This window comes from Perissodus microlepis, chromosome 3 (assembly GCF_051167445.1).
Source record: "Perissodus microlepis isolate ML-2025 ecotype Zambia chromosome 3, ASM5116744v1, whole genome shotgun sequence".
Lineage (NCBI taxonomy): Eukaryota > Metazoa > Chordata > Actinopteri > Cichliformes > Cichlidae > Perissodus > Perissodus microlepis.
In genome coordinates this window covers 38,527,749-38,591,191 of record NC_140463.1, presented here as the reverse complement: position 1 = coordinate 38,591,191, position 63,443 = coordinate 38,527,749, and the positions used below count along the sequence as shown (strand labels likewise).

Sequence of the window (63,443 nt, the reverse complement as noted above, 5' to 3'; positions counted from 1 at the left end):
TGGCACAATACCACTTTTTTATGTCCGATACCGATACCGATATCATAAATTTGGATATCTGCCGATACCGATATGAATCCGATATAGTGTATTTTTTAATCAATAAAACGTTTTTTTACAAACCGGATTCCAAAAAAGTTGGGACACCAAACACATTGTGAATAAAAACTGAATGCAATGATGTGGAGATGGCAAATGTCAATACTTTATTCAGAATAGAACGTAGATGACAGATCAAAAGTTTAATTCGAGAAAATGTATCATTTTAAAGGAAAAATATGTTGATTCAAAATTTCACGGTGTCAACAAATCCCAAAAAAGTTGGGACAAGTAGCAATAAGAGGCTGGAAAAAGTAAATTTGAGCATAACGAAGAGCTGGAAGACCAATTAACACTAATTAGGTTAATTGGCAACATGATTGGGTATAAAAAGAGCTTCTCAGGGTGGCAGTGTCTCTCAGAAGCCAAGATGGGTAGAGGATCACCAATTCCCACAATGTTGCGCAGAAAGATAGTGGAGCAATATCAGAAAGGTGTTACCCAGCGAAAAATTGCAAAGACTTTGCAGTTATCATCATCAACTGTGCATAACATCATCCGAAGATTCAGAGAATCTGGAACAATCTCTGTGCATAAGGGTCAAGGGCGTAAACCCATACTGGATGCCCGTGATCTCCGGGCCCTTAAATGACACTACACCACAAACAGGAATGCTACTGTAAAGGAAATCACAGAATGGGCTCAGGAATATTTCCAGAAACCATTGTCAGTGAACACAATCCACTGTGCCATCCGCCGTTGCCAGCTGAAACTCTACAGTGCAAAGAAGAAGCCATTTCTAAGCAACATCCACAAGATCAGGCGTTTTCACTGGGCCAGGGATCATTTAAAAATGGAGTGTGGCAAAATGGAAGACTGTTCTGTGGTCAGACGAGTCACGATTTGAAGTTCTTTTTGGAAATGTGGGACGCCATGTCATCCGGACCAAAGAGGACAAGGACAACCCAAGTTGTTATCAACGCTCAGTTCAGAAGCCTGCATCTCTGATGGTATGGGGTTGCATGAGTGCGTGTGGCATGGGCAGCTTGCATGTCTGGAAAGGCACCATCAATGCAGAAAAATACATTCAGGTTCTAGAACAACATATGCTCCCATCCAGACGTCATCTCTTCCAGGGAAGACCCTGCATTTTTCAACAAGATAATGCCAGACCACATTCTGCATCAATCACAACATCATGGCTGCGTAGGAGAAGGATCCGGGTACTGAAATGGCCAGTCTGCAGTCCAGATCTATAGACCTATAGAGAACATTTGGCGCATCATAAAGAGGAAGGTGCGACAAAGAAAGCCCAAGACGATTGAACAGTTAGAGGCCTGTATTAGACAAGAATGGGAGAGCATTCCTATTTCTAAACTTGAGAAACTGGTCTCCTCGGTCCCCAGACGTCTGTTGAGTGTTGTAAGAAGAAGGAGAGATGCCACACAGTGATGAAAATGGCCTTGTCCCAACTTTTTTGGGATTTGTTGACACCATGACATTTTGAATCACCATATTTTTCCCTTAAAATGATAAATTTTCTTAGTTTAAACTTTTGTTCCGTGATTTATGTTCTATTCTGAATAAAATATTGACATTTGCCATCTCCACATCGTTGCATTCAGTTTTTATTCACAATTTGTTTGGTGTCCCAACTTTTTTGGAATCCGGTTTGTAATATCTTGCTGCATTTTGTATAACTTTATACTCAAGTTTAAGTAAATAACAACACTAAAGCTATTCTGTTACACCTGTATGTAAAAAATACACTGCGCCCAAAATATTTCATAGTTCAGCAAAACCAATCAATCTAATAAACTTAAACCTACTCCATCCTCCCTATTCTGGTATTTTAAAGAGTACTTAGCAGAAATATTAAGCAACCTAACTAATAGGGTTGCAAACTCCCAGCAAAAAAAAATAGGGAACCACCCCCCACCCTCCACCTCATGATGCTTAATCGATGTAATCAAATTTAATTTGATGCAGGGGGAAAAATGCACAGAAATTAATTATTTTTCAAGAATAATTAAATAGATTCAACATCTTTCTTCAACAGAATTGCAGACTGCACAGATGGTATCTTCCCAAAGGAAAAAGTAGTATAGCTTACTAGGGTATATTAGACTTAACAGTTACTATATACAGTAATGGACTACTATATATTTTACATCAGATTAAAACTTTGGGTGTAAGATTCAGATAATTATTTATTAAAAGCTAGACATTTTAAATGAGAATAAGAAAGAAAAGTATGTCTTTGTGCCCCCTTCTCCCTGTTCATGCCCTATCGGCCCCCCTGGCTAAACTTTGCTAGATCCGCCCCTGCACAGTTACCAGCTACGTAGAAAAAGATCCTGGTGTAGAAAGTAATATTAAATAAATTCTAACAACAGCTTATCAAGCTTAATAGTGCTGCTGTTGTTCAACCGCTGGTTTCCTCTTTCTGGTGAGAAGTGGGCCAAAAACTAAGAGAGAGAGACAGACTCGCGACAGAAAAGCCGATCAGCTGATCATTAAGCAGTTTCACGATTGAAGTAGCAGCAGGAGGGAGAGAGAGAGAGAGAGAGAGAGAGGCAGTCCCTCCATATATCGGTTGTTAAGCTTAACGCTAAAATGCTTTACAAACATTCAGAGATGAACTTACACACTTGCTTTACTTCTCTCTGGGATAACTTCCTCGGAGATGAAATGCTGGTTTGGTAGCGAAGCTACAAATACACACAGCTGCTCTATCACGTGATGCATAGTGCTGCAAGTGCTAGGTTATGAGCCGAGTTACGCCATGTAGCAAGTTTTGTGAGGTGCTTTTTTGATATTTAATGGATCGATTACATTTTTTATTTCTCGCCGATATCCGATCCAGTAATTTTGGTCAGTATCGGACCGATACCGATACGTAATATCGGATCGGTCCATCTCTAGCGCAAAGTGGGCGATAAACAAACAAGAAAGACGGGACTTGCGGCAGAAAAGCTGATCATTGATCAGTTTCATGTTTGAAGTAATAACAGGAGAGGGAGGGGGAGAGAATGAGAGAAGCAGATGCAACTGCGCAGCAAAAACACAGAATACCTCCAGCTTTGTGTCTATTTTTTAATTCTAGCTGAAGTACGGGACAAATCGCTTCCTTTTCACCTCAATATGGAACTCAGATGGCCAGTCCAGCTGTGGCTCAATATATCAGTTGTTAAGCTTAACGTGGAAATACTACGCAAACATTCAGGGATGAACTTACACACTTGCTTTACTTCTCTGGGATAGTTTTTGCCGAGATGAAATGCTGCGGTTAGGAAGCATGTAACGAGGCTCCAAATGCTCCACCAGACCGCCACAGGTCTTAGAGACAACAGCCGCTCTATCACGTGACACATACAGCTCCGACGCGCCGAGCTGGGTTACGCCAATTAGCGCGTTTTGTGAGGTGATTTTGTGATCGGATTACATATTTTATTTCTCTCAGATATCCGATCCAGTAATTTAGGTCAGTATCGGACCGATACCAATACGTAATATCGGATCGGTCCATTTCTAGTACTAAGTCACCGAAGTGTTTCTGAACTAAAACAGCCCAGTGCGCGCTCCTGACTCAGGGCAAACAAATTCTGTCGGGGATAGACAAAATTCCAAGGTTCTCCTGAAGTAGACTGTGATCTGTAAGCCGCCAAAAAAACACGAAGACATCCCACAAACCTGAGATGGACTCGACTCACCTCCCAGCAATACATTCCTCTGGCCTGAATCGGTCCAACAACTTTGGAATGTATTCCCGGAAATGGGAGAAACCGGAAGAGACAGCGTGGCACAGTGAAGAAAGTGCAGTAACCTGACAGGTGTGGGCCTCATCAGAACAACAGACACTGCTCTTAGAAACTGTAAGTAAATTTCCTGACAATCCTCCACCAGTTATCTTAAAACGTCATTGTAAAATAATCTTTTTGCTTTCTTTATGAAATCACCCATGTGAAAGCGTGCGCTTTGAGCCCTCTTCGGAATATTTTTAACTCTTTGGTCACACCCTATGATCAAGGGCATCGACGGTTGCGTTTTGTTGCGGAGATTCCAAAATATCTTAATATCAGCCATAATATCAGCTGGTCAGTTACTCAGGAAAAGAGCTTCACCGCTGCCCTTCGTTTTCCACAGTATGGGCCAATCTTTTCACAATTGTAAGAGTTCCTGCTTTGTCCAACTCGTGCACTGATGATTAGCTAAAACGTCATGACTGGGCGCAGTCGCTGGAGTTAAAGTGAGTGCTTTAGGTGCATACATAGGCTGTGTAATAACTCGTAGTCTATATGTCTGCATCAAAGTTGTTTTTTGTTTATTTGTTTTTTACTAAATTCTACTAGTGATTACTCTGGCTGGTAGAAAGAGTTTAGTTACCAAACCATCCCAAATAAAGTCATAAAAAATTAGTCTGCATAAATGAAATATAAATTGACCCTGATAAAACAAAACAAATGGTTTAATGCACATTTATAGGAGATGCTAAGATCTACACAGGCCTACATACTGATTTATTCAAAATTAGCTGGCAGAAAGTGACAAATATTATTGTATAACATTTAGTTATGAACATTTAGTTTATGAGATGAATCATCGTCTATTTGCAAATTCTGACATTTTGATGGTTTGGAGGAAGTAATTACTGAAGCTAACTGAGAAAGATCAATTGAAGAAAAAGAGTCCAAATAAATAATTATCAGTGGTGCTGAAAGTAGCTATGCATAATGTTACGTTGGCGAGATTTTTATAGGCTATTTTTTCTCTAGTGGTTAAAATTGTAAATGGCCTGTATTTGTATAGCGCTTTTCTAGTCCCTAAGGACCCCAAAGCGCTTTACACATCCAGTCATCCACCCATTCACACACACATTTACACACTGGCTACACACTAGCTACATTGTAGCCACAGCCACCCTGGGGCGCACTGACAGAGGCGAGGCTGCCGGACACTGGCGCCACTGGGCCCTCTGACCACCACCAGTAGGCAACAGGTGAAGTGTCTTGCCCAAGGACACAACGACCGAGACTGTCCAAGCCGGGGCTCGAACCTTCCGATTACAAGGCGAACTCCCAACTCTTGAGCCACGATCGCCCGTGTATTTATTGTCTTTATTTATAAGTCATTACTAGTTAATGTTAAAGTAATAGTTGGCTCTACAGAACTCTGACTGTTTGTCAGTCTCGCACAGTGGTGAAAAGAAACTGCAGGTTGTTCTTATTTTCTTCAGTCAGTGATGAATAGTAAGATGTTCTAACTTTACGGAGGGCTTTTTTAAAAATAAAGCTGCAAACTATTTCTCCAGGCTAAATGATGACACCATTTCCTCTGCAGCTTACGAGTTATCTGCTTTAGGGTGCACATTTAAACATTATACCAGAGAGTCAAGTATTTTGGTTTTGAGTCTTCTTTGTCAGAGGAGCTACAGTAGCCAGAGTCGTATGGAAGAAGTAAAATTATTAACAACATGATCGAGCTCTGTGGGAATTGTGTTGCTCTGCACTATGTTAATACAAGGCATTGAAGAAGATAACAGTGGGTGAATTACAACCTTAAATTTAGTTACAGCACTTTACTGTAATGAAAATCTATTTCCTGTTGTGTAATCCATTATTGTAAATGGAAACGATGAGACAAAAGAGAGCAGTACCTTAAAACACTGACAGCTGCAGAGGTTTTGTCTCTATTGAACATCAAACAAGAAGTGTTGATCTGAAATTTGGTCAGAATGAATCCAAGTGCACCTTTCAGCCATTAATCTGGTTGGACTGTCACACTGACAGCGTAGCATAGGTGGGCTAACAGCCACTCTGAGTGCAGATGACAAAGTGTGTACAGTAGTTGTAGTGCTGACCATCCTCGTCCACATCACAGAAAGGCGTGTGATAATAATAATAACAGCAGCAAGAACATTAAACAAACATTTTAATGTTGGTGAAATTACAGACACAATGATTTCCTGTTTATCTGTAGCGGGTCATGCAAGGCAAATCTATGACACATCTGTTTAACCAACACATTGAATCTAAAACATCGGAGAATGCAACTGCAACCATAAACAAGACATACGATTATTTATTAATTAGCTTGTCTTGTTTTCTTTATAACTGTTCAAACCTTTACTTTATTCTCTGTAATGCATAGAATAAAACTGTAGATAAACACACATGTTACTAATTAAAATAATAAAAGTTTTCTTTGGGTAAAGAAATTTTATTAACAGTCATCATCAACCATCTCTGAGCTACATAAAAATGTTATGGTTGAAAATGGGAACATTATAATGATTGCTGTGAAATATAAGTTTGATATGTTAAATACCTTTGAAGATGCATTTATTTTAAAAATGGTCTGTTGACACACTTTCAGACCTTTCTTTTAAACATTTAACTCTGTGGCAATGTTTGGACATGTACATCTTTCTATAAAAATAAACCAGGATCTGTAATTTGGAACATATACATCAAAAAATGTCTACATTTTTCCTAATTATAACATGGAGAAAACGTTGGCTTGAGCAAGTTGTACCACAAAAACAAAAGTATCAGTAAACTGTCCTTCTAACTTTTAGAATATTTTGTGCTCTGCCATCTCCGAATTTATGGTCCGAAGTTTGAATATACAGTATACAATGATTGCTGTTAATTTTATCTTTGTACACGCCAGGGGCGACCGTGGCTCAGGGGGTTGGGAAGCGCATCTGTAACCGGAAGGTCGCCGGTTCGATCTGTCCTGGTCGTTGTGTCCTTGGGCAAGACACTTTACCCTACCGCCTACTGATGTTGGCTAGAGGGGCCGATGGCGCGATATGGCAGCCTCGCTTCTGTCAGTCTGCCCCAGGGCAGCTGTGGCTACAACCGTAGCTTGCCTCCACCAGTGTGTGAATGTGAGAGTGAATGAATAGTGGCAATTTTAAAGCGCTTTGGGTGCCTTGAAAAGCACTATATAAATCCAATCCATTATTTAAAAAAAAAAAGGCCCACCAAACCACTTTCAAGCCATTTTTATTCCACTTTGTAATTTGAGCGAACATTTGATGATGACTGTCTCAAAAACTACAAAAGAAAAATGCAGAAATATTCATATTCTACATAGTTGCTTAATTCAGTTTGAAAGTAAAATGAAAGTAGCGTTTTCTTCATTTTGTGCCAAAAATTTCTTACTTACTGGGATACGTTTATGGCTAGATGTAACACAAGCAAAAGTAATGAAATTGATGAATTCTAACTAAGGGTGTTGGTGTTTGCAAGTGAATATTATTTTATGCATGAATCTTCCACTGTGGTAGCCAATTATTCACTTCTAAAAACCTTTGCAAAGTTTTAATATTGTTTAAACTCAAACTTTATTAATTTTCTTTTCGCTTTTCTAAGGATTAAACTGTAACCAAATTTTGAATATTTGGCTAATTTCAGTAATTTTTCTTTCACAGGTAATCTGAAGGAAAACTATGAGTATTTTTGCTCAAGTACAACTGGCAGTCCCCTTACCAACAGAAACACATCCTATAATCCAGTGTATAACTATCAATGACCTCAAAGAGCTCAAGAAATTACTGAAGGACAATAATGTTAATGAAGTTTACCCCTGTAGAGAGTGTAGGGATTGGATAACCCCATTGATTGCTGCTGTTGTAAATCACAACACAGATATCTGTTCTTACCTTTTGGATCAGGGTGCAGACCCAAATATTACTTCTAAACTCTGCTGGACACCTTTGCATTATGTCACACACTACAAAGCACCACCTGATTTTGTGGATCTGTTGCTTGAGGCAAAAGCTAATCCAGATGGATGGAGTCCTCCTCCACTGCAACAACAAAATTTCACACCACTGCAACTTGCAGCTATTGAAAACAGGGAGGATATCGTGAAAAGACTCATCTCTGCTGGTGCAGTGGTGACACTGCCGCCCAGGAATAATCCCACTAATGATCCTCGGTGGCTTATGGAAAGTAAAAAAATATCTCAGATGATTAATCACTTTGCATCAAATGGAGATGAAGTGTGTTCCCAAATCAGACATTTTTTGAAAATAGAAATTGCTGTTGTTGAAAAAACACCTGACAGTGTTTAAAGTGTTCAACTGTCACATGTTGTCAGAAGATCCTCGGCTCCATCTGACCATGATTGAAATCCTTTTTACTGTAACTGGAAGGTGGAAAGATAAATACTGCCAGGCTTGCATTAAATGGCTAAAGGAAACTGAAAATGTGAATACTTATATTGCAGGAGCAGCCAGTCGCTTTCCAAAAATCCCTAAGACACATGTAGGGAGGGCAGTTGAAAGTTTAAATCCAGTCTTCTGCACAATGGATGAAATAACAAATGAGCATGCAGTAGCTATAGTTCCACAACTACTGAAACTGCTTTCCCTAAAAGAGAGACCTGACATCTGTGCATCAGTGCTACAAACACTGTATGTGATAACACAGAAAACAAAAGGCACAAAGGACTGGCACGTCAACTTTTTACAGAACTTAATCAGAACAGTTGCCCCTTTTGTAAATGAGCAACACTCCACTAAGATCAGGATCTACACGTACGGTATAATCGCAAACCTTCTGTCAGTTGAACAGAAAGAAAATATTTCAAAATCAGTGGGGATAACCTCAGTACCTGAGGACATACTGACATCTGTAGAAATGGAAATGAATGACAAGCTGAAAGAGGTGCTGAGAAGTCTGAAAGAATATCTGAACAAACCAAACTCAGAATGTGAGGGAAACACAGCCTCAACATCAGGCAGGAAGAAGAAAAAGAAGAAGAAAAAGCAAGAAAACCCAAATGATGAAGTTTCAACAGCAGCAACTGATCCAATAACCAAAGTTTCTGTTGTAGAATCAACTTCAAATCTAAAGTCTTTTGACTACAAAACCAATGAAAAATCAGTAAAACAAAAATGGCTTTCAATCAGCAACAGGTGGAAGGAGAAACTGGAGAAACTTGTTTGTGCAGATGACAGTAAAATATCCAGAATCAGAAGCATTATTTATGTGAATGATGAAGAATTCAGAATAGCGAATGGAAGTGATGGTACTGAAGTCTTCTTGGGGCTGAGAGAGGACGGCACAGAAGTTGCCATTAAGAGAATGTCTAAAAGCAAATACCAGGTCCTAAAGAAAGAAGAAGGAATCCTACGTCTCCCTGAACTAGATCATCGTTATATCGTACGATATATTGATTTTCAGGAGGACGAGAACTTTGGATATCTTTGTCTGCAACTTTGTGAATGCACTTTGGAAGAATATATTATTGATGACTGTAACAACGATAAGAAAGATAAGGTTTTAAGGAAACTCGTCGAAGAATTTCTAGAAAGCCTAAAGGTGCTTCACTCTCAAAATCCAAAAATTCTTCACCGAGATCTCAAACCCCAGAACGTTCTGATTGGTAAGACGTGTTTGAAATTCAAGAAAACAAACATTTTAATTCATATTTACCAGATATGATTTTATTTCACATGATTCTTCCTGCAGATGTTACTGGGAGGGCAAGATTAGCTGATTTTGACATAAGCAGACGCTTACTCAAAGACCAAACAACTTTACGTACACGCAGTGCAGGAACCAAATGCTGGATGGCCCGAGAGACTTTAGCAGAAGAATCTGTCATATCATACAAGTCAAGCACAGACATCCAGGTAAAGTCTGAACACAAACTTGGTTAACTGAAAGATGACTTGGTAAACATATCTAAACTGATAACATGTATTATTATTAAGGTTGCAGGCATGCTGATCTATTATATCCTGTCCAGAGGCCACCATCCATTTGGTGACATATCCTGTAAATGTGAGTCTAACATTTATGATGGGAAGTACAGTTTGGATCATGTTCAAGATGTGGTGGCAAAAGATCTCATCGAGTGGATGATCAACAAAGAGCCAAAGGACAGACCCAAAGTAGAAGAATGCTTAAACCATCCCTTCTTCTGGACTTCTGAAAAGTAAGGAAGTCATGCTGATTGATGACTGATAAATCATTTTTCCTGATTACTGGAACAAGATGTATGATTCCTGGTTTCACTGTAAAATGGCGATAGAGATGTTAATGTTGGAAAAACCTGAGCCACAGTTGATCGTCCGGGACGAACCTAGTTAAGCATGCATGCTAACATTTTCTGCTAATGCTAAATCCTTTTCCTACACTTTTGTTATTATATTTATAAATGTTCATTAATTCTTCTTTTGTTTATGTTTCATTTGTACTTTTTTCATATATAAAGCATAATTTGAAATTTCCAGGAAAACTGAATACCTGATAAAGATCGGTAACAGAGACGATGTCGCAAACTATAGAAAGGCTGACCCGGAGCTGATTGATTCTCTTGAAAAATGTGCTGCGGACAAATCCTTTAAACAGTGGAAAAATAAGGTGACTGCAAGATCACAGATCAAATGTCTATGTTCCTAAAATCCACTTCATGACTAATGTGTTTGTTGCAGTTTCCACAAGAGCTGGTTCGGGTGATGGATGGCAGAAAGCCGTACTCTGAAATCACGTTGGCATTACTGCGCTTCATACGCAATCTCCATGTGCATTAGTAAGTTAAACTAAATGATTCTATCTCTCTATCTCTCTATCCATACAGTAATAAAACCTTCCTTGTTCACAGTGCCAAGGAAGCAGCCCAAATTGATGTTCTGGCATTGTTTCCTGATCTCTTTGGGAGTATTTACACATTTGCAAAGAACCGAGGCTGGAATTTAGAGACACCATTAAAGGAAATGTTTCAAAGAGAAGACAGCGAGGATAGTAGCACAGTTTTGATGATGCCATCTAAAAGCACGGAGGAGTCCCTGGGTGTCCCCGTTCAAGAGTCTCAACCCAGTGAAGTGAAAGTTGTCACCAGCCATAAAAAATAAAATAATAACTGCTAGTAGTAGCAGAGATGTCATGTCGGTGTGCCTCCTGCTGCTCTGTTAGTTCTTAAGGGATCACGACAGAAGACACTGATCTGCTGTGGTGATCCACATGTTTGCACATAGTTGTCCTTCCTTACACAACACTCCATTTTACCAGCACTAACATTGCAGTAACTTCAAGCTAGGTCTGCTCCTTAATGGAGCCACTACCAAGACCCTTAGACTGAACCAGCTAAATGAATTTTAGACACGATGCATGATTTATACTTGTGTGAAATAAGTGCCTGATGTTTTGAAAAAGTAACTATTGATTTTTAAAAGTATGAGAGAAATAGATTAGAATTACAATTGTTTGAGTCTCTTTACTCTATTATTTTAATTTTTTTTATTTTTGTGAGGGTGTGTACTGTATTTATACACAATTACGCTGCTTTTGTTTTTCTGTTTTTTTGTGGTTGCTTATTGCTACACTTTATTTGTACTCAATTCTTTTTCTACAGTAGTAGAAACTACTACTACAGTAGTACAACATTATATTTTTATTCAGTTAATCTTCAGGTTTAATTCTACATTATATGGGGGGGGGTATGAGGAACAGATATAGAGATATTTTGTTGACGTCTTCAAAAAATACAAAAGTTAAAAAAAAATCTGTTTGTTTCTTCTTTTTTTTCACAATTATAGTTTTAAATACTTCCCTTTCTGATTTTAAACAGAATAAATACGTTGGACATGCATTTTGTTTTGTGGAAATCACTTCGGGCCTATGACAGATTCAAACTGTACAAACATGTATGTCACATAGTAATTGAGCCAATCTTTGTACTTAATATTAAGAACCACAAGTGGAATTAGCAAATATTACGATTTTGAGATTTAAACCATGCAGGGTTTTTTTTTTTAGCGAATGGTATTGTAAATTTGCAAAAAATATACATTACACATATTTAAGAAACATGGTTTCTTATTTTGTTTCTCATCATGTCTTCTAAAGCAAAATACAAAGTAAACTGTAGATTGATTCTTTCTGTGTAAATAAATCTGTAAAACTATGACTGTAGGACGTGTCCCTTCATGGTTTTTTCTTGAATGTTAAATCTTTTCACCACAATACAAAGTAAGAAGTGAGGCCTATTTTCTTTTGTTTTTGTTATTTTGCACTTTAAAGGTCTGAGAACTAAAATATAAACTACACTTTAAATGTAATATGTTTTTAATTTTTATTTAATTGCAATTTTTATCTTATTTTTCCATAACAGTGTGTTATAAAAGGTAACATATCTAATGACATTTAATGCCATTATTGTAAAAGAAGATTTGTGTCTATGCCCATTAGACCTTCTCCAGTATTTGTTTCATAATTAATTCTAACATCTATTATGTAAGATTTCATACAGATTTAGTGTATTGGTCACATTTTAAGGGGATTATTACTTTCTTTAATATTGTATTAAAATACTGATCTCTTTTTTTTTTTTTTTTTTTTTTTTTTTGGTTCTCATCTGTTGACAGAGTTTTTATTCAGATTCAGATTCAGAAGACTTTATTTATCCCCGACCCGAGGGGCAATTCAGTTACCACCATTGAAATTATTTCTTCTTTTTCACTTGTTTATTTAGCTCAGGATTGTCTTTCCTCTTCTTGACTTTAGGAACTGTTGAATTAATAGTTTTCTTAAATTAGAAATATTTCTCAGTCACCTTACAATCATGGGATCTCAGGTAACAGGCACAACCATTATACAAGTACTACTTCTATTCTACAGAAAATATGGCTGGCATTGATGAAAGTGATAAAAAAGTAAAATATGATTTAATCTATTTGGATTTATCTTTTTAAGTTAAAATATTTCTGTTCTAATAGTTTTGTGGATACAAAATAATATGACAGGTCTTGAAGGAAAGTAACACATTTACCCTCATTTGGGGCGCCTGAGGATGGATCATTGAGTTTGCCACCTACCTTGTGTCCTCATACCTGGTGGTAATGGACAGCATGTTGCCTTATCAGCAATGGGGTCTTTTGTTTGATGGTTCCACAGTGCCTCCCTCTGGCCATGATGAAGTATCACACCCCTCTGCTCTTTCTATTACAGGGAATGTCTAGAAAGCACAAACCTTTAATAATCACAGCTGAGATCATAAACTGTAGTTATCCTTCCTTCCTTTCCTTCTTCCTTCCTCTTAAGCACTTAAGGGTTGCTGGAGATGGCTTGAAGACTATCCCAGCTGTCACAATGTAAAACTCAGGGTACACACTACAGTTCACCACTCATGATCACATTCCCAATAGATGATTGTAATTCCCAAAAGAATCAACAATTAACCTAAAAAAGCGAGTTGTTGGACTGTGAGCCGGAGCACCCTCAGAGAACACAACATGCAAACAGCAGCCAGCAGATTCACATGCACGACCTTCTTGCTGTGAGGCAGCAGTACCAACCACTGCACCACCGTGCTGACCTCAGAGTGCAGTCGTATGGTGGAAAATGTTACTGTGGATGCTTTAGATCAGGGCTCTCAAACTCGCGGCCCATGGGCCATTTGCGGCCCACGTCACCTCTACTTGCGGCCCGCATATTGATGTGAAGACTTTTTTTTTTTAAATTATTAAACGGAAAATGACGGCAGAGTGTTACAGGCATGGCCCTTTCAGACTGTAGCCTCATGGGCGGTGTAGTCCATGCTGCAGGGAGAACGTGTGGGACCGCCCCTCCCGCTGTGTGTATGTGAGCGTGAGGGAGCGAGAAAAAGTCGAAAAGTGCGAGGTGCTACCAAGCAGAAACGGGAGATGGAAGCATGTAAATAGAAAAGTAACCACTGCAGCCAAAAAGAGTGCCCAGTTGTAAGTAAGCTATTAAGACTTGACTGTACACTGTGTTCGTGTTTTCCTCCGAAACAATAAAGTTAAAGCTGGAGCAGCCTTTCAACGCCTCTTTCTGTCTCTCGCTAGCAAAGTTGACCCAGACAGCAAAGCTAGTTCTCGGCTACGAGCCCGACACGGAACCCAAAGTATTAGCCAGAGGTCTCCTTACCACGGTTTGGAGCCGCGGACCTGGCCGAGGTAACAAGATAGTGCAAACATGTTGAGGGATTGGCTGTGTTCGTTCAGTGAGAGAAAGAAAACAATTTTCACTTGGAGTTGAAAACTAATGTGTACGCTTATACCTGCATTTTTATTTTGTTAAATACAAACAACATTGTAGCAAAAGTGCTGCCACGTGTCTGGCCAGAAAGAGCTGTTTATTTGGTAGTTCAATGAAACTACTGTACTACACTGCTGAGTGACTGCCTTCTGCTTGTCAAATACATTTCATTGCAATGTTGACCCTGTGCTAACTTGCATATGACAAATGAAACTGAAAGGCTTCAGATAGTTAAGAGTGGGGGAAAAAATTGCGTTCATGTTTGCAATTTTGTCTTGTTACACAATATTTTGAATTAAATGGAACAAACAAAACACTACATTTTAGGAAATATTAATGGGTGTTTTTGTGTTTGTTTTTTTGTACTACTTGGACACTAAAGTGGCCCTTCAATGAGATGATGGTGCCAGAAGTGGCCCGTGGCTCGTTTGAGTTTGAGACCCCTGCTTTAGATTATATTACATACAGAAAAAAGTACTGGTTTATTATTTTAGTGGGCAAAAGAGTCAAGATTGGATCTAAAGGATGTAAATGGAGAAGCACAGTGCATTTCTACTCAGTCTGAACACTCGACACAGCCTCATTCACACAGCTGCACACACATGATTAGGGGAAACTCAACGTTCAGTATCTTCTTTTTTCATCAAAAGACTTTCTCTGTATCTCTGCTCTGTTTGTTTTTGACTTGAAACACTAAATAAAAGTTTTACTACACATCTGTCTCTATTGTTTAATCAGCAGCTGTAATACTAAACTGTCCAAAATTTAAAAGTCTACATTTAGTAGATTTAGAGATATTTATTTCACCACTTTTAGTTAATGATACTTTATAAACCTATTCTGCTGTTTAACAAAGACAGTATCATCATGTTTAAAGCACTTTTAAATCTGACAGCAGCACTCAGTTCTCCTGCACATGTGTGATCTTGGAGTGAACTGAAGGTTCAGATGCATCTCTCAGGTCCTGTGTGGAGACTTTGCTGGACTTTGTCTGTCTGTTAAAGATGTGGTTTTCAGATGCTATTCAGCTGGTGTAGATAGTGGGGGTTTAGGTCTGAAACATCTTCTTTTGTCCTCCATTCATCCAGTTTCATGAGATAACGTTTTGGTACAAGGACTGGACTGAAAATGACTGAAAAGAGAAACTTTGAAAGAGTTTTAGAAGCCTGGAGGAAAAGCAGTGCTTGTTTAATCAAATGTAATAATACACATTGTTTAAATGTCCCAAAGTAAAGAGATCTCTCTGTGAACCTTTAATTCATCACCCTCTTGTGGCAGCAGCTGGCTACTGTTATTTGCACATGTGCATTGTGGTTTTTTATCCCGTTATAATTTAATACAAAACCCTTTAATTAAATTAGTGAGTTAAAGTAATATGTGAAATATTAGTGTTAGGTAAGTCCCAGAGTTCAGTTTATTGGACATTAGCTACATTTAACGAGAAGATATGAGATCCAAATATATGCTTATGTCAACACATGTTCATTTTGATGAAGTTTAGTGAGCAAATTTGAATCATCACAACAACCAAAATGTTAGCAACACATCATAAGTCATGTGGGAGCTGGGGGGGGATGTCATGTGACAACCAGTTTGGCTTCCAGAATCGTGACATCACACCCATTTAGAATCTTACCACCACTTTGGTCCTTTGATCCTTTGATCCTAAAACCTATAAGTAGGGGTGAGACGCAACAACTTTTAGTTCGTTGTTCGCAGCATTTACGTTCGCAGCATTGAAACGTTCGAGAGAGAAACCTTTCAAAACAATAGGATCCTTTTCAGAGTGACTTTTTACACTTTCCAGCATGTCTCTGAAAAAACACACAAGACAAGAAAAAGTACAGCCCAGCTCTTCTCTTCTGGCTCAAGAAGACAACATTCGAGTTCAGAAGATGTGCTTGGAAGAAATGCATGAGGAAAATCTCATGAACAAGCAACACCCGGCCCAGGCAGAGAGTTCTTTTAAGCAACAAAAGGAGATTATCTTCCTCAGAGAAGAAAATGAGAGAAAGACTGCTGAAGTAGATAAATTGCTCAGCCAGCTTCTTGAAAAGGAAGATATTCAGAAGGAGAAAGAAATGGAACTCCTAGACATGCGTGGAAGGAACTTTGAGCTCAAAGCAAAACTTGATAAAGCAATAGAAAAACTCAAAGAAATCCTCCAGCAGAAGAAAAATGAGAACGACAAGGACAAAAAGGATCGGGAGCTGCAATTAAAGCTTGATGAAGCTCTGCTAAAAAATACCGAAATCCTCCAAGAGAAGAAACGGCAGGAAATAGAACTCCAAAACTTGGGGATAAAATACAAAGCATTGCTTCAAGAGAAAAAGCAACAACCGATCAAACAGAAAGAAAGCAAGCTTGAAAGCGAGCTGAAAACAAAGCTTGATAAAGCACTGCAAAGAAATGACCAGATTCTTCAAGAAAAAGAACAACTGGAAATAAACCAGAGAGACATGTGGTGCCAACTCCAAAGCATGGAGAAAAAATGCAGAGTCCTGGAAGTAAAACTTGATAAAACTGCAGTGCACAAGCAGAAATATCAAGAGCTGCTTCAAGAGAAAGAACAACAGGACATAAAGCAGAAAGAAGACAAACGTTTACTCCTGGGCTTTGAGAGAGAAAACCAAAAGCTGCAAGAACTTTACAAGAAAATGAACTACAAAGCAACTGAGATGGAAGGAGAGAAGGAGAAACTGCAAAAACAGTGCTCAGCAATGCAGAGTCAGCTCAATGACATGCTGACAAAAAACACCGAACTCGAGGAACTTTCCAACACCTTGAAGTGCAAAAACACTGAGGTGCAGCTGCTAAAGCAGCAGCTCGAGAAAACAAATGAAGACCTGCAGTGCAAACTTCAAGAAACCGAGAGGAAAAGTCAGCAGTTAGAAGACACTCACAACAAATTACAAGAGTGTTATACAGAGATGCAGGAGGCAAAGGTAATGCAGGAGGAAACATCTAAAGAGTTGAAAGGAAGGCTTGAAGACAAACAAGCCGAATTAGAAGAAGTGGAGAAAACATGCAGGAGACTTGAGAAGGAGAATAGCGAAACAATCGATCAGCTGAGAACGCTGATCCTAGAGAAAAAGGTTCTCGTGGAAAAGCTCCTGGAAAAGAAGAAGAAACGCTTCCGCTTCTTCTGGAGGAAGGACACTCCTGCTTTTTCTACTCTTTCTACTTTTTCCACTGCTGATGTCACCTCGTCTTCCTCCACCTCTGTTCCATCGTAATTTTGACCTCTCCTCTCCTGCCCTCTCCCTCTCTCCTGACACCTTGACACCGCTCCCTCCCCTAGCTCCCTTGAACTCCTAACACCTGTCCCATCTCCCTCCCCCCTCTCCCTCTCTTTTCACCCTCACCCCCCAACCAGTCCCGACAGTTGACTGCCCCCTCTAGAGCCTGGTTCTGTCATAGGTTTCTTCCTTTAAAGGGAGTTTTTCCTATCCACTGTCGCCTAGTGCTTGCTCAGAGGGGATTGTTGGGGTTTTCTCTCCTCTATCTCTTTCCTCCTTTCTATCCCTTTCTTTTACCCTCTACTTTACACCCACCCTCCCACCCTTCTATTTCCTCAACAATTTAATAATAAACACAATTGGCTGCATTTTAAATGTGTCTGATCAATGTCTTCATTCAAGAATGAATTGTCTTTGTTACGGAGTCATGTGTATTTTGTGTTTTCCTCGGGCTGGTGATCCTCACGGTTGTTCAGCCAAGAATTCCAGATTAGCAGCAATACCTTCAATTCATTGACATTTGCAAGCATTCCTTTATACACAGCATTTCAGTCAGGTTGAGGTCTGGCCCTTCCAAACAAGCCATACTTGTTTGGTCTTTTTCTAATTAAACTGTCATGAACGTTAACATTTAACATGCTGTCTGAGGCCTGTAGAGCCTCGTTGCCTCATTGGCTAATGCACAAGTTTAATTCAAGGTAAGCAGAGTTTTATTGTCAACCCAACAACATGCACTCAAGTATACAGTGCGACGAAATATCATCGTCCTGGATCAAAGGTGCAAACTGTAAAAATAAAATGGGAAAATTCAAATATACATACATACTTACAACTATTCAGAAATAAGATCATCTAAGAGTAAGTACAACAGTATTGTACTTGAATACAGAGAGAGTAAGAATTGAAATCAATGAGAATAAATAAATACAATAGTACACAGAATAAATACAATAGACAGAGTCGATCAGTACAATACAGGGTAGTGCAAGAATTGGTTGTGAAAGGAGAGTGTTATGTAGTCCAAGAAGTGTGTGGAGAAGAGAGTTCAGTGTGGAGGAGCGCAGCATGGTGTTCAGGAGCCGGACTGGTTTGGGGGAAAATCCCATTGCACAATCTTGCCGACCTGCTCCTGATGACGCAGAGTCGTCTTCTGGATTGAGGGGTGGTAAGCAGTTGGTGGAAAAGGTGATGCGGGTCAGCTATGATGCTTGTGGCTTTCCCAGTGCGGCGTGAGGTGTAAATAGCGGGTTAGGATGCTCTGTATGGTACCTCTGTAGAAGGTGTTAAAGATGGGTTTGGGGATGTGCACCTTCTTCAGTCGCCTCTTGAAATGCAGTCGCTGCTGAGCTCTTTTTGTCACTGATTTGGTTTTTGCTGGTCCAGGACAGGTCCAGGGGCAGATCTAGAGAAATTTTCCTAGGGTGGCGTGGAAATCAAATGGGGAGGCAGAATCTGGTAGTCTTTTTAAAAACACATATGCAGGTGTTACATATGGTTAATATGCAGTAAGTATACACATGTTTCATATAAATATGGTCTATAACTTAATTATTTTCTATAGCCCACAATTAAATATTTCAGTTACATTAAAAAAATTTAATTTTTATTTTATGTACTGTATAATAAATAAATATGTACCCAATAAGTATAAAATCCAGAAAGCTACACAACATTGGGCAAACTTAAGTCTAACTAAATCCTAGTAATATTTATGTTTTCTTTTTACTGTAAAAACCACAGACATGTTTAGTAAATTATTTTTCATAACTTGAAATGCAAATATAAATTGTAAATTTGTAAAAAAAAAAAAAAAATTATGTAAACATTTTGTAAATAATAAAATTATATGCAACTATTCATCTAAAAATGCAGCCAATGCACCGGCGTTGGTTTTTTTGTAAAGCCATTTAAAAATACTGCTTAATTAAAGTGAGAGAACAATCATGTGTCACAATAAGACGCCCCACAAATTTTTTCTGCCAAAAAAAGAAAAGAACAAAAACTGTCTACCACAAGACAGAGAAGAACATCACAGGGAGAAACCCTGCAGGCCTGACAGCAGGAGGTGTATCACTCCTTCTGTTTTCCACCTGGAGACAGTGTTCACACTGCATCCTCACGCTGCTGCAGGATTGCTCTCCCCCGCTTCAGGACACCTACACCAGGAGATGCCGGACTAGAGCAGCGCAGATACTGAAGGACCCGTCCCATCCTGGCAACATCATCCATAAGTGACTTGAGACAGGACTCTCTTCCAGACACTCTAAACCCACCGGCACAATGTACATTTCAAATTCCTTTAATTTTAAATATGTTTATATTTTCTATTCTGTAAAATAGTCAGATTTTCTATTCTTATTTAATTCACTTAATGTACAGAATTCAGATAGTTAAGAGTGGGAAAAAAAATTGCGTTCATGTTTGCAATTTTGTCTTGTTACACAATATTTTGAATTAAATGGAACAAACAAAACACTACATTTTAGGAAATATTAATGGGTGTTTTTGTGTTTGTTTTTTTGTACTACTTGGACACTAAAGTGGCCCTTCAATGAGATGATGGTGCCAGAAGTGGCCCGTGGCTCATTTGAGTTTGAGACCCCTGCTTTAGATTATATTACATACAGAAAAAAGTACTGGTTTATTATTTTAGTGGGCAAAAGAGTCAAGATTGGATCTAAAGGATGTAAATGGAGAAGCACAGTGCATTTCTACTCAGTCTGAACACTCGACACAGCCTCATTCACACAGCTGCACACACATGATTAGGGGAAACTCAACGTTCAGTATCTTCTTTTTTCATCAAAAGACTTTCTCTGTATCACTGCTCTGTTTGTTTTTGACTTGAAACACTAAATAAAAGTTTTACTACACATCTGTCTCTATTGTTTAATCAGCAGCTGTAATACTAAACTGTCCAAAATTTAAAAGTCTACATTTAGTAGATTTAGAGATATTTATTTCACCACTTTTAGTTAATGATACTTTATAAACCTATTCTGCTGTTTAACAAAGACAGTATCATCATGTTTAAAGCACTTTTAAATCTGACAGCAGCACTCAGTTCTCCTGCACATGTGTGATCTTGGAGTGAACTGAAGGTTCAGATGCATCTCTCAGGTCCTGTGTGGAGACTTTGCTGGACTTTGTCTGTCTGTTAAAGATGTGGTTTTCAGATGCTATTCAGCTGGTGTAGATAGTGGGGGTTTAGGTCTGAAACATCTTCTTTTGTCCTCCATTCATCCAGTTTCATGAGATAACTTTTTGGTACAAGGACTGGACTGAAAATGACTGAAAAGAGAAACTTTGAAAGAGTTTTAGAAACCTGGAGGAAAAGCAGTGCTTGTTTAATCAAATGTAATAATACACATTGTTTAAATGTCCCAAAGTAAAGAGATCTCTCTGTGAACCTTTAATTCATCACCCTCTTGTGGCAGCAGCTGGCTACTGTTATTTGCACATGTGCATTGTGGTTTTTTATCCCGTTATAATTTAATACAAAACCCTTTAATTAAATTAGTGAGTTAAAGTAATATGTGAAATATTAGTGTTAGGTAAGTCCCAGAGTTCAGTTTATTGGACATTAGCTACATTTAACGAGAAGATATGAGATCCAAATATATGCTTATGTCAACACATGTTCATTTTGATGAAGTTTAGTGAGCAAATTTGAATCATCACAACAACCAAAATGTTAGCAACACATCATAAGTCATGTGGGAGCTGGGGGGGATGTCATGTGACAACCAGTTTGGCTCCCAGAATCGTGACATCACACCCATTTAGAATCTTACCACCACTTTGGTCCTTTGATCCTTTGATCCTAAAACCTATAAGTAGGGGTGAGACGCAACAACTTTTAGTTCGTTGTTCGCAGCATTTACGTTCGCAGCATTGAAACATTCGAGAGAGAAACCTTTCAAAACAATAGGATCCTTTTCAGAGCGACTTTTTACACTTTCCAGCATGTCTCTGAAAAAACACACAAGACAAGAAAAAGTACAGCCCAGCTCTTCTCTTCTGGCTCAAGAAGACAACATTCGAGTTCAGAAGATGTGCTTGGAAAAAATGCATGAGGAAAATCTCATGAACAAGCAACACCCGGCCCAGGCAGAGAGTTCTTTTAAGCAACAAAAGGAGATTATCTTCCTCAGAGAAGAAAATGAGAGAAAGACTGCTGAAGTAGATAAATTGCTCAGCCAGCTTCTTGAAAAGGAAGATATTCAGAAGGAGAAAGAAATGGAACTCCTAGACATGCGTGGAAGGAACTTTGAGCTCAAAGCAAAGCTTGATAAAGCAATAGAAAAACTCAAAGAAATCCTCCAGCAGAAGAAAGATGAGAAAGACAAGGACAAAAAGGATCGGGAGCTGCAATTAAAGCTTGATGAAGCTCTGCTAAAAAATACCGAAATCCTCCAAGAGAAGAAACGGCAGGAAATAGAACTCCAAAACTTGGGGATAAAATACAAAGCATTGCTTCAAGAGAAAAAGCAACAACCGATCAAACAGAAAGAAAGCAAGCTTGAAAGCGAGCTGAAAACAAAGCTTGATAAAGCACTGCAAAGAAATGACCAGATTCTTCAAGAAAAAGAACAACTGGAAATAAACCAGAGAGACATGCGGTGCAAACTCCAAAGCATGGAGGAAAAATGCAGAGTCCTGGAAGTAAAACTTGATAAAACTGCAGTGCACAAGCAGAAATATCAAGAGCTGCTTCAAGAGAAAGAACAACAGGACATAAAGCAGAAAGAAGACAAACGTTTACTCCTGGGCTTTGAGAGAGAAAACCAAAAGCTGCAAGGACTGTACAAGAAAATGAACTACAAAGCAACTGAGATGGAAGGAGAGAAGGAGAAACTGCAAAAACAGTGCTCAGCGATGCAGAGTCAGCTCAATGACATGCTGACAAAAAACACCAAACTCGAGGAACTTTCCAACACCTTGAAGTGCAAAAACACTGAGGTGCAGCTGCTAAAGCAGCAGCTCGAGAAAACAAATGAAGACCTGCAGTGCAAACTTCAAGAAACCGAGAGGAAAAGTCAGCAGTTAGAAGACACTCACAACAAATTACAAGAGTGTTATACAGAGATGCAGGAGGCAAAGGTAATGCAGGAGGAAACATCTAAAGAGTTGAAAGGAAGGCTTGAAGACAAACAAGCCGAATTAGAAGAAGTGGAGAAAACATGCAGGAGACTTGAGAAGGAGAATAGCGAAACAATCGATCAGCTGAGAACGCTGATCCTAGAGAAAAAGGTTCTCGTGGAAAAGCTCCTGGAAAAGAAGAAGAAACGCTTCCGCTTCTTCTGGAGGAAGGACACTCCTGCTTTTTCTACTCTTTCTACTTTTTCCACTGCTGATGTCACCTCGTCTTCCTCCACCTCTGTTCCATCGTAATTTTGACCTCCCCTCTCCTGCCCTCTCCCTCTCTCCTGACACCTTGACACCTCTCCCTCCCCTAGCTCCCTTGAACTCCTAACACCTGTCCCATCTCCCTCTCCCTCTCTTTTCACCCTCACCCCCCAACCAGTCCCGACAGTTGACTGCCCCCTCTAGAGCCTGGTTCTGTCATAGGTTTCTTCCTTTCAAGGGAGTTTTTCCTATCCACTGTCGCCTAGTGCTTGCTCAGAGGGGATTGTTGGGGTTTTCTCTCCTCTATCTCTTTCCTCCTTTCTATCCCTTTCTTTTACCCTCTACTTTACACCCACCCTCCCACCCTTCTATTTCCTCAACAATTTAATAATAAACACAATTGGCTGCATTTTAAATGTGTCTGATCAATGTCTTCATTCAAGAATGAATTGTCTTTGTTACGGAGTCATGTGTATTTTGTGTTTTCCTCGGGCTGGTGATCCTCACGGTTGTTCAGCCAAGAATTCCAGATTAGCAGCAATACCTTCAATTCATTGACATTTGCAAGCATTCCTTTATACACAGCATTTCAGTCAGGTTGAGGTCTGGCCTGCTCGCTGCATACATGCTACTACTGTACATTCACCTAATGTATATATTATATATATAATGTTCTTCCTATATACCCCCCCCCCCCCCACCCCAAATAAAGAACCTTGCACCTTGAACCTTGAACCTCACTGATACACAAAACAAAACGACTACACAACACACTAACTAACACACCAAATGTACGCTAAACGTCACAAATCTCGAACATCTCAAAACTCGTTCGCTCTCTCTCTCTCTCACTCGATCACTCGCTCTGTCTCGCTGCCGTTTACATCACCTGGGCTGAGGCAGTCCAAAAATCCCACTTTGATCAATCAAGTGTTTTTCGGATATTCTGCCACCCCAACCATTTGATATAAAGGAAACTCTCCCTGGTGTGACACCAGTTGAATGTTTCATTGTATAACAATGTTTGTAATCAGAGTATGTTTCTGACCTCGCTTTCAGGTCTTTAGGTTTTCAATGAAATATTCAAAGCAGTCAATAATACAGGCACATCTGCAAAGAACATCTCAATAACAAACAGAAAAGAAAGGGAAATACAGCAAAAATACTTGATCAGTTCTAAATTCATTGAACTAAGATTAAGTGATAGATAGATAGCTCTTCTCTATACAGTGATATTTGTTCCTGTGTAAGGGACACTCCAAGCTTTGACCTGCCAGCATCTTTGCTTTAGTGAGAAAAAGAACCCATGTTGTTCATCAAAGGGAGTGAAGCAGCCAGCACATTTGATTTCTGGTAATTAGACGTTGTAAACTAAAACTTGAGAGAACAACAGAAGCTCATATAACCCATCGTAAATAAGGAAAAATTCCAAAGTTAATGAGCTCCTAATTACTGGCAGTGTTTACATGTATGTGCAAATAATCCTATTGTTATTATTATATAAAGAGATTTTATCAAAGATGAATTCACCAGCTGTCCAGCTTGTAATGTAAATAAGGAACAGGAGAGATAAGATGAACAGAGCTGACACAAGCTCGCTCTCTTGTTCTGGTGCTTCTGTCATCACTGTTAGAATTAAAACAATCTATCAGGTTTAAACAACAACATGTCAGGGAAATAAATAAGGAACTCAAACACACACACACACACACAATTTTTAATCTTTGCAACCATCATACTTTACTCATCTTCCCCTTTTTGTTTATAGAGGAAGAACCGTTGTGCTGTACTGATGAAGAATGACAACATGATGAGGTGGTGTGTTTGAAATGCTCTCTATACTCTGTTGTCCTTTCACTTTCTTTCAGCTTTCAATTTCACTAAAGTCTTTTTCTAGATCACTTTATAGGAATAGGGGCCCACTGGTTATTTTTGTGAGTGAAAGCACTCAATAAACCACAAAAAATCATATTGTAAGGTTTCTTAATATCACTTTAGTAAGACTTCCCAATAACCATCATAAATGAATTGTAAATTATAGCACACTGTTGAAAAGAAATAGGAACTCCTAATTGTTACTACAGGGATATGAATCTGAGGAGCACTGCTTACAGAAGTACCACCAGTGAGCATGTTTGATGTTCATGTCTCTGACAAAACTATAAGAAAAGCACTCTATGAGGATGGCATGAAGTCCATCAGTGTGTTCACAGACCAGTGACCAGATCATTTGGCATTTGTGTGAGAACACCTGAACCTGCTGTTATCTTTGAAGAGAATGGCACAAAAAGCAGGTCTGACAAGTTTCGGATCCCATCTTTGATGCAACCATCTGTTTGGTATCATATTTCTGAAAGTAATTAGGAGGAACTGAGTGATTGCGCTACAAAAATCTGCACGCTACTCTTATCTGAATCTTATTCCACTAACTTCTTCAAGTATGTTTTAAAACAAACAAAGATAACAACATGAATGTGTACAAAACATAGTACTATTGTATTGTGCACATTAAATTATGCATCTAATGTCAGTGTCACTGATTATTTATATAATATGAAAGGGAGCAAATAATATACACAGTGTTTTTATAGCATGTCATGCAGAATTACACATTATTTTTTTACTCTTTGTAGTTTTGCCTCACTGCACCACAACAGTTAACTTTAAACTAAACAATCAAGATCTGAAGTGCAGAATATTACTTTAATTCAGCTGAAGTATTGCAGTAACTGTTAATTACAGCAGTCTTTACACACAGTCAACCAGTTTCAGCAGCTCACTAACAATAAGTTTTGTTGACTCTTAGTTGAAGTACATAATGTTTGTACATTATTGTATATTTTATGTCTACTTATATGAGTTTTTGTAGCAGAAAAATTAATCATTTTTACATCATATATATTTATAATAGTAAATGGCCTGTATTTGTATAGCGCGTTACTTAGTCCCTATGGACCCCAAAGTGCTTTAAACTACATTCAGTCATCCACCCATTCACACACTGGTGATGGTAAGCTACGTTGTAGCCACAGCCACCCTGGGGCGCACTGACAGAGGCGAGGCTGCCGGACACTGGCGCCACCGGGCCCTCTGACCACCACCAGTAGGCAACGGGTGAAGTGTCTTGCCCAAGGACACAACGACCGAGACTGTCGGAGCCGGGGCTCGAACCGGCAACCTTCCGATTACAAGAAAGAAACTGCCAACTCTTGAGCCACGATCGCCCCGTAATAACAGAGCAGCTAATAGAACTATAACAATTATTATTATGATCATATGAAATTTTATGTATTAGTAAATATTTGTTATGAATTTTGCTAGTTCTCTTTTCCAGGATGTCCAGGATTTTCCAGGATTTACAAGTCAAATAAGATGTGGTGTTTTTTTGTGGTCTGTAATGTGATTGAGTATAACACTGCACTAAACTCACCTTGTAACACCAGTATAAAGCATCCACACACAAACGCACACACACACACTAGAGAAAAATCAGCAACTGCTTCTGTCTTTAATTACAAATGTCGCAATTTGCAGAAACACCCAATAATACCAGTTTTATCATTAACTGTCAGATTTAATATGATTTCTAAATAGGCAAAAATCTCAGTTTAGTGTTTTGTGTTTGCATTAAACCTGATATAACAAACACAATGAAAAAGTGTGACAAAACGATTCTTGTCAGAGTTTACAAGTCAAGTGTTCAGTTAGCTTTGATTTAGAAGCAGCACAGTATGAAAGAGAAGTTTTACAGATACAGAACATTTAATACCAGAGACAGACGCTGACTAACATGCTACAGTTCATCTTTATTATTTTCTAGTTGTGTTAGTGTTGCCATCACACTGCGTAGTTTCTCTTCATTGTCATTGATTTCTGCAGCTGTTGTCTCAAAGTATGTATTCAGGTACTCCTTGCTGGCTCCCACCAAAGTCTTTAGGTCTTCCATTAAATCTAGCAATGGTGTAAGCAGTGATGGAAAAATTTTCATTGACTTTATAAGTTCGAACAAAGGATCCATGAGACGTTTAACATCATCAAGAATAACTGGAACATAGGCTCTGTCTAAATTATTTTCAGCCTGGAAGACAAAAATAAACCAAATTAATGTAACAAAATATACAAAAATAAGTAACTATGTGCAAAAAGACTTGTATAATGGAAAATTATGTTTGGATTTAGTTATCATAGCAATACATATTTTTCTGTTAGCACTCTGTCAATATCCATGTCCACAACATCGTTGACAGACTCACCTTCCTTCTCGTTGTTTCCTTTTGTAATGTTTCAACGTTTCCCTTCAGCTCCTCCTGCAAAACCAGAAAGAACATCAACAAACACACGCGTGAAACATGTAACTGTGACAAAATGAGCATTTTAAAAGTAAAGAGGAAAGCTTAACCATTAATCGGTCTGTAAAAGTGTTTAATTAGAAATTAAATTCTCTATTAAAACAACAACAAAAAAAGAAAATTAATAACCAGTTTACCAGTTCGTCCTTGTTTATCAGTGCACTTGAAAGATGGAGCACACACAGCAGAGTCAAAATCATAACTAAGCCTTTGGTAGTTGTGACACCACTCATGGTCAACTGTGCTGCTGCCATCAAAGTTTCTGAAACACATTAAAAAGTATCAATAAAGTTTTAAAGAAATAAAGATTTCCAAAGAAATGTACAAAGAGAACTTTCTAAGTTTAAGTAGAGATGTTGCATGAAAATCTGCCTGCAATATTTTTTAATGGTACAATGTTGCTGTTCTTACCTGCCAGTGACAAAAGAACTGATGAATGCTGACATGAAGGACTGACACACACAAACTCACACACAGAGTGGCCCCTCCTCTATGACACGGCTCAGCTGTGGGTGGGTCAAAGTACTTCTTTCGTTTCAATTCCAAAAAGTCACGTTCTGCTGTTCTGCATTACATGAAAATATCAACTTCATTTACAGGAACTACTGAGATCTTGAAAGACATTCCACAGAGAACGAAACGAAACAGAAACTTGCAGAAATATTCAGAATATGCATGTGGGTTGATGGGTTCATACTAGCTGTCTGTCATCCTGTAACAGATAGCTTGTATTGTCATAGTCATAGTTACGCACATAATTCCTTCATTTTCTGTTTCATCACTAGGGATGGGTATCGAAAACCGGTTCTTGTTGAGAACCGGTTCCCACTGTTTCAATTCCTTGGAATTGTTTGCCATTTTTGCAAACGATTCCCTTCTCGATTCCAGTCGCCCCAAATGACGTCACCACGTTGCGGAGCATCATTTACCTGGCAGGAAACACGGCGCCTAAGCGGCTCAAACGCTCAAAAGTTTGGTTATACTTTACGAAAACGGATGACAACAGGGCGACTTGCAATACTTGCAAAGTAGATATTTCATTTAAGGGAGGAAACACTACGAATATGCAAAAGCATTTGCTCACAAAACACGTGATGACCTTAAATGAATGTCGTGTTTTTAATTCCGCTCCGGACTCGTGAATCTCAACCCAGCAGCAGCGGTAACGTTTGCACGTCCTCTCCCGTTAATGCGGCAGGTAAATAATCAACTAACAGTGCATATTATGTTAGCGCGATCTGCCTTATTACAAAACCTGCCATTACTGTGCATTTAGGTGACCATGATGAGAGAGACAGAGTCTGGCTGGCTCAGATGCTGGCAGTTCTCGCTGCAGTTTACCGGTAGCGTCTCCTTTCAGGCCAGGATAGACGAATGTCACCGAGCAGTGACTAAGTTTGTGGTCAAAGGCTTGCACCTATTTACCACAGCAGATGATTTTCAGTAAGTGAATGTGTTTAATTGTAGGCAGGGACATTACTGGATATTCTTGTGTAACTGCTACAGAATAATTTATGTTATACTTTGTTATTGCTACAGAAGAATATTTATTTTATTATTTCACATTTACAGTTTTTTTCCTGGGGAACCTGTGACACCCAATTGAAGAGCCGTAGGCTGGATCTCTTAAGATCTTGCTGTTGGTCTTGTAAGGCCATGTTACTCCTAAATTTCTATCTTGTTCAAAGAGAAGATATAAAACAAAGTTCTAAGCTAATCGACCTTAGTGTTCTCCTTTTTTTAAAAAAGAATCGATAAAGAATCGAATCGTTAAACAGAATCGAAAATGGAATCGGAATCGTGAAAATCTTATCAATACCCATCCCTATTCATCACTGTGAAAAGGCCTCAAACACCTAGTTAAAAATGTTATAAATTAAAAATTGGTCTAATACAGACAACTTCTATTTCAGTATAAACTGACACGTCAGTGGTTTAACATTTGTATCTGTGAGTGTATGTTCAGACGTTCGGACTGCAGACATTACAGCATGTCTTAAAATGATTGGTGCAAATGCTTCAAATTGTTTTAGGGACAAACAGCTACAATAAATACAGTTTGAATACTCACCAACACTAATGGGCCTTTGCATTGAGAATCGGAGACAACTGCTTTCCACAGGGAGAGTATCAGATATAAGGAAGGATAACTCTTTATTGTCATCGCACAATCATATTTCGTACAATTGTACAACAAAATTGGCACTAAGCACAACTAAACACAACACAACACAGTAAAGTAGATTTTTAAAAATTCCCAAGAAAGCTATGAGCAAAAAAGGTATTGGCTTAATAAATGAAACGATGCACAATATTGCCCCAAAAAGTCCAAGGAGGTAGCCAATCAGGTCAACTGTTAGTATTGATGAGGGCTATTGCTCTTGTTGTAAAATCTGTACTTGAGTTTGTTTGTCCGCGACCTCAGCAGCCTGAATCTCCTGCCAGAGTGCAGCAGCTTAACCACCCGGTGTCCTGGGTGTGAGAAATCCTGTAGCCATCTTGAGACAGCGAGTGCTGTACAGGTCCTTCACGGAGGGAAGAGGATGTCTGATGATTTTTTGAGCCATATTAATGACCCTTTGAAGTGGCTTTTTGTGTGCCATGCTGCAGCTGGAGAACCATACAGAGTTGCAGGATGTCAGCATGCGTTTAATGGAGCAACAGTAGAAGATGATCAGTCTGTAAATCTGTAAAATATGAAAATTATGTGTCAGATTTGAGGTCGTTTCGGGAGTACATCCAGGATTCATTTTCCTTCTTAAATGTGAAAATAAACAAATATTCAATCTGTTGGTGAAGCATGAAAGAAATAAAGTGATTCTTTACATGTTCGTGTAAAGTAGCTGGAAGTCATGTGACTTCAGACACAGTAAATTTGGGCAAATATAAATTTAAACATCCAATTCTAACATATAATTCTGGTGGCGACATATTCAAATAACTTCTACTTACATATAGTTGTTTGAACTGATGCTCTCTGAATCTGCAGATGTTTGGAAATGGGGAGACTTACCCGACTTTTGTAAATCTAAAATTCTCCTTCTTACATCTTTACTGGGTTTCTTTGACTTTATGATTGTTATAAGCACTGTTCAATCCGATTACTGTTGTCAAACAAAGTTTGTTTATGCTGGCGAGGAGAAACTACTGCATGAGGTCAAGCACGACAGCAAGAAATTATAAGACCTTGGCTTCGTCAAGTTAAACCCCATCACAGCATAATGGAATCTCAACAGTGATAAGAATTTGGACAGGAACCCCCAGATGAAGGTGGAGGTTTGGATGGACTCTGAACGACCAGCGTGTGGTGAAGTTGGGGAGGAGGTGGGTTACATAAATGGGAGTCTAAAAGGCAGAATAAGACAGAGAGATTTAAAGTTCCCAGAGTGGAGGCTGGCTGCCTCGGAGAAGTTGAGCAAGAAGCTGATTAGAACAGAGCAATGATGTCAGCATTGAGTTTGACAATTATGATATAACATGTGGACAGCAACAAAAACAATGTAATATTATATCAAAACTCATCCAGTTAGTGCATCTACCTTTATAATCAAATTTAGCTGTAATGTTTAGACAGAAGTGCTAAGCAGTTTTAAAATTATTGAAATGCAAAAGAAGTTATTTTACACACTAGAAGCAGAAAGCAGACTCAATGTCATGTGTGGGCTGTGTGCAGGCTGGAGTGGTGGTAAGGAGGATCCAAAAGTGCAGACTCAAAACAAAGATTTATTACTAATTAACAAAAACAGAAAACTGGCTAAACTGGGAATACAGAAACTAAACTGGCAGGAAGATGGACAGAACACACAGCATGGGATGATGGAGATCACAACACAGACAAAGGAGAACTCAGGGCTTAAATATACAGAGGAGCAATCAGGGAATGGGAAACAGGAGGGAAACACAGCTGGGACAAATCAGGGCTAACGAGACAAGGGCAGCAAAACCAGATACATTAACATGAGACACACACTCTCAAAGTAAAACAGGAAACATAACACAGAGACGTGGACTTGACACGGGGACACAGCAGACGGGAAAAGAGCAACTACACAGAACAGAAACCAGAAGGCAGAACTCTGACAAAGAAACCAAAAGACTAGAAATTATCAATAATATCAAAATCAAAGTTCAATAATAATGTAAACTCAAAACTCTGGGTCGATGACGAAGGTCTAACACTCAACTCTCATATGTGAGTTTGTGTATCTGAATAAGACCCCAGCTTACAAATCCAACAACTTCTTAAAGTTGCACTTTATATGTTTAAAACTAAAACTTAACTCTGAAAACAAAATGTAAAGTTAATGCTACTTTTTAATTAAATGTACAAATGAAACTGAAAAGTTAGATTTTGTTGTACACAAAGAAAATAAGATAAGATAACTCTTTATTGTCATTGCACAGTCATACATAGTACAGTAGTACAATGAAATTGGAAAACTGTCCTACGTCGGCACTACATATAACACAACACGACACGATATGACACATCACAACACAACACAAACAACACAGCACAGTATATTAACTTAGTAATAAAAAAAGAAGAATACGTGTATGTGTATTGCACACTGTGACAGTGTCGATGACACGGTGGAGAAGTTTCCTTGAATCTTATCTGGATTGTTTGATTTAAAACATTACACTGTGGGGCTGTACAAAGGTAAAATAGCAGGGAAGTGAGTAAATAAATAGATAAAAATAAAATGAAGAAATACATTAATTATCCAAATACTTAGAAAAAACATTATGACTGCCATCATCTCTGTTGTAAGTGGGCAGGATGGTACAGTTTCTACAAGCAGCACCAGCTCTGATTTCTTGTTTTTACTTTAGGGTTTGACAAAGAAAACTCAAGAACATTTTTTCACATGATACATTTATTTAGATAACATACAAATGTATAATGTTTAAACATATAATTGATTAACAGTAATGAATCACTGATCAATATCAGGAAAGCAAAAGACATTCTCTGTTTACTACAACATTGTGCCAAATTAATTTAATAAAGTTACATATGTATAACTTCATGAGGACATAAGCTCCTCATCGCACCCAGTTTCTTTTCTGAGTTCTCTAATTTTGCAGCAAACTCATCTTCTTGTATATGTAAGTTCTCACATTCTTCAACATGTGCAAACAGATGTTAACGATTGGGCTATCAGGCGATAATCTCTTCACCATTTCCAGCTGACGAGTGCTTTTGTCATACATTTCCTCAAAACCTGATGTTGCTATTCTGTACATGTATTTTGCCTGAATGAGAAAAATAAAAGTTTTAGCAGAATCGCTAAATCAAATCACTAATTATCAGATCACTAAAGCTATGCTGATGTTATTGGAGTCTTTTGTTAGTAATGTGATGAATTAAACACTTTCTCAGCCAAAGTGTGAGTAACTTGGAGACTAACTCACCTTTAGCCTTTGTTCTTCTTTTATTGCTTTGTGCAGGGTTTCCTTGAATAGTTTCTGAAAATTTCCCAGAAAGAAGCAGAGCATAGTGAGTGTGACAGCCGCTTGAAGAACACATTGAAAACCACAAAGGTTAAGGAAACATTAGCATTTACCAGTTGCTCCTTGTCATTCAGTGAACTTGACAGATCAAACAGTTTTGTGATTGTTTCCCGTCTATATTTGTCTTCTGCCTGATGGAAAAAATAGCACATATAAATTTACTAGATTATTCTGCATCATATACACTGCAGTTACTATACTTTCAGTATATCACTATAGACAGTTCAATGTAAAATGCACTCATTAAGTAAATACACAGCAGATTTTAAAAACTAATTCGGAGCCTGAGTGACCCACCTTCCAACTTTCTGCGTCTTTTATCGCTGTTTTCATCTGCTCAAGCATCTATAGTCCATTTCAAATAAAGAAAAAAAATAACAGCAGTTAATGAGCTTGTAATTGTACATGTACACAGAAGCGTGTAATTGTTGTATCATAAAAGGGAAATCAGAAAGAATGAGATCACCAGTTGGCCCTGAGGATACAGGGAATTCGCGACTGAAACGAGACACAGCAGAGAGAAGATGAGAAACAAGCCTCTGGCACCAGCTGGTCCCCTGGTTCTGGAAAAATCTGCTGCTGCCATCGCTTGTAAAAGTGGAACAATGCTCATCTTGAGAAAAGGTTGAGAAAACAGAGAAATTTGGAGCAAACAAAGAACAATTGATGTTTGTGCTAATTATATATATATATATCTTCTTACCTGCTGTGTGAATTTAGGAAGAGCTGCTGTACCGTACAGGCGAAGAATGAAAACATAATGAGATAACATGCTGCAAATGCTTTGTATGCCATGTGACTTAACTCAGCCCACCTCTCTCACGTGTGAGCAGCCCTTTCACTTTTGTTTTCGTCTTTTGTTTTTGTCTAGTCTGCTTTATAGGAATAGAAGCCCATCATTTATTGTTAGGACATAACATGACAAAACACGTTTTTCTACTTCAAGCTCTTCCCTTGAGTGTTTAATAAGTGCCAGTAAAGTTTGGATTATATTACTTATTTGAGCCATTTCCTTTAATTAAAAATTACAATTAAAATCCAAGCTGATAAAAAGCTATAATGAATATATTCTGATGGCACTTTTTGTAGTTGTCAGTACTGATAACTGAGTCTGTTCTCTGGTGAAATGATAACTAGTTCAGTCAGTTTAAAATTCATGTATTTTAGCAACTAAACAGGGGAGTGCAGATCTGCAAAAATGTCTTTATCAGCTGGTCATTTTCCACTGTTACTTTTAGACAAATGGGTTTGATGCACATAACAGACCTTTATCAAATCACCATTTGAAACCAACATCTTTGTATGCATGAATATATGGGTTAATCGGTAGTGCATAACAAATACAGAGTATGATACACATAAAAACAATTGCACAGTTATAGCAATAATACATAGAAAAAGCAGATGTGACAAGTTATGGAATGTTTCAATGATTATTATCTTGTTAGTATCATGTTTCTGTAAGCAGACAGGGAGAACTGTGTGGTGCCTACTTATATTTGTTTTCTTTTGGTACAGTACGACTCAGTAACTCTCAACCTGCTATAGTAGTTACATACTTCTAATTCTTTCAGTTTAAGGGAAGAAAGAAAATAGTATATAGTATGCTTTTATAAAGCATGTCTGCTATATGCATTCGAATGATAGAAGATGAGGAAAGAGTAAAAAAAAAAGTACACACAGAGCAATTAGTATGATATAATTTATTTCAACTAGGACAATTATTTAGGGCTAGCCCTCATTGTTGTTGTTCAGAATTCGAAGTTAAATAGAAGGGGGAAAATAACAGACAATCCAAGACACAAATAAAAGGGAACACAGTAAGATAACAATATGTGAATACAAGTTTCTATTTTGTTTTTTTAACACAAGTTAGTAAAAAGTACTTTTTTCTAAGTTTGAGTTTAATACCACCTGGATTACCAGTCTAATGTGCAAACTGCAAAAATGGCTGCTTCCCAATGAGAACGGCATAGATAACATGTGGCTGTCATTTCTCTTACAGAAAACCACTCAGTCCTTTCATATTTAATAATTCTTATTCTTATTATTTGTTTCATATTATTATTTATTTTAAAGACATTATACAGTAAGTTTTAAAGTTTATTCCATTGACTTTTAGGATGATTTTCATGTTTTCCACTTTTGTTTCCCCGTTTTCACCATTTTTCTTCTTCCTCTCCGCCTATTGGGATGCTGGTTCTCTCAATAAAGCGTCTCAAACTATTTACTACGTCCATCATTGCAGGAAAATCATCAAAAAATGATGATGTCTTTATTAGTTCTTCCAAAGATTGAAGAAACTGTAGTTTTTCATCAAGTTCACTTGCTTGTTTCTTCTTGTAATCTGCCTGAAGAAGAAAACAACATTTATTTTTAGAAAAAGTCAAATTTACCTTTACAGTCAGACCGAGTCACATTTCTCTTAGTGTGCACTGTATCACATCACTGCAAATGCACTGATACGCAGTTGTTGTTTCCTGCATCACCAAATTTGACTGATAACATGCAATAGACATGAAACTGAGCAAACGAACTTCCGTCCGGCTGCTTTTGCTTTTTCTGATTTCCTAAGTTGATCTAAGAAACGCTTCTGAATTTTTTGAAATTTGCAAAAACAGGATGCGTCAGTTCAAACTGTGATTTGCTTATAATGACTTAAATAGTGTCTGTAGTTTTACATTTGCAAATAAATGTTTCATAGAAGTACCTTCAGCAACAATTAATTCAGCAGTCACTTTGTTCTTACTTTCGTCAGTGAATTTGTGACATAAACCAGGGACAGCAGAAAGATGAGGATTAAAACGTTGCTGTTTCTGACACCAGCCAGTCCTCTGCTTCTGAACGCTGCTGCTGCCATCACTGTGGAAATAAAAACAACATTTGAGCTTGAGAGAAAATGAAAGAAAATAAAAGAAATGAACAAATAAAGAATCAAATCTATGTTTCCTCTTGTTATGTTATTAATATATTATAGAAAATCTCTTAAGTATAAACCATCATATGGTGTAGTTTTGCTGATCTTACCTGTCTGCTGAAAGGACAAAGAGCTGTTTCACTGTACAGGTGTAGACTGAAAACACAAGGGAATCACACGCTACATACTTAATGTTGTCCTGGTGTGATTTCCCTCTGGTCTGTGAGCTGCTCTTTCACTTTCATTTCACAGGTGTGATATGATCTACTTTACAGGAACTGAGGCCCATCCCTATGACTTTAAACAGTCCAAGAACATTCCACATATTTAAGCTTTATCAAGATCCATGGCAGCAGGTGGCAGAAAAAGAACGTGAATGTGGTTAAGGACTGCAACTCAGTGTCATTTCAAGACAAACTCTTGATCATTTGTGTATATGAACAGGATAAAATAGATAGCTTTAATAAATAGCTTTCCTGGGACTATTTCACAAACTGCCCTGAGACTGGGCTTGGTCAACACATTAACTACGTTTAAAGACAAAGTTTAAAGACACTGGAATAGCATGTAGAAATGAAGCAGAAGTCAATCCAGTGTTAGAGCCAGCACCAAGTTTGTTAAATATGACACCAGTCCATAGTGCAGTTTTGTAATAATTCAAATTTTAGATTTTTAATTTAATATTCATTTAATATTTTTCAGATAATAAGTAGTATATCTTAACAATAGCACGGTGCAGCATGGTGGCACGGTGGTAATATGGACATTACAGAGGACTGACCAATATATGCAATAAACTGTTGTCTTTTCCACTTTTTGGTCATTTTTTCTTGCTGAGCCTAAGCAAGCACATGCCTGTAAGTAGTTGCTATCCTTTGTTTTAAGCTTTCCCGCGATAATTTTGTGTAAGAGTTTAGAGTTTTGTGTGAAAAACGGCTGCAATGCTAACACATTAGTCCGTCTAGGGAATTTCCTATGTAACATTAGCATTAAGCTAATCGCTAATTACTTCGAGCAAATTAATCAGTGAAGGTGTCAGGATATGTTGATGTGTGATGTACATGGTAGTTCATGGCTCAGTGTTTGATATTGTAAAGAAAAGTCAATTACAGCAGAAATGTAACATTTTATTTTTGTTTCTGTACCACAGTTTCACAGTGCGTCCAACAATAAACATCTAAAATGTCCCTGCTGACTTCTGGATGTTTATTGTGGACCTTTTAGCTATCTGCCAAGCTAGAAATCAGCTTGAGGGTAGAATAGCGACCCAGGTACTATGACAGTTATCGAATTTAAATTTTTGGCAGTGAGCAAACACTGGGCAACAATCAGCCAACTGTTCTACTTTTGTGTAAATTTCACAATGTTCAAGAAATAGGGGTAATGATTACAGTTTTATTAAGTTTTTATTCACATTAAAATGTTTTTTTCATATAATTCATTAATAACTGTCAACTAGTTAAATACAAAATTTCCATGATTTGTATTGATTTGTATTTACATCAGAGCTCTCTTATAAAAAGGGAAAACATGACAAGTTAAGCTTAAACCTAAGTTTGCATTAAAATTCTCAAGGCAAAAACTTCAAACTGAAACTGCATGGTATAAAAGACATGTTTTCCAAACACAACACACACAATATAAGAGACAGAGGCAGGCTATTATGCTACAACTCTTCTGTTTCTATAGGTGTGTAGGCCATTTCATCACACCAAATAGTTTCTCTTCATAGTCCTTAATTTCTGCAGCTGATGTCTCTATCTGTCTATGTAGTTCTTGCTAGCTTTCAGGAGTGTCTGCAGGAATGTCATCCATTAAATCCAGCAGTGATGGAAAATCTCCCATTGTTGTATTTAGAATTTCACACAAACGGTCCATTAAGTGTGAAATATCATCATAAAATGCTGCAAAACAGGATCTGTCCAACTTGAGATTGGCCTGGAGGAGAAATTAAAACTGAATATTTGGCTTTGGCTGTTTAATAGATTTACAAATATTTATAATAACAGTGACACCCCAGATTTAGAATACCTGAAAGTTCAGTGAAGCTGCTGAATATCATTATGTCAGGTTCATTTTAAACATGACTTACTATTAGTATAAAACGTTTATACACTCATTGGTTGCAACATAGATCAGATGGTGTTGCCACCATGAGGTGAAAAGAGAAATTACACTTTAATAATTCTGTTTATGGTGGTGAGCCATGAATTATAAATTTTAAGGTAGGAGTGAAGGGCCTGACCTGGGACTGCGTTTGGCTGCCTGGCTGGACATCGGACGTGTCCGGTGTAAGACAATGTTTAGTCCACATTGAGTCATGAGTTGTATATATTCTGGACAAACCCATCGATGCCATCACTCTTATAAAAGAAAAAAAAAACCAGAACATAAAGTAAAATTAAAGATTTAAGAAGGAATTTTGCAGTGTGACTCTTTTTTGTTTTGTTTAAGAAGCTCACTTTCCAAACCCTGGTCAATGATGCACTCAGAGATTAAACCGCTTTTATTTGTAGTTGACTCGGACGACATCTTCCAAAGATCCAAAGAACACCAAAGTCCCGACCATTTAGTTCTACATTTCTACAACCATACAGTTTTTTTCTAGTGAATGGTATTGTAAACTTGTAAAACATATAAATTACACATATTTAATAAACATTATTTCTTATTCACAAAACTAAACACAAAGTAAACTGCAGATTGATTCTTTCCTGTGTAAATAAATGTATAAAACTGTGACTGTAGGACGTGTCCCTTCATTATTTTCAGATTAATGTTAAAAATACAAAGCGACAAGTGAAACCTAGTTTTTTTGTTTGTTTGTTTTTTGCACTGTGTGTGAACTAAAATGTTAAAATAATATAAAATATAAACTACATTTTCAGTGTAATTTGATTTTAAATTGTTATTTAATTTAAATGTTTGTCTTATTATTCCATAACAGTGCGATGTAAACGGTAACATATTTAATGATGGAATTTGTCCTTTATTATAAAACTAACTTTGTGTCTTCTTCACTTCTGCTGTTTGCAGGCTGTTTGTGGACATCAAATTGAGCCGCTTCAGAAACGACAGCTGGCACAAAAGCTCTGTCCTGCCTTTAAAGACACGGTTGCTGCGTCTCATCCAGAGTTTGACGATGATGATCAGAAAGTAAGCAGCTGTCTTTTTGCACTACGCAGCACACTCATCTCTGCTATAGTTTGTACATTTGCACCTGAACCTGTGTTTTGTTCTGTGTGTGCAGGATGCCCACGAGTTCCTCGTCTGTGCTCTGGACGTGCTCCAGTGTGAGTTCTCTAAGCTGCAGACAGAAGCAGCTGCCTTGGACAAGCCTTACATCTGCCCAGTTAGAGCTCACAATGGCTTCAAGATATTAAGCACAAAGAGCTGCAACAGGTAGGAACAAAGTAAACTTTAAGTGTTTTCATGATGCTGGTGATATTTCTTCAATGTGAGTCTGTAATCTTTGAAATGATGTGATTCGGCAGATGTGCACATCTGCCGAATCACATCATTTCAAAGATTATGGGCGGGAGGACTACCTCCACCTCTCCCTGGACCTGGTACATTGAGGCTCAGTGAGACTCCATTCTGTGAGCAGCCTTCCACAAATATGTAATTCATCTGTGAAAGAGTTCAACTCTAATGCACCTGTTCCTCTTGCTCCCTGCTGCAGTTGCTCATAGTTGGACTCATAGTTGGACTATGAGTGCCAGTGTGGAGCTAAGAAGCTCGAAGAGGAGCTGTCGTTCTTGAACCTCAGATCGGTCCCCAAAGGCCTCAAACCACCACGGTTCAGTCGGTGTCGGGCTAACAGTTTCTTTCATGTCATGTCCTCCTATTGTGTGAAGTTGCACTGGGTTGGGAGTGGTTGTGTGTGTCACATTTGCAGTGAGCCAAATGGCTGTAATGGGGTTGGACGAATTGGAGGCAGGTGTAATTGACTGCACTCATACGCTAGTCTACTTATAGCCCACACTATACAAACACTGCTGTGTTATTTTGTCTCTCTGTGCAGGTATGTAATGTGACAAAACCTCGGATGACCTGATATGTTTGGGATGGGTGGGTTGTACGCTGTGAATTATATAGTGAACCGTGTTATTTTGTCTCTCTGTGCAGGCCAGGGCCTGTAATATGCCGCAGCCTAAAGACAGCTGAGCTGCAGAGGCCAGTGATCACTGGCTATCTACTTACGGGGTGGTGGGTCTCAGAGGACAACTGCTACCCCTGTTGAAGTGAACAACGTGTGGAGTGCAACTGGCTTTGTGGCATAGCTGGCTCTGGCCTTGGACTGTGTGTTTTTACTTTGTACACAAATAGGACACTGGACTGTTTTATCTTTTATTTTTTGATCATTGTGTTAATACATTACCTTTAAGAATTTTACTGTTGACTGTCATCTTTTTGCCCACGGTCAGACCTAGAATCTTTTTGTGAGTGTGTTACAGACCTGTTAACCATGTAGACAAATTGGTGAGCATCAAAGGTGGGAGGGATGAAAATTGCTATCAATATTACTGATTATTCATCTATGATGTTATCGTGTGTGAGTGTGTGTGTGTGTGTGTGTGTGTGTGTGTGTGTGAACAAGAGTGAAAAGTAGAATATGAGAAGCTGTGTTTGCTCCAGCATAACATGACAGTAAAGGCATAAAAAATTGTTTCTCAATGGCATATAACAGGAACATAATGCAGTTGTTACGCTTATTTCCTGACATTTCCTGTTGTTTATCCGCTGGTCTCCTCTTTCTAGCGCAAAGTAGAGATGGCACGATACCACTTTTTTATGTCCGATACCGATACCGATATCATAAATTTGGATATCTGCCGATACCGATATGAATCCGATATAGTGTATTTTTTAATCAATAAAACGTTTTTTTACAAACCGGATTCCAAAAAAGTTGGGACACCAAACACATTGTGAATAAAAACTGAATGCAATGATGTGGAGATGGCAAATGTCAATACTTTATTCAGAATAGAACGTAGATGACAGATCAAAAGTTTAATTCGAGAAAATGTATCATTTTAAAGGAAAAATATGTTGATTCAAAATTTCACGGTGTCAACAAATCCCAAAAAAGTTGGGACAAGTAGCAATAAGAGGCTGGAAAAAGTAAATTTGAGCATAACGAAGAGCTGGAAGACCAATTAACACTAATTAGGTTAATTGGCAACATGATTGGGTATAAAAAGAGCTTCTCAGGGTGGCAGTGTCTCTCAGAAGCCAAGATGGGTAGAGGATCACCAATTCCCACAATGTTGTGCAGAAAGATAGTGGAGCAATATCAGAAAGGTGTTACCCAGCGAAAAATTGCAAAGACTTTGCAGTTATCATCATCAACTGTGCATAACATCATCCGAAGATTCAGAGAATCTGGAACAATCTCTGTGCATAAGGGTCAAGGGCGTAAACCCATACTGGATGCCCGTGATCTCCGGGCCCTTAAACGACACTACACCACAAACAGGAATGCTACTGTAAAGGAAATCACAGAATGGGCTCAGGAATATTTCCAGAAACCATTGTCAGTGAACACAATCCACTGTGCCATCCGCCGTTGCCAGCTGAAACTCTACAGTGCAAAGAAGAAGCCATTTCTAAGCAACATCCACAAGATCAGGCGTTTTCACTGGGCCAGGGATCATTTAAAAATGGAGTGTGGCAAAATGGAAGACTGTTCTGTGGTCAGACGAGTCACGATTTGAAGTTCTTTTTGGAAATGTGGGACGCCATGTCATCCGGACCAAAGAGGACAAGGACAACCCAAGTTGTTATCAACGCTCAGTTCAGAAGCCTGCATCTCTGATGGTATGGGGTTGCATGAGTGCGTGTGGCATGGGCAGCTTGCATGTCTGGAAAGGCACCATCAATGCAGAAAAATACATTCAGGTTCTAGAACAACATATGCTCCCATCCAGACGTCATCTCTTCCAAGGAAGACCCTGCATTTTTCAACAAGATAATGCCAGACCACATTCTGCATCAATCACAACATCATGGCTGCGTAGGAGAAGGATCCGGGTACTGAAATGGCCAGTCTGCAGTCCAGATCTATAGACCTATAGAGAACATTTGGCGCATCATAAAGAGGAAGGTGCGACAAAGAAAGCCCAAGACGATTGAACAGTTAGAGGCCTGTATTAGACAAGAATGGGAGAGCATTCCTATTTCTAAACTTGAGAAACTGGTCTCCTCGGTCCCCAGACGTCTGTTGAGTGTTGTAAGAAGAAGGAGAGATGCCACACAGTGATGAAAACGGCCTTGTCCCAACTTTTTTGGGATTTGTTGACACCATGACATTTTGAATCACCATATTTTTCCCTTAAAATGATAAATTTTCTTAGTTTAAACTTTTGTTCCGTGATTTATGTTCTATTCTGAATAAAATATTGACATTTGCCATCTCCACATCGTTGCATTCAGTTTTTATTCACAATTTGTTTGGTGTCCCAACTTTTTTGGAATCCGGTTTGTAATATCTTGCTGCATTTTGTATAAGTTTATACTCAAGTTTAAGTAAATAACAACACTAAAGCAATTCTGTTACACCTGTATGTAAAAAATACACTGCGCCCAAAATATTTCATAGTTCAGCAAAACCAATCAATCTAATAAACTTAAACCTACTCCATCCTCCCTATTCTGGTATTTTAAAGAGTACTTAGCAGAAATATTAAGCAACCTAACTAATAGGGTTGCAAACTCCCAGCAAAAAAAAATAGGGAACCACCCCCCACCCTCCACCTCATGATGCTTAATCGATGTAATCAAATTTAATTTGATGCAGGGGGAAAAATGCACAGAAATTAATTATTTTTCAAGAATAATTAAATAGATTCAACATCTTTCTTCAACAAAATTGCAGACTGCACAGATGGTATCTTCCCAAAGGAAAAAGTAGTATAGCTTACTAGGGTATATTAGACTTAACAGTTACTATATACAGTAATGGACTACTATATATTTTACATCAGATTAAAACTTTGGGTGTAAGATTCAGATAATTATTTATTAAAAGCTAGACATTTTAAATGAGAATAAGAAAGAAAAGTATGTCTTTGTGCCCCCTTCTCCCTGTTCATGCCCTATCGGCCCCCCTGGCTAAACTTTGCTAGATCCGCCCCAGCACAGTTACCAGCTACGTAGAAAAAGATCCTGGTGTAGAAAGTAATATTAAATAAATTCTAACAACAGCTTATCAAGCTTAATAGTGCTGCTGTTGTTCAACCGCTGGTTTCCTCTTTCTGGTGAGAAGTGGGCCAAAAACTAAGAGAGAGAGACAGACTCGCGACAGAAAAGCCGATCAGCTGATCATTAAGCAGTTTCACGATTGAAGTAGCAGCAGGAGAGAGAGAGAGAGAGAGGCAGTCCCTCCATATATCGGTTGTTAAGCTTAACGCTAAAATGCTTTACAAACATTCAGAGATGAACTTACACACTTGCTTTACTTCTCTCTGGGATAACTTCCTCGGAGATGAAATGCTGGTTTGGTAGCGAAGCTACAAATACACACAGCTGCTCTATCACGTGATGCATAGTGCTGCAAGTGCTAGGTTATGAGCCGAGTTACGCCGTGTAGCAAGTTTTGTGAGGTGCTTTTTTGATATTTAATGGATCGATTACATTTTTTATTTCTCGCCGATATCCGATCCAGTAATTTTGGTCAGTATCGGACCGATACCGATACGTAATATCGGATCGGTCCATCTCTAGCGCAAAGTGGGCGATAAACAAACAAGAAAGACGGGACTTGCGGCAGAAAAGCTGATCATTGATCAGTTTCATGTTTGAAGTAATAACAGGAGAGGGAGGGGGAGAGAATGAGAGAAGTAGATGCAACTGCGCAGCAAAAACACAGAATAACTCCAGCTTTGTGTCTATTTTTTAATTCTAGCTGAAGTACGGGACAAATCGCTTCCTTTTCACCTCAATATGGAACTCAGATGGCCAGTCCAGCTGTGGCTCAATATATCAGTTGTTAAGCTTAACGTGGAAATACTACGCAAACATTCAGGGATGAACTTACACACTTGCTTTACTTCTCTGGTTTAGTTTTTGCCGAGATGAAATGCTGCTGTTAGGAAGCATGTAACGAGGCTCCAAATGCTCCACCAGACCGCCACAGGTCTTAGAGACAACAGCCGCTCTATCACGTGACACATACAGCTCCGACGCGCCGAGCTGGGTTACGCCAATTAGCGCGTTTTGTGAGGTGATTTTGTGATCGGATTACATATTTTATTTCTCTCAGATAATCCGATCCAGTAATTTAGGTCAGTATCGGACCGATACCAATACGTAATATCGGATCGGTCCATTTCTAGTACTAAGTCACCGAAGTGTTTCTGAACTAAAACAGCCCAGTGCGCGCTCCTGACTCAGGGCAAACAAATTCTGTCGGGGATAGACAAAATTCCAAGGTTCTCCTGAAGTAGACTGTGATCTGTAAGCCGCCAAAAAAACACGAAGACATCCCACAAACCTGAGATGGACTCGACTCACCTCCCAGCAATACATTCCTCTGGCCTGAATCGGTCCAACAACTTTGGAATGTATTCCCGGAAATGGGAGAAACCGGAAGAGACAGCGTGGCACAGTGAAGAAAGTGCAGTAACCTGACAGGTGTGGGCCTCATCAGAACAACAGACACTGCTCTTAGAAACTGTAAGTAAATTTCCTGACAAAGAAAAGCGTCTGGACTTCTTTAAGTTTACTTGAAGACGTTTCACCTCTCATCCGAGAAGCTTCTTCAGTTCTAAGGTCAAATGGTGGAGAGTCCCAGATATAAACCTATGTCCACTGTGAGCGACCATCTTTGAACAGAGGCGGGGGTTTACGACACCAACTCTCTGCCATCTATAATCCAGTTTTGAGATCCCTTCCCAGACGCCTTAACGCCCACTCACATCCTGGGCCATCTGACCTCAGGAATTCGCATGATAAGGTGGGGCCAGGTTTCACAATGAACACACCCGAAACTCTGGCTGATTGGGACCCACACCCAGTTTCACACCTTGGCTCAGGCGATTAGAAGATCATCAGGGGGTCCTTTTGTCCCTCTGTGGGGGGATACTCCCACTAGGTTTATATCTGGGACTCTCCACCATTTGACCTTAGAACTGAAGAAGCTTCTCGGATGAGAGGTGAAACGTCTTCAAGTAAACTTAAAGAAGTCCAGACGCTTTTCTTTGCAAGCTCCTTTGACTACGATGACCTGGATGACTGAGAACCTTCACAGATAAATTTCCTGACAATCCTCCACCAGTTATCTTAAAACTTCATTGTAAAATAATCTTTTTGCTTTCTTTATGAAATCACCCATGTGAAAGCGTGCGCTTTGAGCCCTCTTCGGAATATTTTTAACTCTTTGGTCACACCCTATGATCAAGGGCGTCGACGGTTGCGTTTTGTTGCGGAGATTCCAAAATATCTTAATATCAGCCATAATATCAGCTGGTCAGTTACTCAGGAAAAGAGCTTCACCGCTGCCCTTCGTTTTCCACAGTATGGGAGTCACAGTTTGGGCCAATCTTTTCACAATTGTAAGAGTTCCTGCTTTGTCCAACTCGTGCACTGATGATTAGCTAAAACGTCATGACTGGGCGCAGTCGCTGGAGTTAAAGTGAGTGCTTTAGGTGCATACATAGGCTGTGTAATAACTCGTAGTCTATATGTCTGCATCAAAGTTGTTTTTTGTTTATTTGTTTTTTACTAAATTCTACTAGTGATTACTCTGGCTGGTAGAAAGAGTTTAGTTACCAAACCATCCCAAATAAAGTCATAAAAATTAGTCTGCATAAATGAAATATAAATTGACCCTGATAAAACAAAACAAATGGTTTAATGCACATTTATAGGAGATGCTAAGATCTACACAGGCCTACATACTGATTTATTCAAAATTAGCTGGCAGAAAGTGACAAATATTATTGTATAACATTTAGTTATGAACATTTAGTTTATGAGATGAATCATCGTCTATTTGCAAATTCTGACATTTTGATGGTTTGGAGGAAGTAATTACTGAAGCTAACTGAGAAAGATCAATTGAAGAAAAAGAGTCCAAATAAATAATTATCAGTGGTGCTGAAAGTAGCTATGCATAATGTTACGTTGGCGAGATTTTTATAGGCTATTTTTTCTCTAGTGGTTAAAATTGTAAATGGCCTGTATTTGTATAGCGCTTTTCTAGTCCCTAAGGACCCCAAAGCGCTTTACACATCCAGTCATCCACCCATTCACACACACATTTACACACTGGCTACACACTAGCTACATTGTAGCCACAGCCACCCTGGGGCGCACTGACAGAGGCGAGGCTGCCGGACACTGGCGCCACTGGGCCCTCTGACCACCACCAGTAGGCAACAGGTGAAGTGTCTTGCCCAAGGACACAACGACCGAGACTGTCCAAGCCGGGGCTCGAACCTTCCGATTACAAGGCGAACTCCCAACTCTTGAGCCACGATCGCCCGTGTATTTATTGTCTTTATTTATAAGTCATTACTAGTTAATGTTAAAGTAATAGTTGGCTCTACAGAACTCTGACTGTTTGTCAGTCTCGCACAGTGGTGAAAAGAAACTGCAGGTTGTTCTTATTTTCTTCAGTCAGTGATGAATAGTAAGATGTTCTAACTTTACGGAGGGCTTTTTTAAAAATAAAGCTGCAAACTATTTCTCCAGGCTAAATGATGACACCATTTCCTCTGCAGCTTACGAGTTATCTGCTTTAGGGTGCACATTTAAACATTATACCAGAGAGTCAAGTATTTTGGTTTTGAGTCTTCTTTGTCAGAGGAGCTACAGTAGCCAGAGTCGTATGGAAGAAGTAAAATTATTAACAACATGATCGAGCTCTGTGGGAATTGTGTTGCTCTGCACTATGTTAATACAAGGCATTGAAGAAGATAACAGTGGGTGAATTACAACCTTAAATTTAGTTACAGCACTTTACTGTAATGAAAATCTATTTCCTGTTGTGTAATCCATTATTGTAAATGGAAACGATGAGACAAAAGAGAGCAGTACCTTAAAACACTGACAGCTGCAGAGGTTTTGTCTCTATTGAACATCAAACAAGAAGTGTTGATCTGAAATTTGGTCAGAATGAATCCAAGTGCACCTTTCAGCCATTAATCTGGTTGGACTGTCACACTGACAGCGTAGCATAGGTGGGCTAACAGCCACTCTGAGTGCAGATGACAAAGTGTGTACAGTAGTTGTAGTGCTGACCATCCTCGTCCACATCACAGAAAGGCGTGTGATAATAATAATAACAGCAGCAAGAACATTAAACAAACATTTTAATGTTGGTGAAATTACAGACACAATGATTTCCTGTTTATCTGTAGCGGGTCATGCAAGGCAAATCTATGACACATCTGTTTAACCAACACATTGAATCTAAAACATCGGAGAATGCAACTGCAACCATAAACAAGACATACGATTATTTATTAATTAGCTTGTCTTGTTTTCTTTATAACTGTTCAAACCTTTACTTTATTCTCTGTAATGCATAGAATAAAACTGTAGATAAACACACATGTTACTAATTAAAATAATAAAAGTTTTCTTTGGGTAAAGAAATTTTATTAACAGTCATCATCAACCATCTCTGAGCTACATAAAAATGTTATGGTTGAAAATGGGAACATTATAATGATTGCTGTGAAATATAAGTTTGATATGTTAAATACCTTTGAAGATGCATTTATTTTAAAAATGGTCTGTTGACACACTTTCAGACCTTTCTTTTAAACATTTAACTCTGTGGCAATGTTTGGACATGTACATCTTTCTATAAAAATAAACCAGGATCTGTAATTTGGAACATATACATCAAAAAATGTCTACATTTTTCCTAATTATAACATGGAGAAAACGTTGGCTTGAGCAAGTTGTACCACAAAAACAAAAGTATCAGTAAACTGTCCTTCTAACTTTTAGAATATTTTGTGCTCTGCCATCTCCGAATTTATGGTCCGAAGTTTGAATATACAGTATACAATGATTGCTGTTAATTTTATCTTTGTACACGCCAGGGGTGACCGTGGCTCAGGGGGTTGGGAAGCGCATCTGTAACCGGAAGGTCGCCGGTTCGATCTGTCCTGGTCGTTGTGTCCTTGGGCAAGACACTTTACCCTACCGCCTACTGATGTTGGCTAGAGGGGCCGATGGCGCGATATGGCAGCCTCGCTTCTGTCAGTCTGCCCCAGGGCAGCTGTGGCTACAACCGTAGCTTGCCTCCACCAGTGTGTGAATGTGAGAGTGAATGAATAGTGGCAATTTTAAAGCGCTTTGGGTGCCTTGAAAAGCGCTATATAAATCCAATCCATTATTTAAAAAAAAAAAGGCCCACCAAACCACTTTCAAGCCATTTTTATTCCACTTTGTAATTTGAGCGAACATTTGATCATGACTGTCTCAAAAACTACAAAAGAAAAATGCAGAAATATTCATATTCTACATAGTTGCTTAATTCAGTTTGAAAGTAAAATGAAAGTAGCGTTTTCTTCATTTTGTGCCAAAAATTTCTTACTTACTGGGATACGTTTATGGCTAGATGTAACACAAGCAAAAGTAATGAAATTGATGAATTCTAACTAAGGGTGTTGGTGTTTGCAAGTGAATATTATTTTATGCATGAATCTTCCAGTGTGGTAGCCAATTATTCACTTCTAAAAACCTTTGCAAAGTTTTAATATTGTTTAAACTCAAACTTTATTAATTTTCTTTTCGCTTTTCTAAGGATTAAACTGTAACCAAATTTTGAATATTTGGCTAATTTCAGTAATTTTTCTTTCACAGGTAATCTGAAGGAAAACTATGAGTATTTTTGCTCAAGTACAACTGGCAGTCCCCTTACCAACAGAAACACATCCTATAATCCAGTGTATAACTATCAATGACCTCAAAGAGCTCAAGAAATTACTGAAGGACAATAATGTTAATGAAGTTTACCCCTGTAGAGAGTGTAGGGATTGGATAACCCCATTGATTGCTGCTGTTGTAAATCACAACACAGATATCTGTTCTTACCTTTTGGATCAGGGTGCAGACCCAAATATTACTTCTAAACTCTGCTGGACACCTTTGCATTATGTCACACACTACAAAGCACCACCTGATTTTGTGGATCTGTTGCTTGAGGCAAAAGCTAATCCAGATGGATGGAGTCCTCCTCCACTGCAACAACAAAATTTCACACCACTGCAACTTGCAGCTATTGAAAACAGGGAGGATATCGTGAAAAGACTCATCTCTGCTGGTGCAGTGGTGACACTGCCGCCCAGGAATAATCCCACTAATGATCCTCGGTGGCTTATGGAAAGTAAAAAAATATCTCAGATGATTAATCACTTTGCATCAAATGGAGATGAAGTGTGTTCCCAAATCAGACATTTTTTGAAAATAGAAATTGCTGTTGTTGAAAAAACACCTGACAGAGTGTTTAAAGTGTTCAACTGTCACATGTTGTCAGAAGATCCTCGGCTCCATCTGACCATGATTGAAATCCTTTTTACTGTAACTGGAAGGTGGAAAGATAAATACTGCCAGGCTTGCATTAAATGGCTAAAGGAAACTGAAAATGTGAATACTTATATTGCAGGAGCAGCCAGTCGCTTTCCAAAAATCCCTAAGACACATGTAGGGAGGGCAGTTGAAAGTTTAAATCCAGTCTTCTGCACAATGGATGAAATAACAAATGAGCATGCAGTAGCTATAGTTCCACAACTACTGAAACTGCTTTCCCTAAAAGAGAGACCTGACATCTGTGCATCAGTGCTACAAACACTGTATGTGATAACACAGAAAACAAAAGGCACAAAGGACTGGCACGTCAACTTTTTACAGAACTTAATCAGAACAGTTGCCCCTTTTGTAAATGAGCAACACTCCACTAAGATCAGGATCTACACGTACGGTATAATCGCAAACCTTCTGTCAGTTGAACAGAAAGAAAATATTTCAAAATCAGTGGGGATAACCTCAGTACCTGAGGACATACTGACATCTGTAGAAATGGAAATGAATGACAAGCTGAAAGAGGTGCTGAGAAGTCTGAAAGAATATCTGAACAAACCAAACTCAGAATGTGAGGGAAACACAGCCTCAACATCAGGCAGGAAGAAGAAAAAGAAGAAGAAAAAGCAAGAAGACCCAAATGATGAAGTTTCAACAGCAGCAACTGATCCAATAACCAAAGTTTCTGTTGTAGAATCAACTTCAAATCTAAAGTCTTTTGACTACAAAACCAATGAAAAATCAGTAAAACAAAAATGGCTTTCGATCAGCAACAGGTGGAAGGAGAAACTGGAGAAACTTGTTTGTGCAGATGACAGTAAAATATCCAGAATCAGAAGCATTATTTATGTGAATGATGAAGAATTCAGAATAGCGAATGGAAGTGATGGTACTGAAGTCTTCTTGGGGCTGAGAGAGGACGGCACAGAAGTTGCCATTAAGAGAATGTCTAAAAGCAAATACCAGGTCCTAAAGAAAGAAGAAGGAATCCTACGTCTCCCTGAACTCGATCATCCATATATCGTACGATATGTTGATTTTCAGGAGGACGAGAACTTTGGATATCTTTGTCTGCAACTTTGTGAATGCACTTTGGAAGAATATATTATTGATGACTGTAACAACGATAAGAAAGATAAGGTTTTAAGGAAACTCGTCGAAGAATTTCTAGAAAGCCTAAAGGTGCTTCACTCTCCAAATTCAAAAATTCTTCATCGAGATCTCAAACCCCAGAACGTTCTGATTGGTAAGACGTGTTTGAAATTCAAGAAAACAAACATTTTAATTCATATTTACCAGATATGATTTTATTTCACATGATTCTTCCTGCAGATGTTACTGGGAGGGCAAGATTAGCTGATTTTGGCATAAGCAGACGCTTACTCAAAGACCAAACAACTTTACGTACACGCAGTGCAGGAACCAAATGCTGGATGGCCCGAGAGACTTTAGCAGAAGAATCTGTGATATCATACAAGTCAAGCACAGACATCCAGGTAAAGTCTGAACACAAACTTGATTAACTGAAAGATGACTTGGTAAACATATCTAAACTGATAACATGTATTATTATTAAGGTTGCAGGCATGCTGATCTATTATATCCTGTCCAGAGGCCACCATCCATTTGGTGACATATCCTGTAAATGTGAGTCTAACATTTATGATGGGAAGTACAGTTTGGATCATGTTCAAGATGTGGTGGCAAAAGATCTCATCGAGTGGATGATCAACAAAGAGCAAAAGGACAGACCCAAAGTAGAAGAATGCTTAAACCATCCCTTCTTCTGGATTTCTGAAAAGTAAGGAAGTCATGCTGATTGATGACTGATAAATCATTTTTCCTGATTACTGGAACAAGATGTATGATTCCTGGTTTCACTGTAAAATGGCGATAGAGATGTTAATGTTGGAAAAACCTGAGCCACAGTTGATCGTCCGGGACGAACCTAGTTAAGCATGCATGCTAACATTTTCTGCTAATGCTAAATCCTTTTCCTACACTTTTGTTATTATATTTATAAATGTTCATTAATTCTTCTTTTGTTTATGTTTCATTTGTACTTTTTTCATATATAAAGCATAATTTGAAATTTCCAGGAAAACTGAATACCTGATAAAGATCGGTAACAGAGACGATGTCGCAAACTATAGAAAGGCTGACCCGGAGCTGATTGATTCTCTTGAAAAATGTGCTGCGGACAAATCCTTTAAACAGTGGAAAAATAAGGTGACTGCAAGATCACAGATCAAATGTCTATGTTCCTAAAATCCACTTCATGACTAATGTGTTTGTTGCAGTTTCCACAAGAGCTGGTTCGGGTGATGGATGGCAGAAAGCCGTACCCTGAAATCACGTTGGCATTACTGCGCTTCATACGCAATCTCCATGTGCATTAGTAAGTTAAACTAAATGATTCTATCTCTCTATCTCTCTATCCATACAGTAATAAAACCTTCCTTGTTCACAGTGCCAAGGAAGCAGCCCAAATTGATGTTCTGGCATTGTTTCCTGATCTCTTTGGGAGTATTTACACATTTGCAAAGAACCGAGGCTGGAATTTAGAGACACCATTAAAGGAAATGTTTCAAAGAGAAGACAGCGAGGATAGTAGCACAGTTTTGATGATGCCATCTAAAAGCACGGAGGAGTCCCTGGGTGTCCCCGTTCAAGAGTCTCAACCCAGTGAAGTGAAAGTTGTCACCAGCCATAAAAAATAAAATAATAACTGCTAGTAGTAGCAGAGATGTCATGTAGGTGTGCCTCCTGCTGCTCTGTTAGTTCTTAAGGGATCACGACAGAAGACACTGATCTGCTGTGGTGATCCACATGTTTGCACATAGTTGTCCTTCCTTACACAACACTCCATTTTACCAACACTAACATTGCAGTAACTTCAAGCTAGGTCTGCTCCTTAATGGAGCCACTACCAAGACCCTTAGACTGAACCAGCTAAATGGATTTTAGACACGATGTATGATTTATACTTGTGTGAAATAAGTGCCTGATGTTTTGAAAAAGTAACTATTGATTTTTAAAAGTATGAGAGAAATAGATTAGAATTACAATTGTTTGAGTCTCTTTACTCTATTATTTTAATTTTTTTTATTTTTGTGAGGGTGTGTACTGTATTTATACAGAATTACGCTGCTTTTGTTTTTCTGTTTTTTTGTGGTTGCTTATTGCTACACTTTATTTGTACTCAATTCTTTTTCTACAGTAGTAGAAACTACTACTACAGTAGTACAACATTATATTTTTATTCAGTTAATCTTCAGGTTTAATTCTACATTATATGGGGGGGGGTATGAGGAACAGATATAGAGACATTTTGTTGACGTCTTCAAAAAATACAAAAGTTAAAAAAAATCTGTTTGTTTCTTCTTTTTTTTCACAATTATAGTTTTAAATACTTCCCTTTCTGATTGTAAACAGAATAAATACGTTGGACATGCATTTTGTTTTGTGGAAATCACATCGGGCCTATGACAGATTCAAACTGTACAAACATGTATGTCACATAGTAATTGAGCAAATCTTTGTACTTAATATTAAGAACCACAAGTGGAATTAGCAAATATTACGATTTTGAGATTTAAACCATGCAGGGTTTTTTTTTCTAGCGAATGGTATTGTAAATTTGCAAAAAATATACATTACACATATTTAAGAAACATGGTTTCTTATTTTGTTTCTCATCATGTCTTCTAAAGCAAAATACAAAGTAAACTGTAGATTGATTCTTTCTGTGTAAATAAATCTGTAAAACTATGACTGTAGGACGTGTCCCTTCATGGTTTTTTCTTGAATGTTAAATCTTTTCACCACAATACAAAGTAAGAAGTGAGGCCTATTTTCTTTTGTTTTTGTTATTTTGCACTTTAAAGGTCTGAGAACTAAAATATAAACTACACTTTAAATGTAATATGTTTTTAATTTTTATTTAATTGCAATTTTTATCTTATTTTTCCATAACAGTGTGTTATAAAAGGTAACATATCTAATGACATTTAATGCCATTATTGTAAAAGAAGATTTGTGTCTATGCCCATTAGACCTTCTCCAGTATTTGTTTCATAATTAATTCTAACATCTATTATGTAAGATTTCATACAGATTTAGTGTATTGGTCACATTTTAAGGGGATTATTACTTTCTTTAATATTGTATTAAAATACTGATCTCTTTTTTTTTTTTTGGTTCTCATCTGTTGACAGAGTTTTTATTCAGATTCAGATTCAGAAGACTTTATTTATCCCCGACCCGAGGGGCAATTCAGTTACCACCATTGAAATTATTTCTTCTTTTTCACTTGTTTATTTAGCTCAGGATTGTCTTTCCTCTTCTTGACTTTAGGAACTGTTGAATTAACAGTTTTCTTAAATTAGAAATATTTCTCAGTCACCTTACAATCATGGGATCTCAGGCAACAGGCACAACCATTATACAAGTACTACTTCTATTCTACAGAAAATATGGCTGGCATTGATGAAAGTGATAAAAAAGTAAAATATGATTTAATCTATTTGGATTTATCTTTTTAAGTTAAAATATTTCTGTTCTAATAGTTTTGTGGATACAAAATAATATGACAGGTCTTGAAGGAAAGTAACACATTTACCCTCATTTGGGGCGCCTGAGGATGGATCATTGAGTTTGCCACCTACCTTGTGTCCTCATACCTGGTGGTAATGGACAGCATGTTGCCTTATCAGCACTGGGGTCTTTTGTTTGATGGTTCCACAGTGCCTCCCTCTGGCCATGATGAAGTATCACACCCCTCTGCTCTTTCTATTACAGGGAATGTCTAGAAAGCACAAACCTCTAATAATCACAGCTGAGATCATAAACTGTAGTTATCCTTCCTTCCTTTCCTTCTTCCTTCCTCTTAAGCACTTAAGGGTTGCTGGAGATGGCTTGAAGACTATCCCAGCTGTCACAATGTAAAACTCAGGGTACACACTACAGTTCACCACTCATGATCACATTCCCAATAGATGATTGTAATTCCCAAAAGAATCAACAATTAACCTAAAAAAGCGAGTTGTTGGACTGTGAGAGGGAGCCGGAGCACCCTCAGAGAACACAACATGCAAACAGCAGCCAGCAGATTCACATGCACGACCTTCTTGCTGTGAGGTAACAGTACCAACCACTGCACCACCGTGTTGACCTCAGAGTGCAGTCGTATGGTGGAAAATGTTACTGTGGATGCTTTAGATCAGGGCTCTCAAACTCGCGGCCCATGGGCCATTTGCGGCCCGCGGGCCATTTGCGGCCCACGTCACCTCTACTTGCGGCCCGCATATTGATGTGAAGACGTTTTTTTTTTAAATTATTAAACGGAAAATGACGGCAGAGTGTTACAGGCATGGCCCTTTCAGACTGTAGCCTCATGGGCGGTGTAGTCCATGCTGCAGGGAGAACGTGTGGGACCGCCCCTCCCGCTGTGTGTATGTGAGCGTGAGGGAGCGAGAAAAAGTCGAAAAGTGCGAGGTGCTACCAAGCAGAAACGGGAGATGGAAGCATGTAAATAGAAAAGTAACCACTGCAGCCAAAAAGAGTGCCCAGTTGTAAGTAAGCTATTAAGACTTGACTGTACACAGTGTTCGTGTTTTCCTCCGAAACAATAAAGTTAAAATTGGAGCAGCCTTTCAACGCCTCTTTCTGTCTCTCGCTAGCAAAGTTGACCCAGACAGTAAAGCTAGTTCTCGGCTACGAGCCCGACACGGAACCCAAAGTATTAGCCGGAGGTCTCCTTACCACGGTTTGGAGCCGCGGACCTGGCCGAGGTAACAAGATAGTGCAAACATGTTGAGGGATTGGCTGTGTTCGTTCAGTGAGAGAAAGAAAACAATTTTCACTTGGAGTTGACAACTAATGTGTACGCTTATACCTGCATTTTTATTTTGTTAAATACAAACAACATTGTAGCAAGAGTGCTGCCACGTGTCTGGCCAGAAAGAGCTGTTTATTTGGTAGTTCAATGAAACTACTGTACTACACTGCTGAGTGACTGCCTTCTGCTTGTCAAATACATTTCATTGCAATGCTGACCCTGTGCTAACTTGCATATGACTAATGAAACTGAAAGGCTTCAGATTGTTAAGAGTGGGAAAAAAAATTGCGTTCATGTTTGCAATTTTGTCTTGTTACACAATATTCTGAATTAAATGGAACAAACAAAACACTACATTTTAGGAAATATTAATGGGTGTTTTTGTGTTTGTTTTTTTGTACTACTTGGACACTAAAGTGGCCCTTCAATGAGATGATGGTGCCAGAAGTGGCCCGTGGCTCATTTGAATTTGAGACCCCTGCTTTAGATTATATTACATACAGAAAAAAGTACTGGTTTATTATTTTAGTGGGCAAAAGAGTCAAGATTGGATCTAAAGGATGTAAATGGAGAAGCGCAGTGCATTTCTACTCAGTCTGAACACTCGACACAGCCTCATTCACACAGCTGCACACACATGATTAGGGGAAACTCAACGTTCAGTATCTTCTTTTTTCATCAAAAGACTTTCTCTGTATCTCTGCTCTGTTTGTTTTTGACTTGAAACACTAAATAAAAGTTTTACTACACATCTGTCTCTATTGTTTAATCAGCAGCTGTAATACTAAACTGTCCAAAATTTAAAAGTCTACATTTAGTAGATTTAGAGATATTTATTTCACCACTTTTAGTTAATGATACTTTATAAACCTATTCTGCTGTTTAACAAAGACAGTATCATCATGTTTAAAGCACTTTTAAATCTGACAGCAGCACTCAGTTCTCCTGCACATGTGTGATCTTGGAGTGAACTGAAGGTTCAGATGCATCTCTCAGGTCCTGTGTGGAGACTTTGCTGGACTTTGTCTGTCTGTTAAAGATGTGGTTTTCAGATGCTATTCAGCTGGTGTAGATAGTGGGGGTTTAGGTCTGAAACATCTTCTTTTGTCCTCCATTCATCCAGTTTCATGAGATAACTTTTTGGTACAAGGACTGGACTGAAAATGACTGAAAAGAGAAACTTTGAAAGAGTTTTAGAAGCCTGGAGGAAAAGCAGTGCTTGTTTAATCAAATGTAATAATACACATTGTTTAAATGTCCCAAAGTAAAGAGATCTCTCTGTGAACCTTTAATTCATCACCCTCTTGTGGCAGCAGCTGGCTACTGTTATTTGCACATGTGCATTGTGGTTTTTTATCCCGTTATAATTTAATACAAAACCCTTTAATTAAATTAGTGAGTTAAAGTAATATGTGAAATATTAGTGTTAGGTAAGTCCCAGAGTTCAGTTTATTGGACATTAGCTACATTTAACGAGAAGATATGAGATCCAAATATATGCTTATGTCAACACATGTTCATTTGATGAAGTTTAGTGAGCAAATTTGAATCATCACAACAACCAAAATGTTAGCAACACATCATAAGTCATGTGGGAGCTGGGGGGGATGTCATGTGACAACCAGTTTGGCTTCCAGAATCGTGACATCACACCCATTTAGAATCTTACCACCAGTTTGATCCTTTGATCCTTTGATCCTAAAACCTATAAGTAGGGGTGAGACGCAACAACTTTTAGTTCGTTGTTCGCAGCATTTACGTTCGCAGCATTGAAACGTTCGAGAGAGAAACCTTTCAAAACAATAGGATCCTTTTCAGAGTGACTTTTTACACTTTCCAGCATGTCTCTGAAAAAACACACAAGACAAGAAAAAGTACAGCCCAGCTCTTCTCTTCTGGCTCAAGAAGACAACATTCGAGTTCAGAAGATGTGCTTGGAAGAAATGCATGAGGAAAATCTCATGAACAAGCACAACAAGCAACACCCGGCCCAGGCAGAGAGTTTTTTTCAGCAACAAAAGGAGATTATCTTCCTCAGAGAAGAAAATGAGAGAAAGACTGCTGAAGTAGATAAATTGCTCAGCCAGCTTCTTGAAAAGGAAGATATTCAGAAGGAGAAAGAAATGGAACTCCTAGACATGCGTGGAAGGAACTTTGAGCTCAAAGCAAAGCTTGATAAAGCAATAGAAAAACTCAAAGAAATCCTCCAGCAGAAGAAAAATGAGAACGACAAGGACAAAAAGGATCGGGAGCTGCAATTAAAGCTCGATGAAGCTCTGCTAAAAAATACCGAAATCCTCCAAGAGAAGAAACGGCAGGAAATAGAACTCCAAAACTTGGGGATAAAATACAAAGCATTGCTTCAAGAGAAAAAGCAACAACCGATCAAACAGAAAGAAAGCAAGCTTGAAAGCGAGCTGAAAACAAAGCTTGATAAAGCACTGCAAAGAAATGAGCAGATTCTTCAAGAAAAAGAACAACTGGAAATAAACCAGAGAGACATGCGGTGCCAACTCCAAAGCATGGAGAAAAAATGCAGAGTCCTGGAAGTAAAACTTGATAAAACTGCAGTGCACAAGCAGAAATATCAAGAGCTGCTTCAAGAGAAAGAACAACAGGACATAAAGCAGAAAGAAGACAAACGTTTACTCCTGGGCTTTGAGAGAGAAAACCAAAAGCTGCAAGAACTTTACAAGAAAATGAACTACAAAGCAACTGAGATGGAAGGAGAGAAGGAGAAACTGCAAAAACAGTGCTCAGCAATGCAGAGTCAGCTCAATGACATGCTGACAAAAAACACCGAACTCGAGGAACTTTCCAACACCTTGAAGTGCAAAAACACTGAGGTGCAGCTGCTAAAGCAGCAGCTCGAGAAAACAAATGAAGACCTGCAGTGCAAACTTCAAGAAACCGAGAGGAAAAGTCAGCAGTTAGAAGACACTCACAACAAATTACAAGAGTGTTATACAGAGATGCAGGAGGCAAAGGTAATGCAGGAGGAAACATCTAAAGAGTTGAAAGGAAGGCTTGAAGACAAACAAGCCGAATTAGAAGAAGTGGAGAAAACATGCAGGAGACTTGAGAAGGAGAATAGCGAAACAATCGATCAGCTGAGAACGCTGATCCTAGAGAAAAAGGTTCTCGTGGAAAAGCTCCTGGAAAAGAAGAAGAAATGCTTCCGCTTCTTCTGGAGGAAGGACACTCCTGCTTTTTCTACTCTTTCTACTTTTTCCACTGCTGATGTCACCTCGTCTTCCTCCACCTCTGTTCCATCGTAATTTTGACCTCTCCTCTCCTACCCTCTCCCTCTCTCCTGACACCTTGACACCTCTCCCTCCCCTAGCTCCCTTGAACTCCTAACACCTGTCCCATCTCCCTCCCCCCTCTCCCTCTCTTTTCACCCTCACCCCCCAACCAGTCCCGACAGTTGACTGCCCCCTCTAGAGCCTGGTTCTGTCATAGGTTTCTTCCTTTAAAGGGAGTTTTTCCTATCCACTGTCGCCTAGTGCTTGCTCAGAGGGGATTGTTGGGGTTTTCTCTCCTCTATCTCTTTCCTCCTTTCTATCCCTTTCTTTTACCCTCTACTTTACACCCACCCTCCCACCCTTCTATTTCCTCAACAATTTAATAATAAACACAATTGGCTGCATTTTAAATGTGTCTGATCAATGTCTTCATTCAAGAATGAATTGTCTTTGTTACGGAGTCATGTGTATTTTGTGTTTTCCTCGGGCTGGTGATCCTCACGGTTGTTCAGCCAAGAATTCCAGATTAGCAGCAATACCTTCAATTCATTGACATTTGCAAGCATTCCTTTATACACAGCATTTCAGTCAGGTTGAGGTCTGGCCCTTCCAAACAAGCCATACTTGTTTGGTCTTTTTCTAATTAAACTGTCATGAACGTTAACATTTAACATGCTGTCTGAGGCCTGTAGAGGCTCGTTGCCTCATTGGCTAATGCACAAGTTTAATTCAAGGTAAGCAGAGTTTTATTGTCAACCCAACAACATGCACTCAAGTATACAGTGCGACGAAATATTATCGTCCTGGATCAAAGGTGCAAACTGTAAAAATAAAATGGGAAAATTCAAATATACATACATACTTACAACTATTCAGAAATAAGATCATCTAAGAGTAAGTACAACAGTATTGTACTTGAATACAGAGAGAGTAAGAATTGAAAACAATGAGAATAAATGAATACAATAGTACACAGAATAAATACAATAGATAAGATAAGATAAGATAAGATAACCTTTATTAGTCCCACACGTGGGAAATTTGTTTTGTCACAGCAGGAAGTGGACAGTGCAAAAGTTATGAAGCAAAAATTAGAATACAATAAGAATAAATACAGTACACAACTGTACAGAATAGAATAAAATAAAATACTATATACAGTAGAATAAAATATACAATAAGATAAAAATAGAATACAAATGTTATATACAACTGAGTAAAAAATACAACGATGCCAGAAAAGATTATTGTACTTATTGCACATGTGTGGATGTGTGTGTTTGATCAGTTAAAGTCTTTATTGTGGAGTCTGACAGCAGTGGGGAGGAAAGACCTGCGAAATCTCTCCGTCCCACACCGTGGGTGCCGCAGTCTCCCACTGAAGGAGCTGCTCAGTGCTGTCACAGTCTGTACTGATCGACAGAGTCGATCAGTACAATACAGGGTAGTGCAAGAATTGATTAATTAAAATGATTAATATGCAGTAAGTATACACATGTTTCATATAAATATGGTCTATAACTTAATTATTTTCTATAGCCCACATAATTAAACATTTCAGTTACATAAAAAATTTTTTTATTTTATGTACTGTATAATAAATAAATATGTAACCAATAAGTATAAAATCCAGAAAGCTACACAACGATGGGCAAACTTAATTCTAACTTAAGTTTCACACTGTGTTTTTTTTTAAAAAGAAAATCAAATTGTTCCTTACTACTACTACTTACTACTAAAATGTCCGAAATCTGCAATTCAATTCAATTCAATTCAATTTTATTTATATAGCGCCAAATCACAACAAAAGTCGCCTCAAGGCGCTTCATAGATACAGAGAAAAACCCAACAATCATATGACCCCCTATGAGCAAGCACTTTGGCGACAGTGGGAAGGAAAAACTCCCTTTTAACAGGAAGAAACCTCCGGCAGAACCAGGCTCAGGGAGGGGCGGCCATCTGCTGCGACCGGTTGGGGTGAGAGAAGGAAGACAGGATAAAAGACATGCTGTGGAAGAGAGACAGAGGTTAATAACAGATATGATTCAATGCAGAGAGGTCTATTAATACATAGTGAGTGAGAAAGGTGACTGGAAAGGAAAAACTCAATGCATCTTGGGAATCCCCCGGCAGCCTACGTCTATTGCAGCATAACTAAGGGAGGATTCAGGGTCACCTGGTCCAGCCCTAACTATATGCTTTAGCAAAAAGGAAAGTTTTAAGCCTAATCTTAAAAGTAGAGATAGTTTCTGTCTCCCGAATCCAAACTGGAAGCTGGTTCCACAGAAGAGGGGCCTGAAAACTGAAGGCTCTGCCTCCCATTCTACTTTTAAATACTCTAGGAACAACAAGTAGGCCTGCAGAGCGAGAGCGAAGTGCTCTAATAGGGTGATATGGTACTACAAGGTCATTAAGATAAGATGGGGCCTGATTATTTAAGACCTTGTATGTGAGGAGCAGGATTTTGAATTCAATTCTGGATTTAACAGGAAGCCAATGAAGGGAAGCCAAAACAGGAGAAATATGCTCTCTCCTTCTAGTCCCTGTCAGTACTCTTGCTGCAGCATTTTGGATTAGCTGAAGGCTTTTCAGTGAGTTTTTTGGACATCCTAATAATAATGAATTACAGTAGTCCAGCCTGGAAGTAATAAATGCATGAACTAGTTTTTCAGCGTCACTCTGAGACAGGATATTTCTAATTTTAGAGATGTTGCGCAAATGGAAGAAAGCAGTCTTACATATTTGTTTAATATGTGCGTTGAAGGACATGTCCTGGTCAAAAATGACTCCAAGGTTCCTCACAGCGTTACTGGAGGCCAAGGTAATGCCATCCAGAGTATGAATCTGGTTAGATACCATATTTCTAAGATTTTCAGGGCCGAGTACAATAACCTCAGTTTTATCTGAATTAAGAAGCAGAAAGTTAGCGGCCATCCAGGTCTTTATGTCTTTAAGACATTCCTGCAGTTTAACTAATTGGTGTGTGTTATCTGGCTTCATGGACAGATAGAGCTGGGTGTCATCTGCATAGCAGTGAAAATGTATGCTATGTCTTCTAATGATGCTGCCTAAGGGAAGCATGTATAATGTAAACAGAATTGGTCCTAGCACTGAACCCTGTGGAACTCCATAATTAACCTCAGTGTGTGAAGAGGACTCTCCATTTACATGCACAAATTGGAGTCTATTAGTACCTGTAATACCTACAGCACTGTCACAAACATTAATTTAAACCAAAATTTTCATTATTTTTTGCATTAATATCCTGAGGACCAAAATATAATTGGCCATTTGCTGGTTTTTCAGTGTGTGCGTCTGAAGGCCCAAAGTTGACTCAGAGCTGTAACACCATCCATGGCTGCAGTATGGAACAGATGTGGGTGTGTCCTCATCTCCCAGAGGAGTCCAAATCGTCATTAAACAGCCCTACAGACACAAAAACGTGAAAATATAAACAACCAGACTATCAGCAGTGATTTAACTACTTTAAGACCTCTGTGAAAATCATTTACAGTATATATCACAAAATTTAAGGCCTTTATAATCACAGAGCATACAGAGAAAAGTACTAAAGTGAATCAATTTCAGCTTTTGTTTTTCCATGATGCATATTGTATTAATAATTACATTTCATCAGGGACGACTTTAGCCCATTTTTGGGGGTGCTTCAGCAAAATGAATCAAAGCACCCCCAAAGATTTCTTACTTTTTTGACAATATTTGCTGTATGTGTGACACACTGCTAAAAATATAAAAAGCATTCAGTACTTGGTTGAGACGTAACATTTTAACAACAAAAGCATAGAGTGTAAGAACAAATGATCTGTCAATAAAGGATAATGTTGGATCAGTGTTTCAATATTTATATCTTTTATTAGATGTACATGTGGTTTGGTTATTTGCCTTTTGGTTGAAAGTACACTGAGAGAGGACTTTTTTTATTAGTGATCTTAATAATATATATTTTTTTCATATTAATGTAATTTTTTTCATCAAATTGCGGAATTTTCTAACATTTTGGTGAGTTGAGCCCATGTGTTTGAAAATTCCGCACGAGCTATCCGTGGCCTATGGAAGCCCGTTTCCGCCACTAAAAAAAAAAAAAAGGATCCATAACTGAAAATTTCGAGTTATTTTCTCGAAATTTCGAGTTACTTTCTCGAAATTTCGACATATTAACTCGAAATTTCGATTATTAACTCAAAATTTTGAGAAAAGTAACTCGAAATTTCGAGTTAGCGCTGCCAATCAGTAATCTACATGAATGACGTCATTTCCTTGTTACCCGGAAGCTGAAGCCCTCAGCTACAAATGCTACAGCTAAGCTACCGGTATTACATCCAGTCGTGAATGCACAGATTGCTGAGTGTTTTCAGCCTGGCTTCACAAATGATGAAATCCCTGTGTTATTAGCTGAACCACATGGTGTTACTATCAGCAAACGTACTCGCGAAAGCGCCAATTTGTTGGGATCCGTTTTTGAGTGCGCGTTCCTCTGCGCCATATGCTTCCGGGTAACAAGAAAGCGACCTCATTCACGTATATTTTTGATTGGCAGAGCTAACTCGAAATTTTGAGAAAAGTAACTCGAAATTTTGAGTTATATTTCTCGAAATTTCGAGTTAATAAGTCGAAATTTCGAGAAAATAACTCGAAATTTCGAGTTATGGATACTAGCTTTTTTGTTTTTATTTAGTGGCGGAAACGGGCTTCCATAGTGGCCTGTATCATCTACTTCCACGTGCGAAAAGACCTAGCTCATGTGAAATGATGGTCTGGTGTTTTGGAAGACGGGGCTAAACCACTTTCAACCAATGAAAAAAAAGCATTTATCCCTTGTGATTCGGCAACAGAAAAATAAAGTTTGCTGGAAGATCACACTTCCTTTTTTCAAAATAAATGTTGCTTTTCAAAATAAAAGAATTAAATACATTTATACAAATAAAAAGAAACCACGAAAGAATAACAACAAAAGCGGTTTTCTCTGCTGGGTTACAACCGCAAATATATAAAATTATATTTATGAAAAGAACTGACGTTAGTTAAAAGCTTTATGCAGAAAAAATGGCAAAAAATAAATAAATAAAAATAAAAAATAATAAAAATTACAGACTTAATCTGTTGGTGGACACTTTTGGCCACAAACAAGCTGAAAGGGTAGTGATTTTGAACAAACAGATTTCTTAATCTTCAAGTTATCTGTGGTTGCTCTTTTTATTATGGATGTAATACCCTCTCTGACCACAAAGGAGCGCTGTCTGATGTCTAACCTGACACACGAAGGTGTATATAAATGAAACAGCCTCTCAAAGTGTCCACTGTTGTGGTTAAATTTAGTACTGCAGCTGTTCATGATGGGGCACACATTACTAGAGTTGCATGTGAGACC

The 63,443-nt window shown here is 38.5% G+C and overlaps 4 protein-coding genes across 4 annotated transcripts; 3 read left to right on the top strand and 1 right to left on the bottom strand.

Annotated features, from left to right (window-relative positions):
• The first annotated feature begins 3,446 nt into the window (after positions 1-3,446).
• Positions 3,447-12,234, top strand: LOC146391402 (2-5A-dependent ribonuclease-like). The gene is made up of 7 exons (XM_084924341.1): positions 3,447-3,914; positions 7,478-9,438; positions 9,525-9,688; positions 9,770-9,993; positions 10,292-10,421; positions 10,493-10,590; positions 10,663-12,234. The coding sequence occupies exons 2-7, from the start codon at positions 8,139-8,141 to the stop codon at positions 10,910-10,912; spliced, it is 2,166 nt and encodes a 721-aa protein (XP_084780467.1). The 5' UTR covers positions 3,447-3,914; positions 7,478-8,138; the 3' UTR covers positions 10,913-12,234.
• Positions 12,235-15,770: 3,536 nt separating this feature from the next.
• On the top strand, positions 15,771-22,836 carry LOC146391401 (uncharacterized). The gene is made up of 2 exons (XM_084922805.1): positions 15,771-17,289; positions 21,160-22,836. Exons 1-2 carry the CDS (start codon positions 15,866-15,868, stop codon positions 22,688-22,690), a joined length of 2,955 nt encoding a protein of 984 aa, XP_084778931.1. The 5' UTR covers positions 15,771-15,865; the 3' UTR covers positions 22,691-22,836.
• A 9,141-nt stretch (positions 22,837-31,977) lies between these two features.
• On the bottom strand, positions 31,978-33,284 carry LOC146391400 (uncharacterized). Its single transcript, XM_084924346.1, has 6 exons — positions 33,215-33,284; positions 32,978-33,124; positions 32,809-32,856; positions 32,565-32,642; positions 32,413-32,466; positions 31,978-32,253 (listed from the first exon to the last, which is right to left on the bottom strand). Exons 1-6 carry the CDS (start codon positions 33,281-33,283, stop codon positions 32,074-32,076), a joined length of 576 nt encoding a protein of 191 aa, XP_084780472.1. The 5' UTR covers position 33,284; the 3' UTR covers positions 31,978-32,073.
• A 10,508-nt stretch (positions 33,285-43,792) lies between these two features.
• Positions 43,793-53,007, top strand: LOC146391399 (uncharacterized). Its single transcript, XM_084924340.1, has 7 exons — positions 43,793-44,107; positions 48,254-50,216; positions 50,303-50,466; positions 50,548-50,771; positions 51,070-51,199; positions 51,271-51,368; positions 51,441-53,007. Exons 2-7 carry the CDS (start codon positions 48,272-48,274, stop codon positions 51,688-51,690), a joined length of 2,811 nt encoding a protein of 936 aa, XP_084780466.1. The 5' UTR covers positions 43,793-44,107; positions 48,254-48,271; the 3' UTR covers positions 51,691-53,007.
• Positions 53,008-63,443: the final 10,436 nt, after the last annotated feature.

Bases quoted from the DNA above. Each gene is read 5' to 3' on its own strand.
- LOC146391402 (XM_084924341.1), top strand. From the start codon at position 8,139: ATGTTGTCAGAAGATCCTCGGCTCCATCTGACCATGATTGAAATCCTT. The intron at 10,422-10,492 runs GTGACTGCAAGA...TGTTTGTTGCAG, and splicing joins TTAAACAGTGGAAAAATAAG to TTTCCACAAGAGCTGGTTCG. The intron at 10,591-10,662 runs GTAAGTTAAACT...CCTTGTTCACAG, and splicing joins CGCAATCTCCATGTGCATTA to TGCCAAGGAAGCAGCCCAAA.
- LOC146391401 (XM_084922805.1), top strand. From the start codon at position 15,866: ATGTCTCTGAAAAAACACACAAGACAAGAAAAAGTACAGCCCAGCTCT. The intron at 17,290-21,159 runs GTAATTTTGACC...AACAACTTTTAG, and splicing joins TCCTCCACCTCTGTTCCATC to TTCGTTGTTCGCAGCATTTA.
- LOC146391400 (XM_084924346.1), bottom strand. From the start codon at position 33,283: ATGTTATCTCATTATGTTTTCATTCTTCGCCTGTACGGTACAGCAGCT. The intron at 33,125-33,214 runs GTAAGAAGATAT...CCTTTTCTCAAG, and splicing joins TTCCTAAATTCACACAGCAG to ATGAGCATTGTTCCACTTTT. The intron at 32,467-32,564 runs GTAAATGCTAAT...GGAAATTTTCAG, and splicing joins TGAATGACAAGGAGCAACTG to AAACTATTCAAGGAAACCCT.
- LOC146391399 (XM_084924340.1), top strand. From the start codon at position 48,272: ATGAGTATTTTTGCTCAAGTACAACTGGCAGTCCCCTTACCAACAGAA. The intron at 50,467-50,547 runs GTAAAGTCTGAA...ATTATTATTAAG, and splicing joins AGTCAAGCACAGACATCCAG to GTTGCAGGCATGCTGATCTA. The intron at 51,200-51,270 runs GTGACTGCAAGA...TGTTTGTTGCAG, and splicing joins TTAAACAGTGGAAAAATAAG to TTTCCACAAGAGCTGGTTCG.